At 47.6% G+C, this 70,127-nt stretch overlaps 3 protein-coding genes across 4 annotated transcripts; all 3 read left to right on the top strand.

Annotated features, from left to right (window-relative positions):
- Nucleotides 1-6,009: 6,009 nt before the first annotated feature.
- On the top strand, nt 6,010-22,565 carry GHITM (growth hormone inducible transmembrane protein). Its single transcript, XM_067710341.1, has 9 exons — nt 6,010-6,169; nt 7,524-7,688; nt 8,671-8,770; nt 10,343-10,454; nt 10,882-11,023; nt 14,259-14,367; nt 19,263-19,451; nt 19,910-20,081; nt 21,596-22,565. Exons 2-9 carry the CDS (start codon nt 7,560-7,562, stop codon nt 21,678-21,680), a joined length of 1,038 nt encoding a protein of 345 aa, XP_067566442.1. The 5' UTR covers nt 6,010-6,169; nt 7,524-7,559; the 3' UTR covers nt 21,681-22,565.
- A 3,300-nt stretch (nt 22,566-25,865) lies between these two features.
- On the top strand, nt 25,866-42,806 carry GPR15LG (G protein-coupled receptor 15 ligand). Its single transcript, XM_067710340.1, has 4 exons — nt 25,866-29,911; nt 30,430-30,574; nt 32,429-32,518; nt 39,162-42,806. The coding sequence occupies exons 2-4, from the start codon at nt 30,505-30,507 to the stop codon at nt 39,245-39,247; spliced, it is 246 nt and encodes an 81-aa protein (XP_067566441.1). The 5' UTR covers nt 25,866-29,911; nt 30,430-30,504; the 3' UTR covers nt 39,248-42,806.
- A 5,030-nt stretch (nt 42,807-47,836) lies between these two features.
- On the top strand, nt 47,837-69,238 carry CDHR1 (cadherin related family member 1). Of its 2 annotated transcripts, XM_067710339.1 has the most exons (17): nt 47,837-48,346; nt 48,873-48,968; nt 49,732-49,877; nt 50,690-50,740; nt 51,878-51,967; nt 53,234-53,320; nt 54,648-54,764; nt 55,769-55,912; nt 57,290-57,368; nt 58,688-58,788; nt 61,428-61,631; nt 62,140-62,292; nt 63,910-64,074; nt 64,472-64,539; nt 65,058-65,286; nt 65,942-66,199; nt 66,864-69,238. In XM_067710339.1, the coding sequence occupies exons 1-17, from the start codon at nt 48,292-48,294 to the stop codon at nt 67,419-67,421; spliced, it is 2,601 nt and encodes an 866-aa protein (XP_067566440.1). In that variant the 5' UTR covers nt 47,837-48,291; the 3' UTR covers nt 67,422-69,238. The 2 variants fall into 2 exon arrangements, with proteins under 2 accessions (XP_067566440.1, XP_067566439.1); XM_067710338.1 differs by lacking the exon at nt 47,837-48,346 and having other exon boundaries at nt 48,509-48,968.
- Nucleotides 69,239-70,127: the final 889 nt, after the last annotated feature.

Genomic DNA, 70,127 nt, shown 5'->3' with positions numbered 1-70,127 from the left:
ATTTTTTAGCAATAAAGTATTTTTTAATTAAGGTATGTACATTGTTTTTTTCAGACATAATGCTATTATTGCACACTTAATAGAGTACAGCATAGTGTAAACATAACTTTTATATGCACTGGGAAATCAAAGTATTTATGCGACTCACTTTATTGCGATATTCCCTTTATTGCAGTGGTCCAGAACCAAACCCACGATATCTCCGAGGTCTGCCTGTGTATAAAGAATTTTTCACCCCTCCAGAACCAGTTTTTACCCTCATTGGGAATGTAGGTTCTAGACCCAGATCCACCATTACCTTGTTAGGTTTTCTTAAGCTATTATCATTTCTGGGTCTTAGTTTACTCCTTACAATCTGACCAGGAAGTGTGAGATGATTCTCAAGATTCCTCCAGTGTTCTGCCCCTTCACAGTTACTATTCCATTAATGGACTTGCCCTTTGACATATGTACAGTATTTGGTTGCATCTCTGTGAGTGGTGTACATTGAAAAGCTGCCAATAAAATGAATACAAAAATAAGCTACACTTTTTCTCAATCTGGCATCAATGTTGCTTTTGAGCCCCCAGTCAGCCTAAAGCAGATAGCTTAGTTTATTCCATTCTGGCAAGCTCAGGACAATCTGACAATTTGCCAGTCATATTTAGGACTTATCACCATCCTCCACCAGAAGTTCAAAGCACTTTCTCCTCTGCTGGGCCCCATATGGATTAGAAACATCCACGTTATTCATTTCTTCTGCCCATTTTTTAATTTGGTTGGGTTTTTTTTTTGATGTTGCATTATATGAGCTGTTTATATATGTTGGATATTAATCCCTTATTGATCATCTCATTTGCAAACATTTTCTCCCATTCAGTAGGTGGTCTTTTTTTTTGTCAATGGTTTCCTTTGCTGTGCAAAAGCTTTTTAAAAAATTAAAAAGTTTAATTGTTTATTTTTGCTTTTATTTCCTTTACTTTAGGAGATGGATCCAAAAAAATATTACTGTGATTTATGTCAAAGAGTGTTCTGCCTATGTTTTCCTCTAGGAGTTCTATAGTATCCAGTCTTACATTTAGGTCTTTAATCCATTTTGAGTTTATTTTTGTATATGATGTCAGAGAATGTTCTAATTTCATTCTTTTACATGTAGCTGTCCAGTTTTCCCATATTTCCAAAGAGGAAATGCAGATGGCCAACAGGCACCTGAAAAGATGCTCAACATTGCTATTCATCAGGGAAATGCAAAATCAAAACCATAAAGAGATATCACCTCACACCTGTCAGAATGTTATCATTAAAAAGAACACAAGGGCTTCCCTGGTGGCGCAGTGGTTAAGAATCTGCCTGCCAGCGCAAGGGACATGGGTTCGAGCCCTGGTCTGGGAAGATCCCACATGATGCGGAACAACAAAGCCCGCGAGCCACACTTACTGAGCCCGCATGCCACAACTACTGAAGCCCACGCACCTAGAGCCCGTGCTCTGCAACAAAAGAAGCCACAGCAATGAGAAGCCCACGCACCCCAATGAAGAGTAGCCCCCCTCACCGCAACTAGAGAAAAGCCTGCGCACGGCAACAAAGACCCAACACAGCCAAAAATAAAATAAACAAACAAATTAATTAATTAATTAATTTTTTTTAAAAAAGAACACAAATAACAGATGTTGGCAAGGATGTGGAGAGAAGGGAACCCTCATACACTGTGGTGGGAATGGAAATTGGTGCAGCCACTGTGAAAAACAGTATGGAGGTTCCTCGAAAAACTAAAACTAGAACTATCATATGACCCAGCAATTCCACTCCTGGGTAGGTATCAAAAAAAAAAACAAAAAAAACACTAATTCAAAAAGACACATGCACTCCACTGTTCATATTCATAGCAGCATTACTTACAATTGCCAAGGTATGGAAATGACCTAAGTGTCCATCAACAGACGAATGGATAAAGAAGTTGTGATATATAAATATACACAAAGGAATACTACTCAGTCATGAAAAATAATGAAATTTTGCCATATGCAGCAACATAGATGGACGTGGCGGGCATTAGGCTAAGTGAAATAAGTCAGATGGAGAAACACAAATACTGTATGATATCACTTACATGTGGAATCTAAAACTTATGACTAATGAATATAGCAAAAAAGAAGCTGACTCACAGATATAGAGAGCAAACTAGTGGTTACCAGTGGGGGTGGGGAGGGGCAATATAGGGGTAGGAGAGTGGGAGGTACAAACTGTTGCGGTAAGATAGGCTCAAGGATGTATTGTACAACATGGGGAATATAGCCAGTATTTTGTAATAGCTACAAATGGAAAGTAATCTTTAAAAATTGTATACAATTTTTTTAATTTTTAAGAAATAGATAAATAAAATAAAATATATTAAAACTTTTTAATTTAACAAATAAATAAAGAGCAGCACTACTATAAAAAAAGAAAGAAAGAAGAAACATCCATGTTAAACAAGAGGAAAAAGGTGTGGCCTGTTTTCTATCCCTCCATTCTACTTCCATGTACTGGCTCCCGGGTAGATGCCTTCAGCAGATCTCCGAGGGAGCAGCCCCCTTCTCACCCATGGCTTCATTTTCTTTCAGTTGCTGGGAGGATTTAACTGTTGAGGTTGGCACAGTTTTGTCTCTCACCCAGAGTCAGATGCTGGCTCTGTCATATAGAACACGCCATGGTCTGTTGATGCCCATCTGGGTGTCTTGCCCATGCATATTTCTGGTGACCCCTTCACTATTGAGCAGTGTCTTGAAGGGTACAAACAAGCTGGCCCATGCTCATAGCTACAGTCTTGAGTTTATCCAGGCCTCAGGGATTCTAGGACTCTCTGACATAGCAAACTTTAAGACCAAGAGAAAACAGGGTGAGGAAGATCTTGACTCCTTCATACCTGCTTTGTTTTCTGCCACTTAAACACTATTTGAGAAGTTGGTCTCCTGCGTTCAGAAATGTCACCAAACTTTCAGAGAAGAGCACCTTTGTTGGGAAACACGGTGACCACATGAGACCCCGTTGGGGAAGGCAGAGAATAAAGGTCACAAATTCCCTTTTCAACTCTGTTTCAGCCATACCACATCTCCTGATGGAAAAGTCTAGTAGTGTTACTGAACATAAGTTCTGTAAGGTCGGATCTTAACAAACGGCACCGCGAAACAGAGGAAAGCTTCAAGTGAGCTTTATTAAGGAGCGCTCCCGGGCGAGATTCACTGGTCCTAGAGAAAGGGGCCAGAGAAGTGCACCCGGGCGAGGGTTGGGCAAGATTTTATAGGGGAAGAAGGGAAAGGGGTGTGGTGAATCTGGGAGGGCGCAGGGTATTCCTTATTTGGTGGTCTTTTCAGGTATCCTGGGGGACCGTTTGTCCCGCCCCTCGAAAGGCGGGAAGGCTGGGCTGGGTTCAAAGTCCCCAGGTCAGTTCCTGGAACTGGGTGGTCCGGAGAATTTCGGTCTGATGCAACCTGTGAATCTGATTGTGTTCCCCTGCCTCGGGCCAGTTGGCCTTACAAGTTCGTGTGCCCAGTGGACAGTAAGGCCAAACAAACCAAAATTTGTTTGAAGCAGAGAAAGGTTTATTGCAGGGCCAAGCAAGAATGGGTGGTTTATGCTGAAAAACCCCGAACTCCCAATGGTTTTTAGGGAGAAGTTTTTAATGGGCAAAATTTGCGGGGAGGGCTGCAGAGTGTGTGACTTTCTTCTGATTGGGTGGTGGTGAGGCAACAGGGCGATACCCCAGGAATCAAGAGCTCAGCCTGAAGTTACCATCCTCCACATGGGTGGGAGATTTTGTTCCTGCAGAAGAACTTAAAAGATATTATGTACATTCCATGAGAAGGAACCAGGAACCTGCCCCAAGGCTGCATTATTGTTTCTTCACTGCTCCTCCCTTGTTTCTGCATTCCCCCACTTCCCTGATTGGCAACTGTTTGAATCTGCTCTTTGGAACTCAGGGAAGATCTAGGAGGCTGAAGCCTTTATCCTGCAAATAAGAAATGAGGGACCTGGAAAGGCTTTTGCACGCAGAAGGGCCCTTCAGCATCCTGCTCAGTTTCAGTAAGACAGGGTGAGGGTATTTATTTTAACTAAAAAGAAATAAAATATTTTTAGTCCTCGAGTCTGATTTTTCTCCTCTATAACCCACTCTCCACTTAGCCAGCAAGTGGAGGATAAGAAACCACTCAGCAGCCTTTAATAAAACTTGTAGTGTATATACAGCATTAGGATTTGTGATTCATGACTTTTTATCTTATCTGTCCTATGCTCCAAGGTCTTAGAAGCAGAGAAATTACAATTTAACACTTCATACTGAGTTTTATCTACTTCCCCCACATTTGTACCTCATCCTGTAATCTATCTCTAAACTAATGGTGCAATTATCCACACAGTTTCACTCAATTCAGAACAGAGGGATTATCCTGGGTGCCTCCCTCTTCCTTATCAGTGATAGTCATCAGTCATTAAAACCTGTAAATTCCTCCTTAGTCGTTTATCTGTCATACACCCCTTCTCTGTCCCTCTGTCTTAATTCCAGCCTTCATCACTTTTTGCTTAAACAATTGCAGTAAATTCCCAATTGGTTTCAAAGTCAATGAAACCTCTCCTCCCTCCACACTAAGCATATCTTCCCAAGGATGTGACAAGGTAACTCTCCTGCCTCAAAACATTTAACAGCTGTGGAAACAACACTAGCCCCATAGGTAAGAAAAGGAAACATGAAATCAGAAATGTTTCTTCTTTTTTGAAGATAATAAACTTTAATCAATAATCTTGAAGCAATTCACTAAGACTTAAAAAGGTATTTCGTTTATTCAGGTACTGTGTTGTGAATGCCTTCTCTTTGCTGGTAACAGAAGCTCTAGGGGAAAAATAGCACTAAGGGAACTAAACAGAGAACTTATTTGCTAGCTGATTAAATTGGGTGAAGATCTAAAGTAAGATTAAATTGATCATGCTCGATCTGTTCACTATCTCAAGCGACAGATTTCTCCAGTGTTTTCCTGCCATTTTCAGAGTGAATAAGACCTGTGTGCTGCCAAGCTGTTTTATTACCCACATAAAACGCAAACCTTTTTGTTTCTCAAGATTTACATGGTTAGAGGATTATCGTAAATCACAATTAACAATAGCTTAGGAGATTAGGTTCATGAATTTTACATGTTATTAATCACCTTATCGAAATAGTGCCCGTCTAGGGTTTTACGCAGATTTATTTTTCTTCTTAGTACTTATCACTAACAAACATTTTGTCTATTTTCTTGTCTCCACCAGAAAGTAAACGCCATAAGGGCAAGGAGTTTGTTTTGCCAAAACAATGGTACAATATGTCTTTTATTTGTATGTATCCCTAGTACAGAATTTGGTACAAAGTGAGCCTCAGTAAATATTTGTTTAACGGGTAAATGAGAATGATAGGAGGGGAAAATCTTCCTCACGTAGCCAAGAAATGGTTTTTCAACTTACAAATTACATGCATACGAATAGATCTCAAAACAACTCTGGGTAAGAGGCAGAGCCTGTTGTACCAACCTATTATACTAGCTAGTATTCACTGAACCTTGAAAATGTGTCATGGGGAGGTCACAAAGCAATGAAAGAACTCCTAAAATCCGGCCAGGCGGCTCTCCCACCTCGTGCGACTCAGCTCCTTTTGTAGATTTCACATCCGCCGCAAGAAACCCGTTGGCTCCGGTCTGAAACTGCCAATTTGGCACACTATCTGGAAATAAATTCTTGACAAGAGGAAAGAAACGGGACGAAGGAATAATTTTTAATTCTCATACTACCCTCTTTCAATTTTAAAATAATTTTTTAACTGCTGCAAGTGAAACTGTTGAGAGAAAAACGAAGGTGAGCTCCGCTACCCAGAGCTAAAATGGCTGAAATGCCTTCTCTGCCCACACCCGCGATGGACGTTGACTGCAAGGCTCCCAACAATCCTCCACTGGCCCCGCCCCTACAACTAGGAACCCCTCCTTCCTACTACCCGCCCTTCCGTTAGGCCTCCGCTCATGATTGGCTGTCCGTAGTGTTTGCGACTTCTCCGGATGTTGCGTCACGCAGCGAGCTAAAGAGACTGCGCTCACAATCAGTAAGAGGTGGGCAGAGGGCGCGAGAGGTGGTGGTCGTTGCGTTTCGCCGGCCCGGAAGGGGAGCTGCGCGCTTGAGTTGACCAGGGACTGAGGTAAGGCTCCCCCGGGCCGTGAGGCACCGCGATCCACCGTACTACTGACAACCGGCCCCGTTGGGCCGCTGCGTGTGTGTGGGGAGGACTGCAGGCGGCGGCGCTGCGGGCTGCGTCACGGGCTGGCGGCGTGTCAGGGCCGTCCTGCAGGTGACCGGGTGGAGGGGACGGCGACTTCGGGGCCTGGGGCAGGCGGGCAGGGGCCCGCTGTCTCTGCCTGCTTCTCCCTGGGCAGCGAGGTGCTGAATCATCCCCGCGGCCGGGCCGCCCAGGCGCCGCTGTGGTAGATAAGGGGGTGCCTGCGGCTGGTGTGCTGTGGAGTGCGTTGACTTTGGGAGGCTAGAGTTTTTGCTGCCGGGCTCTCATCCGAGTCTTGTGATCCGAGCTCATCGATGCACACGAAAGCGTACGGGGTCGGTAATAGTATCTATTTTGTAGTTAAGGCACCTGAGTCTCAGGGATCAAACATTCGCACGAGGCCACTTCTAGCCTGTGATAGAAGTAGAATTCCCACTCTGGAGGCCTCTCTGAGCTGGTGCTCCTCAGTAGATGTGTTGAGGTATGAGAGGCACAGCATCTTTAGGCTGAGATGATGTAATGCCACGAAAGTGCTAGAATGATTCGGTATTTTTCCAAAGAATAGGTGTCAGTTTTGCACACCCCTCGCAGATCCCGTGGCAGAGTTGGAAGTACATTCAGATAGGTATTTAAAAGCAAAGATTCTTAGCTTTTGGGGTGCTAGTTAAAATACATATTACTGTGTCTTATTCCAAGGGGTTAAATCATTAGGACCGAAGTTAGACCTAGGAATCTACATTTTTAAGGTACATCCCAGGTGGTTTCAATACCTTGAATATTTTTACATCATATTTTGAAGGGAAGTAATACTTCGCATGCTTGGTTTCCACCGATGTTGTATAACCTTGCAATGTAGTATGACCTTGAAGAGTTAATCACTTCTTGGATGACATTTTTCCTCTGCTCAGAAGTTATTCTTAGCCCTTTTTTAAATTTTCCCACTGAATGCTGGTATAAATCTTCAGACAAAACCACATGTATAAAATCCATCACACACCCCTTAATTCTCTTGATATTAAATCCACTCTGTATTGGACACATAAAAGTCATTCCTCTTGTTATTGTTCCGATTGGGATTTAAACCCATTTTGGTGGTCCATCCCAAACCAGTTCTGTGGGATGGATATCTTGAACTAACAAGGGACGAGCAGAGTATTCATCATTATCATTTTAAAAGGTCACTTTATTTCACCTTTTCTCCTAAGAGATGATTGGTTCTTTCTTAGAGCCGGTGGGTTGGTTAATGGGTGATTTTTTTGTCTCTGTCTCTAACTAGCGTTTCAGATCTGCTTGGTAAACCTGGTGCACCACCATGCTGGCCGCAAGACTTGTGTGTCTCCGGACACTACCTTCCAGGGTTTTCCACCCAGCTCTCACCAAGGCCTCCCCTGTTGTGAAGAATTCCATCACGAAAAATCAGTGGCTCTTACCACCCAGCAGGGTAAAGATAATCTGAATATTTTTATATTGTCTGTCTCTCTGTATGCTCCTGGGACCATTTTTTTGACAGATTGTGAAGCTCCCTATTCTACCATTAGTGATTTACTGAAACAGCGGTGAAAATGTACCAAATCAGCTCTTTCTCCCTATTAGTGTTCTGTTCCATCTTTATCATATATGAAAAAGAACTCCTGTAACTTCTCCTTTACTTACAGCTCTTGGAATTTCTCATTCAGAGAATTTAGAGTAATTTGTGAAGGATTGAGAGCTGTATGGTTCAACAGAGAGATCGTGGAGCCTATTTTCAAAAGCTTAAGAATATTACGATTTGGCCAATAACTTATTAATAAGTTACTAAACATGTCATTTCAGCTCTTGTTTAGAGAATGGTAAAACAAAATCTGTCAAGTTAGAGAGAAACCCATTTCCTTTTGTAGTAGGTTTCTGCTCTAGCATTCAAATTAGGAGTATAAATTTTGAAATGTGAGGTAGATAAGGAAATATACAGAAGCTAGAAGAGGCAACTTTTTTCTCTTAAATTAAGTGTTCCACTGTTGAAAAAGAGCTAAAATAGAGGTAGTAGTCATCCATCCCTTTGGCTTTGTGTTAAAGGAAGGATTGAGCCCATTTCCCAGATGAAAAAATGCAGCTAATATTTACTGAATGCGTATCTTTTAAAAGTTAGTGTTTAAAATATGATAATTCTAGAGATATAAATAAAATTTGTAGTTTATGAAATAAACAGTTCTGAAACCTGAACTAAGAAGTTAGGTTGTAATGAATTAGTGAATCACTTCGAAGATAGAGCACAAGTAGGGTCTACATTTAACTTTTTAGATTGGCTAACATACTTTCATAGTGAAGTATGTATGATTTACATACATTATACAGAGTTTTCTAGGGTGATGAGATTCTCTGTTTTATTTTGTTGTTAACATTCTTTTGGTGTGGGTGGTGTGTGTCTTTGTTTCCATGTGTATCAGGAATATGCCACCAAGACAAGACTTGGAATTCGTCGTGGGAAAACTAGCCAAGAACTCAAGGAGGCAGCTTTGGAGCCATCACTGGAAAAAATATTTAAAAGTAGGTGCCAGCCTTTAGTAAACTCGTGTTTTAAAAAAAGGTCCATGAACAGCCTCCTTAAAGTATATGCAAACTTGTACATATGTGCATTTTGTGAGAAGAAGGGCAGTCATCCTCAGGTATCTGATGACCCTGAAAAGGTTGGTACTTCACACTGAGCTCAGTGGTCCCCAGTCACGTTTCTTCCAGAAAAAAATTTTACTTTCACCATTTTTTTTAAAGGATTATTAGGTAATGTGCCATGATCTGAAAGTTATAATCTGTTATTGAAGTTCATTTGAAGCCACGTAGAATCTTACTTCAAACATAATATTTGTATATGTTTCAGGTCAAGAGTAAATCACCAAAACATAGATGTTAATAAAAAGCTAGTTGTTCAAGAGGGGTCATCTTGATTGGCTGCCCATTTAGGGCCTCTCAGGAAGCAATACCCTAATGACATCAGTTTGGTTCACAGTTTGGATTTCAGCTTTGCAAGTTCAGAATCTAGATTGGTAATCTACCCAAAATCAAAGAACACTACTGCTCCTTCACAGCCTTGCAAAAGGTCAATACCCATCTTCCCTGACTTAAAATGGAGTTATGTCCTGATAAACCCATCATAAGTTGAAGATGTCCTGAAGTTCAAAATATATTTAATATACCTAACTTACCAAATATCATAGCTTAGCCTAGCCTACCTTAAGCGTGTTCAGAATACTTAACATTAACCTACAGTTGGGCAAAATTATCTAACACCAAGCCTATTTTATAATTAAGTGTTGAATCCTTCCTGTGATTTATTGAATCCTGAAAGTGAAAAATAGAATTGTTGGGTGAGTACAGAATGGTTATAAGTGTATCGGCTGTTTACCCTCATGAGCAACTGGCTGACTGGGTGCCGCTGCCCAGCATCACAAGGGAGTATCGTACTGCATGACAGTAGCCCAGGAAAAGATCAAAATTAAAAATTCAAAGTACAGTTTCTACTTGAATGCATATCGTTTTTTAAAAATCTTAAGTTGGAGACCATCTGTATTTTAAAATGGGAGAGAGCCCTAGTTGGCATCCCTCAGGGCATTTCTGTCGGTCAGTTGGCCCTAGAAACCAAATTATATGAATCATAGCAACAGTGTAGTAACATTCTTAGGGAACAAACTTTGACTAAAGGGAGCAAGATGCTCTTTGTGAATACCTCCGTCCAGTTAAGAGTTGATAAATTATTTCCTCTCGGTACTCTAAAAAAACAAGAGCACCCTCTCCCTTGATCCTGCTGCATAAACACTAATTACATTTTTCTTTGGTTCATTTTTTTCTTGACTCCATGTAAAGCATCATCTTTGTTAATAGCACTTTAGACACAATATTAAATATAACATGTGATGTTAACATGTTTTTCTCATCTTTATTTTCTAAGAATGTCACGAGAACACACATCTCTTATGAATAAAATAACATATCACAGAAGTACCCCTACATCTACAGATACACCACCTCCGCAAATTTTGTTAGAGTGAACTTAAAGATTAATTAAGTCTAATCATTTTAGTCAAGACAGCAGTATTAACTTGCATTTCCTCCTGTGTTCTGCAGTTGATCAGATGGGAAGATGGTTTATTGCTGGAGGGGCTGCTGTTGGTCTTGGAGCTTTGTGCTACTATGGCTTGGGAATGTCTAATGAGATTGGAGCTCTTGAAAAAGCCGTGTAAGTAAATTGTTCTCAAACAATTCGTGCCTTAAAGTTTCCAGTTTTCTTCTCATCCTTATCTTTCACCACTTTTGGAGTATTTTGTGTCCAGTGTTCCAACTATGTGGAAATATACATGAAAAAAAATAGAATCTCTCATTTCCTTGGCATATATTTATTCAAACAATAAATAAAAATCTTTTACCAAGGTTATATATGTTTAAGCAAGAAGCAAATGTGTTGTTTTGTATATGTGCCAAGGGCTTATATGTTTTATATTACTTAATTTTTTATGGTAACTCCAACATGCATCATTATTTCCATGATACTGGAATAAGATTTAGAGCAATAAAGTGATATTTCTCAAGATCTCCCACCTAGTAAATGATTCAACCAAAATTCACATTCATAATTCTATAAATTAACTGTGTTGTGTTTCTTACAGAATTTGGCCTCAGTATGTGAAGGATAGAATTCATACCACCTATATGTACTTAGCAGGAAGTATCGGCATAACAGCTTTGTCTGCCCTGGCAGTGAATAGAACTCCTGCCCTCATGAACTTCATGATGAGAGGCTCTTGGGTGGTAAGTTAGCTTGTTTTTGTTTTCCTTTCCCACTAAATAGCAAAAGATTAAATGAAAACTATCGGAGGAGGGGATTAAATGGAAAGAATACCTTACTATATTAAACAGATCTTTGTTCAAGTAATATATGAATTATTAGTGCAGCTGAACAAAGTAGGAAATACCTTCTTAGGCAAGTCAGCTATTATTCCTTGTTGAATATGTATTTTAGTAGCAGCAAAGATGTTGGAACCTAAACTTACAGGAACATTCTACTTATCTAGCAGCAGATATCAAACAGCTCTATTTTGTAGTAATTTACTAAAAAATAAAGCCGATGAAAATCCATCTTATGTGGCACATATATACAGTGGAATATTAGCCATAAAAAGAAATGAAATTGAGTTATTTGTAGTGAGGTGGATGGACCTAGAGTCTGTCAGACAGAGTGAAGTAAGTCAGAAAGAGAAAAACAAATACCGTATGCTAACACATATGGAATCTAAAAGAAAAAAAACGGTTCTGAAGAACTTAGGGGCAGGACAGGAATAAAGACGCAGACGCAGAGAATGGACGGGGAGGGGGAAGGGTAAGCTGGGACGAAGTGAGAGAGTGGCATGGACATATATACACTACCAAACGTAAAATAGATAGCTAGTGGGAAGGAGCCGCATAGCACAGGGAGATCAGATCAGCTCGGTGCTTTGTGACCACCTAGAGGGGTGGGATAGGGAGGGTGGGACGGAGACGCAAGAGGGAAGAGTTATGGGGATATATGTATACATATAGCTGATTCACTTTGTTATACAGCAGCAACTAATACACCATTGTAAAGCAATTATACTCCAATAAAGATGTTAAAAAAAAAATCCATCTTGGAGGTCAGTGGAGAATAGCTGTCACAAAAACCCAAGCACTCTATACTACTAGGAGTAGAATAGTGCTGGCACTATTCTGAACTTTTCTTGACCCTATATAAGGTTTTATATTCAGTGAGAGTTTCTTGAGCATTTGTTGTTTTACTAGCATTTTTTTATTTTAGTAGGAGAGGACAGGGTAGTCGAGTTTTGTGAAAAAAAAAACAGCTTGGGCAAAGGAGAGGAGGTAGTCATTACAAGTGACTTTATAATCCCATTCAAGTGAAGTTTAAGTGTTTGAGGTCTGGAGTGTGAAGAAGACACAATTAGAAAGGGTGTGTTTGATTGCCGAGCTGAGGAGAGCACCTAAGCGGTTAGAGGCCATTGCAGATACTAGGACAGCAAAAGTATGATTTGTATTTGAGCTTTAAGAACTAATGTGGAAGAGACGGGAAGCAAGTGTACCAGCTGTGCCTTTTCAAGGTCTAAAATGATGGTAATGCAAACTAGAGCATCGAGTGTGAGACTGGAAGGGAATGGGAGATGGGAAAGTTTATATAACACACACTTCCCACAGCAAATTCCCACTGATTCTTCCCATGGGCAACCCAGATCCCTATGACTTCCAAATCTGTAATGTTTCCACTATTCTGTACTTTCCAAAAGGAGAACCATTTCAGTTGTGTAGCCATTTAGACACTTCAGTATTAGGGTCTTGCTTCTCAGATGGGTGTCATGAATCTCCTAGCCTAGAGGTTATTGAAGGCACAGAATCAACTTGTTGCATTCTCATCAGGTATGTCAGTTTTAATCAGAGGTAAACAGTTTAAAGCAATGCTTTTGTAATAAAGCAAACATGAAAGATTAAAATATACAAAAGAGTTTAGCCCCTAAAATAAGACTTCAAGGAGGTTTTGTGCTTGGGCCATATTCTCAGGTGCTTGTGGGCATAAGATCAGTCTCACCTGCCTTTAGGGCTGCTTAAGTAAAATAGTTTAGAAAGCCAGACAGGTGCTACAGAGAGGAAGAAGCCTTTGGGAGGTGACAGACATACACACAGATAATGTCAAAGTTTGTACCAAGTGCTTTTGGAACAGAGTAGAGACATCTGACACTGCTTATTACAGCCAGGGTAACTACCAGAAAAACTTTTCAGGCAAAGAGGTAATCCTTGAATATGTCAACCAGATAGGAAGGAGGTATTTTTAGGCACAATAAACAAAATTAAAGAGGTGTGAAACTGGGGCATGTTCGCAGCCTACCAGTTCAGTGTACCTGGAGTGTAGAGTATGGGAAGGTAAAAGGCAAAAAATGAACCTGGATGATGAAGGACTTTAAAAGAAAAATATATAATTGTGTTAAATATCCTGAAAATGCTTTGCATAGAGATAGATGAAGTAGCTTTTAGTAATTGTTTCTCCATTGGAAGGTGGTGAAGTAGAACCCAGCGTGCTTTTCTGTGTTTTGAGTGAAGGCTTTCGCATTCTCAGCAAAAACAGCTGTTATGTTTACCTGTACTTTACCTCAGAGGCTGACCGTTCAGATGCCCATGGGTTAGACATAATGCAGATGAGTGAGGCAGGCCTGGTATGTCACGTGGGATTTTGGCATCTAGAGAAAGCCTTCCAACTAAATGCGTTCTCGCTCAATTGTTTTTTGAATAGTTGGCCAAACAAAACATCTGCTGCCTGATCTTGCCCAAGGGCTGCAAGTTTGCAATTTCTGCTTTAAATTTCCTGAAGATTGATTATCATCTTTCATTACAAACATTTCTTCCTTGTTATGCACAAGGAATATTTAAATGTATAACAATGGATAATCGAAGATAGACAAAGAAAGGAGATGAGGGCCAATTCAGCCAGAAAATTGGGAGGATAGAAATGTAGAATCTTATTTCTCATCTTTTCCATGTGCTGCTTTTTTTCAGGTTTTCATTTAGCAAATATAGAGTTTGAGACAATGTGAGATATATATATATATATATATATATATATTCTAATTGGTGTATCATGACTAACTTTTTTAATGTTACTTGTGCTATACCAAAATAAATATAATTAAAAATAATTATTCTGGGATTTTTAAAGGGGTTTTGTTATACCTTTGTCTAACAAGAATAAAATTTTTTAAAGATGATGTTATCTTCCAGAGCTCTACTCATTCACTTAAAGTTGTCTGGAAAACTTTATGTATGATAGTAGGGGGTGCTCTTGCTAATTTGACCAAACTGAAATAAGCACAAGGCCTTTTAATGTGCTAGAAAAATATAGGATTCTGTTTATTATCCTTCATCTTTTTAAACATGGTTTATTGGAGGGACTAACTGGACTTGGAACCTGTGAGTTTCTACTTTGTTGTTGTATAAGGATCAATTTTTCTTAGTAATACATGTCTTTCAGACAATTGGCGCAACCTTTGCAGCCATGATTGGAGCTGGAATGCTGGTCCAGTCGATATCATATGACCAGAGCCCAGGCCCAAAGCATCTTGCTTGGTTACTACATTCTGGTATGTTCTGTTTTACAATTGTTGTTAAACAATCTTAAATACTGCCTTTTTTGATGGCTCTTCACAGTCATAAATGATATGTACACAATTTAATTAAGCCTCATGTCTGCTAAATACTTACGGTTTTCTGCACTTATTCCTGGTAGTATTATTGCCAGATCTCCACTCTGGAAAGTTAATGATTCTGATACTAAGACCATGGACAGCCCCAGTATTACACTTGCCTCTGGTGACAGTCTAGTATATGCAGAGATTTCCTTTTATGTATTTTGTCTAATACCAGGAGGATTTCAGATCTGATACACATCACTTGAGAATTGTTCTTGTTGTATATCTTTAGAAAAATAAGAAACTGGGGGTCTCTACCAGAGAAGGAGGACGTAAGATGTGTGAAAGAATAGGAGCAGAGGTTTTTGCAGTGGAGCATTGGGAAGAAGAAAGCAGTCAAAAAGATCTTTGGAAATTCACTTCCGTGTGTGATGCGGTTAGCTGGGTCAGTAGATAGTTTTTGGCACAAAGTTACTGTGGGCAGGACAGAGGCTGTCCAACCCTGGTATTGCGGAACAGTATTAATATTCCTTTAGGTATATGTAATATTTTCCTTAATTATGGAAAGACAAATATTTTAAAGTTTACATAAAGTATTTTCCCTTGCAAGTATCCCAGGGTATTGTGCCTCTGGGTTGAGTAAAGAACACCAGATGCAGAAACAAAAATGCTCTAGATGCATGATCTTTACCACAAGCCAAGAGAAATTTTATAAGCATTTCCATGAAAATTCCAGGGAGACAGACTGAAATGTTTTTAACGTGGGTTAATAAATGGAAATTAGTTTTGGGGTACCCAGTATGATGAATTTCCAGTGTGAAATACATCATTTGTATTCTTCATGTGCTGGCTTTGTTTTGGTGAATGTGAGAGAGCATGACTTCCCAGCCTTGGTTTTCAAGCCTCTCTTCCATTAGGTCTTAGGTAATTCAACCATAGATATTTTCCATGGACCTTTACAAGACAGAACTTTTGTGGTTGGGAGGGCGATGGTCCCAATATTTTCTTCTAATACCAGTAACATGCTTTTAAGAAAAAAATTACTTAAAACGTAGTGTGTGCATTTGCTATAAAATTTAATATCTCTTAGTGCCATATAAATATTCAAGGATTATTCAACGTCTTAGCCAGTAAATAGAGTTCTACACCTGTTTCCCATTTTAGACACTGTTTCCTTGAATAAACAGGTTCAGTGTCATTTTATCTCTGATAAATAGTAGATCCACTTGTTGAATTAAAGTAGCTATGTAGTTTTAATTCAAGCTAGAATAAGTAAGCCTTTCTACCTGTGTTGCTTAGAAAACCTCTTCTTATCTGATATTACTGTAACATATAAATTACTTAAGTTCTGGGTGGTTTTTGGGGGGTTTTTTTTGGTTGTTTTTTTTTGTGTGTGGTACGCAGGCCTCTCACTGTTGCCTCTCCCGTTGCGGAGCACAGGCTCCGGACGCGCAGGCTTAGCGGCCATGGCTCACGGGCCTAGCCGCTCCGCGGCATGTGGGATCTTCCCAGACCGGGGCACAAACCCGTGTCCCCTGCATCAGCAGGTGGACTCTCAACCACTGCGCCACCAGGGAAGCCCAGTTCTGGGTGTTTTATGTGTGTTGGAGGGCAGTCCCCAAGGCCACCCATTCATTCAGCAATTTGTTAGATGGAGTCACAGGACTCAGCATATAGTTATACTCAGAGCTAAGGTTTATTACAGTGAAAGGATACACAACAGGATCAGAAAGGGAGAAAGATACAGGCAAAGTCTAGAGTGTGGAGAAATCCACACACAGGCTTTCAGTGCTGTCTCCCCCCTTTGAGGGCACACGGCAAGAATGCGAAATGTGCAGTAACATGTACACTGTTTCTGCCCAGGGAAGCCCATTAGAGACTCAGCACCCAAGGTTTTTATTGGGGGCTGACCATTTAGGGACCCTCCTAGCAACTACCAAAATCCAGACTCCCAGAAGGAAAGCAGGCATTCAGCATAACTCATTTTTTGCATAAATAGTCTAACCCTAAGGTTAGAGAATGGTTCCAGTGCCAAATTCTCAGATGCCAGCCAAGGACTAACCTTGCAAGCAGGTCTCGGTAAAGGTAGGCTTAGGTCTGCTCTGTTAACCCTTTCTTGCGCAGTATGAATGCCATTTTTTTCTTTTTTTAATTTGTTTTCAGAATTTGCTTTATTCTTCATAAACATCTTGGGAAGCTGTGTGTGCAGGCATTAGCCTGTCCATATGTTCATGGATGAGGAAGCTGAGGCTGGGTGAAGTCACACAGCAGGAAGTGCCAAAATCAAGACTGACACCCCCCAATGTTATTTCTCTTTTTTTCTTTTCTTTTTTTCCCATAAACTTACTATTTATTTATTTATTTTTGGCTGCATTGGGCCTTCGTTGCTATGCGCAGGCTTTTCTCTAGTTGCGATAAGTGGGGGCTGCTCTTCGTTGTGGTGTGCGGGCTTCTCATTGCAGTGGCTTCTCTTGTTGCGGAGCATGGGCTCTAGGCACATGGGCTTCAGTAGTTGTGGCACGCAGCCTCAGTAGTTGTGGCTTGTGGCTTCTAGAGCGCAGGCTCAGCAGTTGTGGCACATGGGCTTAGTTGCTCCGCAGCATGTGGGATATTCCTGGACTAGGGCTCGAACCCATGTCTCCTGCACTGGCAGGTGGATTCTTAACCACTGTGCCACCAGGGAAGCCCCTAATGTTATTTCTTAAAGTCCAACTCTCTAATTCTTCATTCACTGGCATGATGGAGTTTCAGACCCCTTTAATCCAACGTGGATGACCTAAGGGCAACCACTCACAGAGTCAAAGAGACATCAAAGCCAGGTTTTGACCCAGGATAAACATCCCAATGCATTCTATTTTCATTTTTCATACAGATGTTTAATACCTTGTGGACACAGCTGTGGTCTCAATCAGGCCTAAGTGATACTGTGCAAGAATTACTGAAACGCTCGCTGAAAGCTAGTCTCTTCTGTGTTTTCCCCCTGCTTTATTGAGATATAACTGATACATGATGTTGTATAAGTTTAAGGCATACAACATGTTGATTTGACACATTTATATATTACAAAATGATTACTACCATAGCATTAACCTTCATTTCGTATTTACCGTATCTTTTTTATGATGAGAACATTGAAGATCTACTCTCTTAGCAGCATTTATGATGTGGTATTATTAGCTGTAATCATGATGTACATTACGTCCTCAAACTTGTTAATCATAACTGGAAGCTTGTACCCCTTGACAGGTATCTCCGCATTTTCGTCTCCCCCCAGCCCGTAGTAACCACCACTATGCTCTGTTTCTCTGTTTGACTTTTTTAGATTCCATGTATAAGTGAGATCATACGATATTTGTCTTTCTCTGTCCGACTTATTTCACTTAGCATAATGCCCTCAAGATCCATCTGTATTGTCAAGAAGTGCAACATTTCATTCTTTTTTGAGTCTGAATAATATTCCATTGTTTATATATACCGCATCTTCTTTATCCATCCATCCATTGACAAACACTTGGGTTGTTTTCATATCCTGATTTCAGTTCCTTTGCTTATAAACCCAGAATTGAGATTGCTGGATCATATGATAGTTGTGTTTATTTTTTGAGGAACCTTCATACTTGTTTTCCCCAGTGGATGTACTAATTTCCTGAAGGGCAGTTTTCATTCACAATAATAATGTTGAGCTATTCTTATTAGTTTTGTAATTGATTTGTCCTTAAGCAGCAAACATCTATTGCCATTTAAGATTTCTATCAGTATCACTGGAAAAAATCTCAATAATCTCCTTGAAAGTTTTTCTTAAAATTTTGCTGTCAGTTGCAAAACTGATAGGAATTCTGATAGAAATGTCATACAGACGAATTTCTATCCAATGTCTTTCCTAGAGCCAAAAATTTTTTAATTTTTCATCATCATGTGATAAAATATGCCCTATTACTTGATCTAGAAATGTTAGTCTCAAGAGACACACTGGTATTAAAATTTCAGTGTGAAGGTAGCTCTGTGCTTATTCCATGAGTTCAACTATGCACATTTAATGTTTAAGAAAAGGGTATAGTTGAGAATTCCCTGGCTGTCTAGTGGTTAGGACTCTATGCTTCCACTGCAGGGGACCCAGGTTCAATCCTTGGTCGGGGAACGAAGATCCCACAAGTCACATGGTACTGCCAAAAAAAAAGAAAAGGGTATAGCTTGTTCTACTCAATACGGAAAGAATGCCTTATCTGAGATCTGTTTTTTTTTAAATAAAAGATTTCTATTTACCTTTGCTAATGAAATTATTGTTACTATACTTTGGGTGGACATGTTTATAAATATCTAACAACTAAAATTGCTTTTTCCAAGCTGTGATTACATTCCCTATTACACAAGGTAACAGCAGCATCTGTCCGTGAAGTTCCTACTTTAAGATTAGCATCATATACTTAGTCTTTCCTTTTACTGTGTTCTCTTTCAGCACAGTAGATTTGACCTTCAGTTATTTTAAGCCTTTCATCTCAGTTCTTCCAAATGTGAATATTGTTATAAAGACTATTGGTAGACTCAGATCCAAATAATGAACTACACTGAATTTGACATAGTTACTAAAACTCTAGATTAGTGTTTTTACTTGTGTGAGTTTTGACTGATTGACTAGGAATCGTGTTAGTTGTGATTTAGAATTTGGATAGGTACAAGTTTTAGTTGTGGGGTTTTGGGGATAGCGTCACCTAAATAAGGAGAAGACTTTTTGTAATCACATTGTTTAACTATAAGCTACAATATGTTCAGATGGCATGTTAGAAGAAGCATTTTCCTTTTGGTTGTTGTTTAGTAAATATTTAACTGCCTGCTTGCTCTTTCTCCAGGTGTGATGGGTGCAGTGGTGGCTCCTCTGACGATATTAGGGGGGCCTCTTCTCCTCAGAGCTGCATGGTACACAGCTGGTGTTGTGGGAGGCCTCTCCACTGTGGCCATGTGTGCACCCAGTGAGAAGTTTTTGAACATGGGAGCACCCCTGGGCGTGGGCCTGGGTGTCGTCTTTGTGTCCTCACTAGGTAAGCCACTGTGCTTTGACGCTTGGTTCTTGGTTCATGATGTCCTAAAATCATCTGACATACTCAGGTATCCTAATGGAGAGAATTTAGTAAGTGTCATTTTTAAAAGTTGGTTAAAACATATATGCTAATTTGACTGGATTTGCTCGTTTGGCATCATGGCAAACCATTATTATTGGTTTTACCAAATACATGTAAAATGGGAAAGTTGGTCTGGAGAACATGAAAATTGCTCTGATGCAGGAACTTTCCTATAATGTGGGCAAGTGACCCATTGCAAGAATGAGTATAATGGGTTTTGAACTGAATGTATGTAAAATTAGAGCACATACTCGGATGTTTCCTTATCTGTGCAACATGCCAAAGAAGAAAACTTTTTTAAGTGATGCTGATTGTAAATCCAGTTACAGAAAAATACTTTTTCCCAGAAAAACTTTTTTTCCCCATTTTGATTTCAGGATCTATGTTTCTTCCACCTACCACTGTGGCTGGCGCCACGCTGTACTCGGTGGCAATTTATGGTGGATTAGTTCTTTTCAGCATGTTTCTTCTGTATGATACACAGAAAGTAATCAAGCGTGCAGAAGTAGTACCAATGTATGGAGTTCAAAAATATGATCCCATCAATTCGTAAGTAGCCTTTAATGTCTTTTCTTTGTTGCATAAGGACATTTGTGTTGCTTTGGCCTGTTTTGTTTTATGACTGTGTTAGTTTCCAAGGACTGCTATAACAAATTATATAAACTGGCTGATTTAAAACAACAGAAATTTATTCTCTCATAGTTCCAGAGTCCAGAAGTCTGAAATCAAGGTATCATCAGGGTTGGTACCTTCTGAGGGCCCTAGGGGAGAATCTCCTCCATGCCTCTCTCCTAGCTTCTTGTCATGGCCAGCCATCCTTGGCATTCCTTGGCTTGTAGATATATCACTGTAATCTTTACTCCTGTCCTCATATGATGTTCTCCCTGTATCTCTGTCTCTTATAATGATGCCATATTGAATTAAGGCTCACCCTTCTCCAGTATTACCTCTTCTTAACTCACATCTTAATTATAATCGCAAAGACCCTATTCCCAAGTAACGTCACATTCACAGGTACCACAGATTAGGACTTGAACATATCTTTTGAGTTCAACCTGCAACAATGACTTTGTTGAATTTTACTATTTTATTTCTGTTATTATTTGGTCTGTTCTCTTTCCTTAGTAAGCTATGTATACACAGAACATTTGATTATATTGCAACTAAGTGTAATAATTAGGTATATATTCAATTGATTCAGAGTATTTTACCTATTTTGTTAATTAGCCTTATAGTGCTTTTGTTGGTCAATTAATTTTGCGTGTGTGTAATTTATATTTAACAGACTTTAAAACTGAAGAAAAGATGTATTAGTCAAGTGTTATTTTTGGAAAGTGTACATAATTGAAATTTTTAATAGAAAAGCCTATTTTATTAAAAATTGGAAACACTTCAATTTTTAATTTTTTATTAAAAATTGAAAATTCCATTTTGGAGATATTCAACTGTAGCTGATGTTGTGTTGTACAATAATGCTTTTTCCTTTCCTTGGCCTCTCCACCAAAGTAGGTTATTTTATTTAAGTAATTTCCTTGAGTTTCATGGTGTCTACCACATTTTTTAAAGTAATTTATTTTTATTTCTTTAAAACTTAATGTAATGATTTTTTTAAACATTGCTATAATGCTCACAGATTTGTGGCAGGTTTTTTGGGGGTAATCAGGGGAGGCATTGAGGGAGTGTGTTATATTTTAAAATGCCAGACTTGTGTCTGACACATTTTTGTGAAGGTGTTTCTTTGGTTTTTATTCTGATTATTTCATTGTCTATCACCCATTTCTTTTTTTTTAAAAGCAAGATACTGTACTCATAGTAGAGTGTCAGAGAATATAATGATTTTTAAAACTGCCCTTTAACACTTAAAAGATTAATCTGCCAAAAGAAAAATCTTGATAGTTTTCTAGTCTAGGACTTCCTTAGTTGGCGTCTTTTTTAAAATTTCCATTTCATATACCTGGGACAAATAATCAGTGTTGTGCTTTCTTCTCTCCTACATTACGAAATAGTTTTTGTCATTGTTACGAGAATTACATCATATTTAACAGGCATAATTTCTTTCCTAGGATGCTGGGAATCTACATGGATACATTAAACATATTTATGCGAGTTGCCAGTATTCTAGCAACTGGAGGCAACAGAAAGAAATGAAGTGACTCAGCTTCTGACTTCCTTAATACATCTGGCTTGTTTAATAGGGGCAGATATTCTTTAAATAGTTTGTGCAAGCAGCTTTCGTTGAAGTTTAGAAGATAAGAACTTGTCAACATGTTTCAGGTGTTCCAGTAATGTGATGCTTCAGGTCTGCTTTTTCTTCTGGAGAATAAATTCAGTAGTTCTCTTCCAAATAGCACACACATTTTCAATTCTTGTGTTTGAGTAATTCTAAAATGTTCTAATGAATATGAAAACCAAGTTTTGTGTTGCAGGAATTTAAGTATTTTATCTATTTTTAAATTTATTTGGTTAAGTGAAATTTAGCAAACTTGTATACGTGCATTTTTCATTTTGGATTGCAGAATATTAGCAAGTAATGTCATAAGTGATGTAGGGGTTTGGTAAAGGGACCAGAGAGAAGTAAAGCGACACCTGCAGTCTTTCTTTGAATACTTAGAACTTAGCACTTGTGTAATTGTGGTGAGCCAGTGAGGGGGTCTGGATGTTTGGAAACAAGTCATGGCTGTACATCTGCTGAACTTATCAGAAGCACTGAGCAGAAAACAAAGACATAGGTGATTCTCCAGGCTCTCCTTACGACGTGGATGTGATCATGTTTGGCTTCTCATTGTTTGACACTGTTAGGAGAGTCCACGATGCTAATCATGTGGAGAATTCCTGTTACATATATTATGTGTGTGTGTAAGTCTTACTTTTGAATCGTCTAGTAGAACAAAATATCCTTAAAACACTCAGGAAAATAATATTCGAAGCAGGAAAATTGTTGCATTTTAAGTATACAAACAATATGTGCATAGTTGCTGAATATTTTTGCAAATTTATTGAAATGTTTAAAGGAATAAATGCTTGCCTTTCTTATCTCTTCAGGCTTTAACTTTTATATCAGAAAAGCCTATTCGTGGTTTACACTTGAGATTATGAAAGCAGTTTTCCCCCTCAGATTTAGTTTCTTGCATTCCCTCTCAGAGGAATCACTAAAAAAAGGAAGGCAGGGCTTCCCTGGTGGTGCAGTGGTTAGGAATCCACCTGCCAATGCAGGGGACACGGGTTCGAGCCCTGGTCTGGGAAGATCCCACATGCCGCGGAGCAACTAAGCCCGTGCACCACAGCTACTGAGCCTGCGCTCTAGAGCCCGCAAGCCACAACTACTGAGCCCGTGTGCCTAGAGCCCATGCTCCGCAACAAGAGAAGCCACCGCAATGAGAAGCCTGTGCACCTCGACGAAGAGTGGCCCCCGCTCGCTGCAACTAGAGAAATCCCGCGCACAGCAACGAAGACCCAACGCAGCCAAAAATAAATAAATTAAATAAATAAATTTATTTAAAAAAAGAAGGCGGCAAAGCGAGGCTTCTTTCGTGAACTATATCGATCAAAATTGTAATGGAGAAAATGCTTCACTAGAGTTTCCCCTAGCAGAATTCTCCTTTCCTCCATAGGCCATTATTTAACTCTCTTGTGCCATTTATAAGTTTTTTGATACAGAAGAGTTATTTTTGGAAGTTCTTATGAATGAAATAAGTGTATGATTATTGAGATAGTTGGTGTTTTGACAAATATTTACTACAGTAATCCATAAATAACTATTCTCCCCACCTCGTTACATAGGATGCCTATTTCTGAAATAATAATGGTTCTAGCCAGATGGTGATTGGTCTGTAATTTTTCCAGCTGAACCATATGCATGTTATTGAATAGGAGATTTGTTCAAGAAAGCAACTTAATCCCTTACTGATGTAGTATATAGAGTATGGTATGATTATAACTATGGTCCTTACAGCTAGACTGCATTTATCTGAACCCCAGCTCTTCCACTTATTCCTTACGTGACCTTTGGCAAATGACGTAACCTCTCTGTGCCCATTTCCTTATCTGTAAGATGAAGATGATACAGAACCTACCTCAGGGTTAAGGTGAAATGTGCAGGCACTTAGTAAACGCTATGTAAGTTTTAGCTGCTGTTGCTGGCTGGTTTTGAAGGGTTTTTTCCTAAGAAAGATCTATGAAACTTCTGTGTGTTCCCTTCTCTACCGTAGCCCCTGTACAGTGTGATCTTAGAGTGAAATCTTACCGGTCCTGTTGTTGTCAGTCACGTTTTAGCACACAAAGTTTATATCCTTATGTTGGGATGATATACACACAACACAAAATGATATAATTTCAACAGTGGTATCAGGCAAAGGCTTATCTAGAAAATAAAGGGGGTTTTTTTGTTTATTTTTTTTAATGACAGCATTTTATTATAGCACTTTTTCTGATTTTGCTAAGACAGTGAAGACTTCAATATAAAATGTGAATATAAGTTAAAATATTATAATAGGACTTAAATGATAACAGAAGAAAAATCACTATTTCTTTGGCTACTGTTAACATACCACTGGGGTTTTTTCCTCACATCACTCAAGGGAAGAGTGGAGACATGCAAATTGATGGGCTTTAGGCAAAAAAAAAAAAAAATCCAATTCTCATTTTCTGAAACATCATCTGATCTCCTAGGAAGGGTGTCGTGTCTTTATTAGCTCATTAGTCATGCTACCTGTTCTAAGATGCAGTATTTGTCAGACTTCATTTATGAAATGTGTGTTCCATTTCATGATTTTTTTCCACCAAACTAAACAGCGTATCTTTAAATCAGTGGCATCTTAGAATTGAAGAAATAATGGCATTTTTCAATGATTTGTTTTCCATTTCTGATAGTTCATTGTCCTGTAGGAACTGGTATCTGATGATTCAGAGAGAATCTTCCACAACCTAGCCCCACCCAGTTACGTACTTCATACAGGTTGAATTGGACTGATTTCCCAGCAATGCAGAATGACTCCCAAGCAGGAATGCCAGTAGAAGTTGAGAGAGAAAGATTTTGTGGTTTGGCGTGATCTGGCTGTTCATAAAAGGGATTAACGACTTGGTTCAGTTCAGTACTCCTTGAAGGAATGAACTCTTAGCACCAACTGTGGGGAGAAACCAGGGTGAATGAGACCCGTTTCACCCTGTTGTCACAGCCTGGCTGGGAGCTTGTCAGCTAGAAGACAGCATCAGATGGGCAGAGGCAGTGGGTGGTGGCCAGGAGAGATCTCATAGTGAGAGAGGGCCGTTGGCCCTGCTGACCTTTGAGCAGGGAATGCTGGAGACAGAAACCCTTACTGTTGGTGGGGAATTTTGTGCCTGAACACAGCAGCATTAAATTTTTTTTTTTTTTTGCTGTATAGTTGATTTATAATGTGTCACTTTGTACAGCAAAGTGACTCAGTTATACACCTATATACAGTTTTTTTATATGCTTTTCCATTATGGTTTATCACAAGGTATTGAATATAATACCGTGTGCTGTACATTAGGGCCTTGTTGTTTATCCATTCTACATGTAATAGTTTGCATCTACCAACCCCAAATTTCCAGTCCATCCCTTTTCCTACCCCCATAACAGCATTAATCTTTACAAGTCACTTTTTTTAAGAGATCAGGTCAAGAGATAGGCACTCTATTTGGTACCATGTTGCTAAAATATGAGAAACAGCAATAAATGACCCAAGGTAATTGTGAAGTGATTATTGAGAAACTACAAAAGCATTATGGAGACTACTCACTACAAGAGTTCAGAGAAAGGGGGCAGTTTCACTATGCTGAGTGCCCACAGGAACACAGGTGTCCTACACACACCAGCACAGAAAGGCTGGGGGCTGGAGGGGGCTCCCAGCTTTGGTGGGAAGGGGCATGTCCGGGGCAGCCTTCCCGCAAAGCATCATGGGAAGCATCTGGACCTACTTTGCAGAGAACCCAGCCTTCTCCGCCTGCAAACCAAATGTGTTTGTGACTCTACTTGTGTGCTCACAAATTATGTCACCCTTATACTGGGTGCCTCAGAAAAGAAGTATGGTCACCTACCTCATTTAAGTAGAAGACGTATTTAAAAAGAAGTTGGGGGATTCCTTAGCGGTCCCATGGTTAGGAATCCACGTTTCCTCTGCAGGGGGCACGGGTTCGAACCCTGGTCAGGGAACTAAGATCCCTCATGCTGTTTGGCACGGCCAAAAAAAGAAAGAAAAACAAAGTTGGAGAAATTATGACAAGATTTTCACTCTTGTTATTTCTGAGTGGCAGAAAAAATGGGCATTTGGAAGGGAAATGGGGTGTTCAGTATCTTTTTCAGTATATTATATCTGCCCATAAGTAGTTTTTTAGAAAAGTAAGTCCATATGGAGAGAAAATACATTGAACACCTCAAAAGAAGCTTTTCAGATTTTAGGAACTTAGTGGGAAAGCAGAAACTCTCTCCACCCTGTGGCCTTTGGCACCATCTCACCTCTGAGTGGAACTGAACCCAGAACCTTCAAGGCCCTTTTAGCCCTGAGGTGCTGTGTCTGCAGTGACATCAGGGTTGAAGTTTAGCCCAGGATGGCAGGGCTCTGTCAGCACCTTGCGCATCCGCCTGGTCCTAGTGCTTCCAGGAGTGGGGCAAGAGTAAGGGAAGGGGACACCTCTCCTCTGGGAAGCCTGCTGCCAAACCTGCAAAGCACGCAACAGACACTGACAAACAGGATCCATCCCAACCCCACCTGCCGTTCTCCAGCTCCAAACGCTGGCAAAAGCCGGAAACCTTGGCATCCTCCCTCCTCCCCATTGCCCAAGTCAGTGGCACTTGCTTTGCTGGTCCTCTCACCCTTCTCCATCAAAATCCACACGTGTGGGTGAGTCTGCTATCAGTCCTTTAGACCTGAATTTCAGTGTTTATTTCTTCTTTGCCCCAAATCGTGGCAAGAAAAGACAGTCATCATTCCACGTTAAAGAAGCGTCATACATCCTTGAGCACAACTGGGGAATTGGTATTTCTTGGAGACAGGTTATTAAAAAAGGGAGGGAAAGCTATGCTCCCCACTGCTGACAACTGACTGCCTAATATAACAAAAACTTCTTTTCATAGGGCACGATGCTTTAGCATTCACTTTCATCAAAGGGATCTCTTCCTCTCCAACTTCAGTTACTGTTTTACTGAGGAGGAGAGAAACTGAGGAACAGAGAAGTTGAGCAACTTGTCCAGGGTCACACAGCTAAAGATTGCCAAGTGTTCTGCTGAGAACCTGCATCATGTGGCTATAGAGCCTGTGCTTTTCATGAGTGTAGGGGAGTAAGGGAGACAGAAATAGAAAGCAAGCGTCCTGAGTCCCCTACTCCAGGCTAAGACCATGGGGTGGACGTGAAGGGGTGGAGGCAAAAGGCCAGGGACTCCAGAGAGAGAGCAGAAAGCCAAGGGACTATTCCCTTTAGGGACTCAGAGATGGTGGCTTCACAGGTGTTCCAGCACCAGCATGGGGTGGCCACAGGATAGAACACAGTGCCTTCTAGCCTCCCCAGGTGGCTTTGTGGTGTGGAAGAGAAGGTCACATTGTGGCACATGCCCATGCAGGAGCCTGCAGGCCTGCTGGCAGCCACCATGGTGAGGCAGGGTAGCCCACACCAGTGGGGAGGGAGGCATGAGTAACAGTGGGTGGATTCACAGCATCACTGAGTACCTAGGGGACCAGCAAGGGTGAAAGTGGAGGCAACAGACCCTGAATTTACCAGCCTTGTCCCCAGCAGCGGGACACCCAGAGGCAGGCGAGATCCAGTGGGTTGGAGGCTTATGAGGAAGTTCAAATTCATTGTAAAAAATAGAGGAAGTTGTCAGGTTTTGGTACAATTTGAGGGTAGTGTGTAAGCTAAACTTAAGTGTAGTGGATTCTTTTCAACTACTCATGAGTTCTAACGGTACCACTGTCAGGAAAGAACCTCTGATTTGGCGGCAAACACACCTGGTTCCAGGTGAGAAGTTGCCATAACATACTTAGGTGAAGGAAAACTTCCCTTTCCCTTGTTGTAAGATGGAAATGAAACGCCTGCATCCCTGAGGTGGGAGGAGAATTAAATGAGAAGACAACTGAAGGATCACACCAGATGCTGGCCCCTCTATTATAAACTGATCTGCAATTTCCTGAGCAAATAAAGGATGGAGAGTCATTTCTGATCAATCACAGGGCCCATATAACAGCCTTAAAGAAGAGCATGGTGGCCAAGAGTGAAGGAGGGACATGGGTCAAAATGCTCTAACCATAAAGGGCTCCAGGCATTTTCCTAATTGACCTTAGAAATCACAGATTTGACTTGAAAATTTTTTTCTTCCTTGTAAATTCCCCTGTGTGTTAGGTGTGTCTCTGGAGACTTTTTTCTCAGGAAGATTGCCAAGTGTTCAAAAATCATCTCTGGAAATGATTCAAAGCCTCAAACTTGATTATTTTTGTACCCAAACTGCATGTGCTTAAAACTAACAGGTGTTCCTGTTAAAATGCTTCTCATTTTCACCTCTCTCAGCTCAACATGAGATTTCAAATATTCTAAAGAGCCAGAGGTGTTTCTTCCTTTTTTAAAGTAAGAAGTTGACAGTTATCTTTGAAATGTTAAAAAAGCAGGTGAAAATCTGTGAACAGGGATTGTCTCTGGGGAGTGGGGTTTTAGATGGAACTTATACTTAATACCCTGTGTTATTCAAATTAATGCATCATAGATGGCTTCAGTAATTTTTTAGAAGCATTTAAAAAGCAGGTCGAATTCTGACCTCTGAATCTGCTCTTCCCATTAAACACGTCGTCCTGGGAATACCTGCAAATCCGTGAGTTGTATGTGTGAGTGTGTAAGGAACAGACCCCTGAGATTACAAGTTCTTCCTGTTCTTAGCTGTTCAGTGCCCCCCAAAAAGCTGTACTGAGAACCGAACCTAACCTAGCAGTACAGAACCTAGCTGTACTGAGAACCTAACCTAACAGAGTCTATTTCTGACTCTGTGGCTGAGGGTTCTGGGAAAATTACCCAAGCCCTGGCTTTGTTTGACTGTGTTTCCTAACGAATCTCTCTCTTCACTAGGCTGGGACTCTCTCCTAATTTCTGCACCACTGCTAAGCAGGTAGAGTTCAGCTTGAATATGCGGCCCAATCCCTGCCCCCTCTGCCCAAGTACCTCGTTCTTTTCCCCTCTGATGATGGCTTGCCAAAAGGAAGAAGGAGCCATGCCAATCCAAAGAGTACCTGTTACAGCAGGTAACGAGTGAGTGGCAGCCAAAGGTAGGCTGTTGCCCAGAGAACTCAATGGGGGCACCCTAAATGACCCCAGAAAATAGTGGTAATAGTCCTTGATGTGGGTCATGGTTGTAATCTCAGGAAGCATCTTTGGGAAAGTTTGCTGGGTTTAGGAACCTATAACAAGCAATCTAAGAAAAAACAGCATGAGGGCTGACGGATGGAGACTCAAGACAAGTCCCATCCTCTTCTCGACGCTCCTTCGTACAATGGCCACGCCTCAAGCATTTCCTGGGCCCCAGCTCTGGAGCTGTCCTTGGTAGACCCCTTGGGTCTTCCTGACCACACCGTCTGCCATGGCCCCTGCCCGCTCACCACAGAGAGCAGGATTCAGAATGCAGCCTGGAAAGGGAATCAGGCCAGGGCTGGGCAGGTGACTAACACAGTATGACATTTTGGTCCTTAAGCGCCCCAACCAGTTTCTTTGTGTGGATTGGTTTTAAGGTTCTTGGGAACACATGAAAGCATACAGGCTGACTGTCAAAATATCCCCTGGCAAACAGTTTGCTCACCAAGCTGTCTGAGCATGTGATGTATCCTGAATCTCTAATCTCTAGCAAGAGAATAGAGCCAGTTCCGGGCAGTGGGGACTGTCTGAATTGACTGCCGGGAGCCAGGATGATCCTAGAGTGTTGAACCTGATACTATCATCTTCCCACTTACCCTTCGAGGCTGGGAACCAGCTCTTTGGTTAGAAGGGCACACTTCTGAAAGGACAAGATGGACATAATATTTCAAGGGAAGATGCAAATTCTGTGTGTCTGCATGACTGCCTCCACCACGAGAAGCTCCCTGAGACCAGCCAGGCAGTGTCTTCTGTGTCCCTGGGGCCAGGTGCACAGCCTAGCCCATGGTGTGTGTCCAATGGATACGGTGATTCCTGAGGCTCCTGCACCATTAGCCGACTTTCCCCCATGCTTGCCGTTGTAGGATGTTCTCTTTCTCCACATCTTGGCTCAGTTTGATTCTGTACCTGACATGTTCTTTTGCTTCATCACCGTCTTAAACGCCCATCAAGGTGCAGCCGCTGGTCCACCTCCTTTCCAGCCGTACAAGCATCTGCCATGTCGCAGGCGGCTCCTCACACATGTCCTCGTTCAGGTTTGTGGGAAAGAGAGCACTGTGCCCATTTCACAGACGGGAAGCAGATTCAAAGCTATTCAACGTCAAATTCAAGGACACACTGCGGATATGTGGCAGAGCCAGGACTCAAACCCAGGTCATCTGATTCCTAGCAGTGTGCTCCCTATTTTTCATTCACTGCTCAAGACTCTTCCCTGAGGCTTTGCAAGGGGTTTTATGGGCCTCCCTGCCACATCTAAGGAATGAACAGGAAAATCTGTATTTGATGGAATGAATACTGACACTAAAAGTTAATATTCAACCCTGAGAAGTGGCTCTTCCCTGCCAGGAGCTTTCTGAGGCCATTGTCGGGAGCTCCTTCCTGGGGCTGGGCATTTATAGCTTTCTGTTTTACAGTTCATGAAATGCTCTCAACTTCTCGAAAAGCTGAGGGTTTTTTCCTCCTGGGAGGGGCTGACTCTACCCTTTATGAGAATTCCAAGGCTGCTGGTGCCCTGCCCACCAGGAAACACCTCTCTCTCTGCCACTCTATAAAGGTCCCCGGTGGCCCCAAGGAAGGACTTCTGTGGCACAGCGGCTTCCCCGGGACGTGACGTTCCCACCCGGCCACCATGAGGTTTCTAGCCCTCGCCAGCCTACTCTACATCTTGCTTCTCTGCTTGTCCGTCGTCTCCGCAGAAGGTAGGACTATCCCCCTCCCCCGCCCAAGGTGCTGGTCCCTGAACAGGGATTCCCATGTCTGGGAAGATTGGAATCAGGAAATGTTGGAGGGCAGGCCCTCACAGGCAGTGCTGGGCCCTGAAAGACGGGCTGTCACCCCTGAACCTGTACAGCACCTCTATCCACAGTGGCAGCACCGGGGGTGGCTCGGGAGTTTTAAACCCCTGCCATCTCCATCCACAGCCCCAGCTCCCCAGACACACACACACAAAAACTAAGTAAAAGCAGTGTGCTGACCACTCGGACACACAACCTGCCAGCTAGATTGCTTCATGCACCGAAGTCCTCCCTTGCCGGAAGTTCTGGAGCCGCTCTATTACACGTGCATGAAGCTTGGGGCACGATCTGTGTTGAGTGAATGAATAAATTAACTAGTAGACCATCTGAGTCTGAACACCCCCAAATCTCACGCACAAAGAACACCTGTGGCAGACAGATGGGATGAGAGTATGTGGTGGGGGGCATGTTCGTGTGCATTTGGAACTGGGGGAGACAGCCCTTGCCCTTCCGTGGATATGAGTATTTAGCTCTTCTGTCTTTCTCAATTCAGATCGCTGAATATTTTTAGCTTTTACTCTTGCCTAACCCTCTAAAAACTGCCTACTTTTTTTTGTTTGTTTGTTTTAGCAATTATGGTTATTTTAACATTTATTGGAGTTTGGGGATATAGAAATAAATATGGAGGGAAAAACACCCATAGTTTCATGACTCAAGAATGGCCATGTTCAACATTTTGTTTATTTCTTTTCGGTGTGCATACAAGCATCTTTGTAATTGAAAACCCTCTGTGTGTTCAATCTCGTATCTCTTTTATTGATCACTATATTATTATAGTCACCAAAAATACTTATGATTGAAATCTGGAAGCATTTATACCAGAATGTCAACAACAACCATCTCTGTCTGCACGGTAGGATTATAGAAAGTATTTGTTTTCTAAAGTTTCTGCAATGAACATTGCCACATATACAACATGGAAAACAGTGATTAGAGTTCCTCATAAACACAGTCTATAGCAATGCAATTTATCAGACCTCTTCTGTCGGAAAAGTGAGAGGTTGCCAATGTTACCTTAATGACAATTCAATGAAGATGAATACCTTTCCTCGTTAAGTTTCCTATCCATTTAGGAGTATATCCAGCAGATTCCCCAAAGTGGTGTTATTTCACTAATATTTTTAGGTATAACTTGCCATCAGGTGAATGTGCTGTGATGAATTTACATGTTTAGACATTCAAATGAGTCACAACTTTGCACTATTTTAAGTATATGGTAAAAATCATGTGTGTACATAGTGTCAAAGGGCGTAGACACTTCTGAGTGACGGTGCTGAACTGCTACTCGGACAGGGACACGAGGAAGACGTATTCTGGAGGCAGAGTATCTCCCCACACTGACTTTTTTTTTTTTTTTTTTGCGGTACGCGGGCCTCTCCCTGCTGTGGTCTCTCCCGTTGCGGAGCACAACGCGCAGGCCCAGCAGCCCAGGCTCACGGGCCCTGCCTCTCCCCGGCATGTGGGACCCTCCCGGACCGGGGCACGAACCCGCGTCCCCTGCACCGGCAGGCGGACTCCCAACCACTGCGCCACCAGGGAAGCCCTGACTTTTTTATTTACGGAAAATAGATCACCTCAAGGCCCACTCTTCCCACGGGCCCTCCTGTAGCCTGGCCCATCCTGAGTTTCCTTGAATAAACATTCCTGAGCCCTCAGCCTTGGGAGTTGAAGTTCCCTCCTGTCACTCTTGCACAGACCCAGTCCCTGGCATCCCCAAGCACGCTAAGAGAGGGTCTCTGTTCCTGTGTCTGCCCTCAGGGAGAAAGCATCTGAGTCATCCTGCCAAGCCCGGGAAAGGCAAGCCCTGCTGTCCCCGAGTTCCTGGCCCTGACGTGATGACCCGGAAAGGTAAGCACCACGCACCTGCCCAGGTGTAAGGAGAAGCTCTGGGGAGGCCGTGAGACAGGCCGTGTATGCACCCCCTGGCCCCCGTGCCTGGGGGACATCAGGCACTTTTGCGGAAGGGCCACAAAGAGACCTGATCTCACCCTCACTGAGCTTCCCGTCTAGTGGGGGAAACTGACCCCCCCACAAAAGTCAACAATTAATCACCTTGAACTGAATACATTCCCACAAGGGAAAGAACAGGATGCAATTAGAAAATGGGATGGGGAAGACCCCTACCCTGGGTGGGAGGCATCAAAGCAGGTGACATTTGTGCGACCTGAAGAAAGACAAGGAACTGGCACCCGGAGTGTGGAGGGGACAGGGCAGGCAGGGGAAGCAGCAGGCGAGCAGGCAGGAAATGGGCAAGAGGGGTGGGGTGGGGGGAGTCTGGAGGCACTCACGGAAGCTACGAACCAAGGCAGGGCTGACCTCGTGAGTGAGCTGGCACGTGAGGCAGGGTGACCAGAGGGGATGGGGCACACAGGTCCAGGGAGTCCCAGAGCTGTGGGCAAGCAGCGCCCGTCCAAGGCGCCAGGCTAGAGGTGCAGATCCGGGCTCCCTGCCAGGGCGAGGGCTCGAAGAGCAAGGCTGCCCTCTCCTCCAAGGCCGGAGGGGACTGGGGAGTGAGGGAGACGGGCCAGCAGAGGGCTGCAGGCACCCAGCTCCCAGGACTGGGGCACCAGGCCAGGGGCACCAGGCGAGGGGCAGGCTGACGCATGGGAGTTGCCTGACCCGGGGTGCAAGGTTTGGACAGCTGGACCTCTGCTGGCCTTTGGTAGGAGGGTCCTAGAGCCTGGGCCTGGCAGAGCTCCCATGGCAAAAGCAAGCCAGGCCTGACACAAACCCAGGGTTCCTGCCTGCCCGCCCCCCCCCCTCCCCCCCCCCTCCCCCGGCCCCTGCAGCCTAAGGCCACTTCTCAGAAGTCGGAGAAGGCCCCAGTCCTGCTGGCTCCTCTGGGGCGGTGGCCCAGGGAACCTGTGATCAGAGCCGAGCTCCCACACCCCTCCCAGCTACCAAGAGTCCTGTGCACCAAGCTGGGGGCGGGTGGGGGCCTGGGTGTGAAGCAGAGGGAGGGAGGCAGGCTGCACGGCTCAGCCTCGGGCCACTTCTCTGGAGAAGCTGACAGCCCCTCCTTTGAGACTGGCCTCACATCCCGCTGGGACCGGGTAAAAATAACCACTTCTCACACACTGAGCCCCAGTGTGACGCCCCGCCGGGGCTGGCTGACTGCAGCTCTGCTCTCCCTGGAGGCTCCAGCCTGGAGGAGGAGGTGTGTGAGTCCTTCCCCATAGGGAGGGGCAGGGTATGCTCAGACCCTGCAACCCCTCCCCAGGATGGACTTGCTCAGAGGCCCTTGTCGATGAAGATAATCAATAAACAATCAATAATAAGAATAGAAAATAGTTTGATTTGAGCCAAACTGAGGACTAGCCCAGAAGCCCGCCTCCCAGATTACTCTGAGAAAATGTGGAGAAGCAGGGTTTTCAGCACAGTTTTTTATCTTGTCAGAGCAAAGAACATTAAACAAGTCAGGGTTGCATTTCTTCAAGGTTTCAAAAAAAAAAAGAACAGACCAGCATGTACACAGCGACTCAGTATGACCTTGGCACCTGGGAAGGAATGCTAATCAAAGGAGTACCAGCCCTGGCATCCCAGGAAGAGGGGCATTTAATCTATATTTTAAACATGGACATTCTTTACTTCTGGTCAATGTGCCCTTTTACTATTCAAAGCAGATGTACAATGTATGTTTGATAAGGCCACACACAGGCTATTTTAGTTAGCATAAAATTCAAGTTAACTCGCGTATAAGCCAGAATGACTTCCCTATTTCTCAATATGTGAAAAAAATTTTAGTTTTTGGCCACGCTGCACAGCTTGTGGGATCTCAGTCCGCCGGTCAGGGATTGAACCCAGACCACGACGGTGAAAGCCCAGAATCCTAACCACTAGGCCACCAGGGAACTCCCTGTGAAAATTTCTTTCATCACAATAAACATAAGAGAAGTTAAGGATGCATGGTGCGTGCGCACACATGTACACACGCACAGACAAGCCCACACGGTTCATAGGAAACAGCTGGGTTAACTCCTTGTGCACAGTACAATGGCAGCTCTTTTTTCAGTCACACAAGACTTTAGGATAATCTAAGTGCATGGCTCCCATGCTGAGTCTGGATTTCTTGTAGTGTATATGTCTTTTAAATTCCATTGCAGGAATTTGCAAACAACTTAGAACAAGAAGAGCAAAAAACATTTTTACTAGGTCCCTGTCATGCGGTCTCATTTAAATGCTTGGAACCACCCTGGGGAAGCACGGTCACCACTTTACAGATTGGGAAACTGAGGCTCAGAAAGACTATGAGGCAGAGCCAGGAACTTGGATCTGTCTTCCTCCTTCCACTGCAACAAACGCTGTCCTCCAGAGAGAGAACTTTCCAGCATCACGCTTATGAAGACATGTGTGTGCCCAAGGGAGACTGCATACTTTCTGGAAGGAAAGTTCCATCTGGGTTGGAATCTCAGCTCCACCACTGGCTAGCTGTGCGCCCTTGAGCAGGTACCCCAGCTCTGCTAAGCCTCAGTCTCCTCACCTGTGAAAGGGTATAATAATGGACTCTATATTTTCATAGAGTCTATTACCTCATTGTCCATGGGGTCATGACTATAAAGCCAGGCATTGGCCTGGCACCAGCTACCCCATAAACTTGCCCTCCCGTGGCTGTGGAGGAAGTCTGAGCTTGCCCAGGCTTGGAGGTTCCACTCGCCGTCTTCCAGGGCTGACCCTGGGGCTCACTCAATGCTGTGGAATCAACAGCAGGGACACTGGGTGTGACAGGCTCTGGGAATTCAGCCTCTCTATCCCAGTTCACTGACATAGGAGTGTCTGCGCATGTCTGTCAAAAGAGAAGGTAACCTGGGGCAGCCTGGAGGATGTCCCTGAGCTGACATCACCAGCTGTGACACACGCAGGACAATATCACCTACCCTCCAATCTAAGGCATCTTTCCTGAGCATGGCTTTTACCTATGTGCTCTTCTAGGACCGTGGCGGTGACAGGAAGAGGCGGGCACAGGACTCTGGGTCAATTTGACAAAACCATTGTCAAAAATCAATGTGCTGAGTGGCCAATTTGCTGAACTTACCACATTTACCAATTTACTAAAAGAGGGCTTTCTATAAAGCATTTGAAAAGTTTGTAGCAATCTATATGGCCGCACTTTTAAAAGGAATGTTCAATTTGTTGATTCTGTTAGCACTTGAGGAACCCCAGGTTTAGGCTGGGGTCAGACTGACAGCTGTCTAGACCCCACCAGCTGGGAAGTTCTGTGACCCTGGGGACTCTGTCAAGCTGCCCTCCATCCATGTGTCCTGAGGCTGTGAGTGAGAGGGAGCTCCTGGGGAAGGCTGGGGCGGCCTTGTGGGAGGGTCCCTCGAGTCTGAGAGTGTGCCTGCCTATCCCACAGACTTCCCGAGGCCTGAGAGCTCCGTGCCACCCTCGCTGCTTTGAAGCCCAGCAAAATGACTTGACCCATAGTGGGAGACAGGGGCTGAAAGGGACACAGAGAGACTTCTTCCCCACCGTGGGGTTGCCACTGTCTTCAGAAAGGAGCCCAGACTGCAGAGACAAAGGTTACCCACTGAGGACCACGAGTGTGATGACTTGAGAATTTTGGCAACTTTGGGTGGTAGCAGGGTGGACACAAGGGCTCAGTACAATGGATGCAGGAAAGGAGGAGGTGGAGAGGGTGCCCGGCCCATACTGCCCAGTGGACCAATCAGAGGGACTCAGATCAGCAGTCTTGCTCCTTGTGATTATACCTGTCAGCCACGGCTGCATAACAAAACACCTCCAACTTCAATGGCCCAAAACAATAAGTAGTTATCATTTTCCATGTGTCAACAGGTCAGTTGAATGGTTCTTCTCGTCTTGGCTGGGCTCACTCATTCTTCCAAGGGTTGGACAGGCACTTCTGCTGAGCTTGGCTGGGCTCTCTCACATGTTTGGGGGTTGGTGGTCTGAAGCTAGGATGGTCTCAGTTGGGCAAATGGACTCTCTTCCACATGGTGTCTCATCCTCCAACAGGCAAACTCAGACTTGTCTACCTGGGGCTGCAGGGCTCCTCCTATGTGAGTGGAAGTACCTAAGGCCTCTTCAGGCCTCAGAACTGGTCCACCTTCATCTCCACTGCATTCTCTTGGTCAAAGCAAGTCACCAGGCCAGATTCAAGCAGCAGGGAAATAGACCCCTTATCATGATGAGAGAAGCTGCAAAGTCACATTGCAAAGGGAGGGTGGAGAACTGCACCCATATTTGCAGTCAGTTAACTGCAGTATTTATTGTAGGAGCCACAGAAGAGAATCTTGGGGCCTGAGGGTGGGGACAGGGGGTGGAGGGGAAACAGTGATCAGGAAATCATGGTTCTCCGTCAAAAATGCTGGTAGAAAACTCTCACAATATGATACTAATAGAAAGGAGTAGTTTACAGTGTATATTACTATGGTTATCACTATGGAAAGGCAAAAGCACTTTCAAATAGGAAGAAAAAGAGAAAATTACACCAATATTAGCACTTATTTATGATTAAGAGATGAAGCTATGGATGAATTATGATAATTAAATTTATTTTTCATATAGCTAGTGATTATATAGCAATTACTGTGCAGCACTTACATCTGCTAACTCATTTAATCCTCACAATAATCCTAGATACTTTTGCTATCCTCATTTTTACAGATGAGGTGCCAAAGCACAGAGAGGTTTAGTAACTTGTTGAAGGTCACCCAGCTAGGGTGGGTAAGTAAGTGGCAGAGCTGGGCTTTGAATCCAAATAATCTGGCTCCAGATTCTATGTTCTTAACAATCATACCACCTTGCATATAATAATAATCCAGAAACGAAAACAGGAAAAAGAAGAATTTCATTACCATAATTTAATAACCCTCCTCATTCGTGTTTCCTTTTTTTTATACAAACATACTTACCTAGTTTTATTTTTATTGTACCTCATTTTTTAATTTTTAAAATTAACATTGCATTGTAAGCATTTTTCTTCATGATGCTATATAGTCTTCATAATCACACGGTTTTATCTCTGTTAAACATTTCCATCATCACTAGGTACCATTTACTAATTAACCATTTCTCTACCATAGGATATTCAGATTGTTTCCAGAATTTTTTTGTGCTATTAAAAACAAAACTATGGGGACTTCCCTGGTGGCGCAGTGGTTGAGAATCCGCCTGCCAATGCAGGGGACACGGGTTCGAGCCCTGGTTTGGGAAGATCCCACATGCTGTGGAGCAACTAAGTCCGTGCACCACAACTACTGAGCCTGCACTCTAGAGCCGGCGGGCCACAACTACTGAGCCCATGCCACAACTACTGAAGCCCGCACACCTAGAGCTCGTGCTCCACAACAAGAGAAACCATTGCAATGAGAAGCCCACACACCACAACGAAGAGTAGCCCCGACTCACTGCAACTAGAGAAAGCCTGCACACAGCAAAGACCCAGTGCATCCAAAATAAATAGATAGATAACAAAAACTACGGAGCTTCCCTGGTGGCGCAGTGGTTAAGAATCCACCTACCAATGCAGGGGACACGGGTTCAAGCCCTGCTCCAGGAAGATCCCACATGCTGTGGAGCAACTAAGCCCGTGCGCCACAACTACCGAGCCTGCGAGCCACAATTACTGAAGCCTGTGCACCTAAAGCCCGTGCTCTGCAACAAGAGAAGCCACCGTAACGAGAAGCCTGCGCACCACAACCAAGAGTAGCTCTCACTCACCACAACTAAAGAAAGCCCGGGTGCAGCAGCAAAGACCCAAGGCAGTCAAAAAATTAATTAATTAATTAATTAATTAATTACCTTAATAAAAAACTATGGGGACTTCCCTGGCAGTCCAGTGGTTAAGACTTGGCCTTCCAATGCAGGGGGTGCCGGTTCGATCCCCGGTCGGGGAGCTAAGAAGCCACATGCCTCGTGGCCAAAAACCAAAACATAAAACAGAAGCCATATTGTAACAAATTCAATAAAAGACTTTAAAAATGGTCCACATCAAAAAATCTTAAAAAAAAAAACAAAAAAAAAACTATGAAGACTAGCTTAATGCATGCAGGTTTTTTTTTCCTTATGGATTATGCCTCCCATAAATGGGACTGGTTTGTCAGAAGATGAGACACATATTGCCTGAGACAGGGAGGAGACAGCCTGAGGGTCCAAGGGCCTGCAAGTAGGTGTGGGTGAACCCTCCCACCACCGCCATCAGAAACAGGGCTTCCAGACCCCTCAACTTTAGTGGACTCTGCTCTTGACAGAGACAGTTGAACAGGTAAACTACCTTCTCTCCATCTTCTGCCTGTAAATCAGATTACTGCCTGCTGGGATAGAAATAGCCTGGGCTGGTCATGTTTGCAATGAAAAGCCCCCTCTGGGCCTCCAGGAAGGAGTGTAAGATCTGACTCTTGCTTTAATTTTTTTTAAAAAAATATTTGTATCTAAAAATTAATCTTAACTGTATTTTCCCCTCTCCCCCACCTTGACTCTGTCTGCCTCTCTGCCTCTTGTCTGGTCTTGTCTGCCCACTGCTCCTTCCCAGGACACCATGTGAGAAGCTGCAGACCATGCAAGTTCAAGCCAAAGCCCCACTCTTGGGTGGTGCCTGGGGCACTCCCACAGGTGTAGTGCTCCCCAAAACAGGCTCCATATAGCCGAGACCCTCATGCTCAGTGCCTTAGACACCCAGAAGACTTAGGTTCCCCCAGAATACTCCCCTCAAAGTTGGGGCTGATGACAAAGCCTCTGCCCATGAACCTGAGCCTCTTCTCTTAAACACAACATTTCTTGCCTGCCATGTTGGACTGTGCTCATGCTGCCTTTTAGAAAAGCCAGAACCAGAATCTTCTGAAAACCACCACATGGATTCAAAGGTCAAAGTCCTGGAATGCCTGTCTTGTTGTGTGGCCCTGGACAAGTAACTTAGCCCCTCTGGACTCATGCTGGCTCAGAGATATAAAATCCAGCGAGACAAAACATACAAGGAAGGCATCAATGGGCTTCACTAACCCCTTTCAACCTTCATGGCAGTGAGCTGGGACGTTGGAGGGCTTCGTGTCGGGCAGCAAAGGCCCTGGGAAAGTTCCAGAACTCCAGATCCTGGTCTCAATCATGCCACCAACCTTCAGAGTTATTGTGTGCCAGGTTCAGCCCACCTGGCCTCAGTCTCCACCTGGAGCCTTGAACGCTGACAGTCAAGACTCCACTGTGACCTGTGGCAGCTACAAATCTGGAGACTTCTGAGCCTGCTAGGGTGCAGGGTAACAGGAGCCCAAGAGCAGCCAACCAGCCATGCAGAGGTTCATCTGTCCTGAGATAGTACACCTAAGCCCCACATCCCGTGGCTCCTGAAGGAACCCCTTCCTGACTTCCCAATGTGAATCTGCTGGAAAGAACGCTCAAAGAAACAAATTGTAAATGAATAAACAAAATGCATGGCACATGGTTGCTTGAGAAAATTGGTGGTAGGGCCTGAGCCACAGCTTTCTACTAGAGGAAACCCCACACCCTGAGGTCTCTCCTGCAGGCCACGCCTTCCTCACAGCACACCCTAACCAGCAAAAGAGGGGAGAGAGGAATAGTGACAAGAGCAAGGGTCTTGGTCCGACGCACCAGGACTCAAGCCCCAGTCCTCCCCAGGATTTTCGTGTGACCTGGGCAAGTCAGTTTCCCTTGTCTGTAAGATGGAGAGTCCAGGACCTATTCAGAGGGTTAACATGAGGCTCCGGCAAGTAGACAGCTGTAAAATGCCCACAAGGGGCCTGGCACACAGAGGAGCTTGGTTCCGGGAAGCCCCTGCCTTCCCTGCCCCCCACCCTAGGGGAGTGTTTATGCCCAAGTGAACACAGAACTGCGGAGAGAAGGCTCAGAGGGAACAGATGGCCCAGGTCTAAGCGGCTTATCCCTCAGTAAATGCCTTCTAATCTGATTCTCCCGGCAAGGTGAGAAGGCCCTCCCCACGTCATCCCACAGGCACGTCTGAGAAGTCCAGGCCCACCAGGTGCGAGGCTGATAGGCAGAGCTTCCCTGGCCCTGGGCAATGGGGACAACGGTCCTAGGGCAAGCTCAAAGTCCCTACCTTGTCCTAGGACAGACCTTTGCCTTCCTTCCAGGAACTTCATTTGCGAGCTCATTCACTCACTCACTCAGTCACCCATTCCTGGGGGTAGGTAATGGTCAGACGGTGCTAGCTGTGAGGCTCAGAGCTGAGCAAATATGGTCCTCGAGGGCAGAGAAATCGTCACGCAGTTGTGAGGCAAGAACAGAGGACCAGGCACGGGAATGGACGTGAAAAGAGGAGGAGCTTATGCTTGCACTGAGTTATGGGAGAGTCCCAGCGGGAGAATGGGTGGGTGTGTGTGTGTGTGTGTGTGTGTGTGTGTGTGTGTGTGTGTTCGTGTGTGTGTGTGTGTGTGTGTGTGTGTGTTAGGGTGAAGCAGGGGTAAAGGCTTGAGTGTTTGAGAAGAATCTAGCAACTGGACAGCAAAATCGCGGGACAAAAGGGAAGTGGAGTTTTCAGTCTGGGGCCATGAGAGCACCCAAACGTTATCAGATATTTAGAGCTTATCCTGAGGATGATGGAGAGCCAGAGCTGTCTGTGAGCAGGAGAGAACGCAGGTAGGAAGGACCATCAGGAAGAGATGGAATGAGCTGGAACGAAGGCAGAACAGCAGGGGAGGGACACAGGGGAGGGATTCCAGGGGCTTCTGAACAGCAGTGGAGCAGCCTTGAGACTAGGTAAGTGTATGGGCTGGGGGCCAAGTCCACAGTGGACATTTCCTGCGCTGTGTGGGACTCTCACCAGGAACTCTCTTGCAAGGTGAACCCCTCGCCACCCAGCAATGGGGGAGCTGGCCATTCCAGATCCTCGTCCCTCACCCATCTCCTCTCCGCTCCACCGCACTCCACCCTACCCAAGAGAAGATAAAGAAAACACTCACACGAAACTAAACACGCGTGCTCGAGAGTCAACAGGAGGAACAATTCGAAGGCCAACAATTCCTCAGGAAAGCACGACCGCAGAAGTCCCGGCATCTTTGAGGGCGCACTAGGGAAGTCATTTAAGGTACGCAAATAAAAGGAAGACACAACCTGGCCCTTGGGAGGAGGCTGTCTCTGAGGGGCAGGAATGCAGTCCCTGCAGCTCTGAGCCACTGGCCTGGGGGAGGTGAGTGCCAGAAAGAGACCAGCCTTGGGCCAGATGGACAGTGACCCAGAGGGGCTTCCAGGGACACCAGCCCTCAGAACAGCCCAGGCCAAAAGTGGGAGGCACAGAAAGGAGCTGAGGACCCTGCACCTGCCCGCCCACCCTGCCCCACCTGTCCTTCCTCTGAGGAGCAAGGGAAAGACTGAGACCAATTCCCAAGCAAACAGAGGTGCCCATGCAGAGCCGAACGCTGTCCAAATGCCAAACACTCTCCTTCCCACGTTCACCTGTGGGATGCCCTCTCCAGAACTTGTGACACGGGCTTTTAAACTTGATGGAAGAACTTAACCCTCAAAGGGTATTGAGTTGACAGGGAAAGTCTTATGAATAAGGCTATTCAAGGCTCACAGGGACCCTAAGAGGATACAAAGAAAACCCAGACATCTGGAAGTGACTTTACGTTATAAAACTGGAATTCTTCTGTTGCCTTAATTGACTCCTTGAAGAATCGAAACACACTGGCAGGTTACAGTAGTGTCACTAGAGAAAGTGTGCAGTCTCCATGGTAACTGAAGGGGCCCACACTCCCTGACTTGGTGGGACCCCTAGTGTAGTTGACAGAGCACAGGCTTCCCAGACGTACTTGGGTTCAGGTGATGGCTGACTGTATGACATCAGGGAGGTCAGACGACCTCTCAGAGTCTCAGGTTCCCCATCTGGAAAATGAGGCCAAGACTGCCTGTCACAGAGGGCTGTTAGGGAGAGGAAATGAGAAATGTCTGGCTCTGAAATAGAAGCCGAACTGTCACCCCAGATCTGTTTCCACCAAACTAAACGGATCCAGAACTCTCCCCCTCTCCACCCCCGTTCAAGACTAGGTCTTCAGGTACAGAGTGAAGTAAGTCAGAAAGAGAAAAACAAATATCGTATATTAACGCATATATGCAGAACCTAGAAAAATGGTATACAGATGAACCGGTTTGCATGGCAGAAACAGAGACACAGATGTAGAGAACAAACGTATGGACACCAAGGGGGAAAGTAGCGGGCAGGGATGGTGGAGAACCTGCTGTATAAAAAATAAATAAAATAAAATGCAAAAAAAAATTATATGAATGAGCTCTTTAACATTCGGTAATTCTACACTGCTCTTTTATAACTTATATTTATGTTCCAGTTCCCCATAAAATGTCATCCAAATGTAATACTTTTTGTGTTTGAAAAACATTTTATTGATCACATCTTTGCAATAAAATTATGTATGTATTAAAGTAAAATTAAAAAAAAAAAAAGACTAGGTCGTCCGGGACCAGTTCCATCCCCAGCTATCACAGAACCTCCTGTTGGAAACCACACGCATTTTACAGCCCTGTGTGCCCACCCACTCTGCTGACTCATCTCTGAGCTTATCTCTGGGCCAACTGTCCAGGGTAAACCACTTTCTAGAGTCCCAGCTGGTTAATGTTCACGCAGGACCCCACATGTGACTCCCTCCAACTGAATCCAGAGCCACTTGCCCTGCAGTGGAAGCATCATAAAACTTCTAGGATATGGGTGTGTCTAGGTATCTAGTCTGGTTTCCCAAGTGGTGGTTGGACCTTGCCTGTTTACAAGCAGTCTGGTAACATGTGGCCCGGTCCAGAGGCAGGTGGCAGGCTTGTTATCAACAGCTCCATCACTGGAAGAGGTCTTTGGTTCATCTGCTGTTTAATCTGTCAAACTGCCCTGACCCTCAGGATTTGCAAAGTATGAACCAGAGGGTGGAATTTATCAAATTACAAGATGTCAGACCTTTTCCACGTCAAAATGCCACCATTTCACTTGTTCAACTCAACGTTTAAATACGCTATAGATATGGACGCTTACACGTGTGCAGTAGTTCCCACCACTCCCTATTGCCTTTCCCTCAGCCATCTCACACCTTTCCACATCCTGCCTGGCTCAGCAGGCATTTCAGTGTATACCCTTTGGCTACTTCAGCCTACCCATTGATGGATGCGTGGAGGGGGACGGAGAATGTCAAAGGCCTGAAGAGGGCCAGTTGTTGACTAGGACCAGGAACCAAGACGTATGACACTGTCAGGTGTCTCTTCATTCATTCATTTATTCAGTCATCATTCAGCGAGTCAACAGCTGCTCATCAAGGATCTATTGTGGGACAGGACCTATGTGGATACTGAAGCAACCTATGCATGAAACATGGTCTCTCCCCTAAATGATTCACGGCACTCTGGGGGAGACACCAAAGCAGACAGATTACAGCACTAAATTCTTTTAAGGGCCTGTCAAGGTCCCAAGTAAGGACCAGTTCTGTCTGGGGACAGAAGCATACTACTCTCTGGAGGAGAAGACATTCTTGGGAATGTCCCCTACCCAGGCTCAGCCATCTGGCAGGCTGAGATAGCAAAGGAGACGGCTATAGGGTGAAAATAGGCAACGCCAGGACTGGAGTTTCTGCCCACCTGTGTGAATGCCACAGTGACCAAGAGCCAGCATTAAGACACAGGAATCCCAGCAAGTGGGTACTAGTTCCAGCTAGATGGAGACTGGGGGACTAGGTGGCAGCCCCAGATTCCTGCAGAGTCTCTCAGTTAGGGGAACAAGTCGGGCCTTAGACAGATAAGAGGAAGAATGCCATCCCCATGTCAAAGGACACTGAGGCAGCCACCTTATACCTGGCCTGGACACAGCAAGGGGTCAGAGAGTGGCCACATTTCAGAGTAGATAATGTCCAGGACTCCTCAGCCCCACAGAGCCCACTGCTGTAGGGAGGGACTCCCAAATTCCAGCCAGGTGGGTATACCTGACCCAGACCTGTAGAGGACAGTCCTCAGGACCTCACCTGGGCTGGGATAGGTGGGACCTCACAGTCGTGTCCAGAGAAGGTACATCCCCTGACCCTATGCCTTCATGCTCAGTACCAAACCCCATCCTGGACCATGGCTTCCCTGTCATGAGCAGTCATTTTGTTGGAACTCGGCAACTGAACAGAACAGCTCAGGATGCCAAGTTCCAGGGCAGACGTTAGTCTGCCAGATGGTCTCATCCCAGACAGCTGGGGCAGTAGCAGGGTGCTGGAGACCAACCCTATCCCCCTCCTAGATCAGAGTCATTAGGAACATGAGCCCGAAAGCAGGCCTCTGCTGCTCAGCAACAGAAAGAGCTGAGAGCGCTCCTTGCCCAACCTCCCCTAGTGCAGGTGCACACACGTGACCTGGGCATGCGTGTTTAAATGAGGAGATGTGAGCGATCCGCTGGCTGTGCACACATGTGTGCACAAATGGGTCTGCAAATGGGACTAGAACTCGTGTGTTTTCGGGCAGCTGTGCGAATGTGCGTGCATGTATGTGGGCAAAGGCACCGCGGGTTAGCACGCTCAGATCAGATATGATCAAAGAGGTCACAAGAGCCTGGGGTGACATGCTGGCACATGGGGCTAGAACACACGTGCATGCCCAGTCTGGCAGCTGGCACTCGAATTCCCAATTTCTAACAGCGGGACCAGCTGTTTTACATCTACCTGAGGAAGAGCTCTCGGAACCTGACCTAGAGATGACCTGAGTTGGTATTTCACAGCAGGTGCCATGGTGAGGAGGCCCAGGGGAGAGGGAGCTTGTCACCATGCAGGGGTGACGGGCCCGTGGAGGATAAGGTGACAGGTGTGCCCGAGACTGCCCGGGGTCTTTGAGTGAGGGCCAAGCCCCATGTCTCATGGCAGGTGGGACTTTCCTTCCCAGCTATGAGAAACTGAGCCCTCCAGGCAGTTTCCAGACCCTCAGCACCACAAGGTCAAGATCAGGGTCCATGGTGAGAACCTCCATAAACAGCTGCTGTTTTTTTACGTTCTCAGATGCTTTGTTTGAGGACAGGGGCCGGTCTAGAGTGACTAACTCATTCCCGTTTAAGTCAAACTTTAATGGTTTTAGCATTGAAAGTCCAGTACCCCGGAAATCCCCTCAGTCCCAGGCAAACCAGGCCGCTAGTCACTGTAAGAGATCTGAACCTGTACAACTGAAGGGGGACAGAAGAATATAAACTACAAATACAAAATTAGGGCTCTGGAAGGACGTGTGAGAAAGGGGCTCAGGAGCTGAAGCTTCAGGAGCTTCACGGTCATCTTCCTCTGCCATGGAAAGAGTTTCAACTATTTTTATAGCCAGGCCAAACTGGGTGTGAATCCAGACTCTTTCCCTCACTGGCTGTGTGAGCCTGGGCAAGTGACTTACCCTTTCTGTGCTTTCACTTCTTCCTTTCGAAAGCAGGGACAATCACACCACACACACACACACACACACACACACACACACACACACACACACACACGGCATGTGGGGTACTCCTTCTCTATCCCTCTCCAGTACAAGTCTGTTGACTGAGTGAACTGAGGAGAAAGGAGTCAAAAGCACCACAACCACTGGTGAGGAGATGGGCAGATGGGACACAGGGAGAGCCGGCTTTTCTCAGCACATTGACACTTGCCCCAGGAAACCCTGTCTGTGCCTCCAGCTCACTGGGTGATCTACAGAGAGCCGCAGTCTCCTCATCTCTGTGTAGCACACAGGGAATGCTTGCCCTAGCTTTGTCCCAGCATTTTGTAACACGAATGATGCAGGAATGTCTGTGCAAGTTAAAGTGCATCTTTCCAGCAGACTCACAGATACGGAGAACAAACTAGTGGTTACCAGTGGGGAGAGGGGAGGGGAGAGGGGCAATGTAGGGGTAAGGAATTAAGAGGTACGAACTATTAAGTATAAAATAAGCTACAAGGATATATTGTACAAGACAGGGAAAGTAGCTAATATTTTATAATAACTATAAATGGAGTATAACCTCTAAACATTTTGAATCATTATATTGTACACCTGTAACTTTTGTAATATTGTACATCAACTATACTTCAATAAATAAAATAAAATAAAAATAACTGTTATACCTTTTCAAAAAATAAATAAAGTGCACCTTTTCAGTGATAGGGCCAAGCCCGAGGGGATTCAACATGAAGGGTTTTGGTTAATTGGGCCTGAAAATTGCCAAACACTCTGGGACTGCTCATTCATCTTCTCCTTGGCCTGAATCCCTAACTCTTGCTAACAGTAGATGGAGGGGGACTGGCCTGGGGGATGGGGGATGCTCTACTCCTGTGAACGTGCTTGGGGAGGAAATGTTGGGACCCCAGCCTCTCTGGGGAGCACACAAAGGGGTCTTCTCTGTCTGTGGCCACACCCTCCCAAGGATATCCTTGAGCGTGACCAAGCTCGGGCCTGAAGTGTCCGCCCTGTACACCCTGTGAATATAAGGAGAACAGGCTGCTTCTTCAACCAGATGCTGGTGTCTGAGCAAGAAACTGAAGGTCCAGCCCGGGGAAACTTATCAGCAACCAGGAAGGCTCCTGAGCTTCAGTGTTTCTCCCAGCTGTCAGCACCCGGGGCCCCCATAGCAGCGCCTCGCTTGCCTAAACGTCTTCCAGGGATGGGAAGCTCACCCCTCCTGGGACAGTCCATACCTGTGTTGGCCAGCTCTGTTAGCAAGTCTGTCCCATCATGGGGCCTGAATCTGCTTTCAAACAGTTCGCCCTTCCTTGCAAGGCGTGCGTGGGTCTGCTGCTTCTCCATGGTCACAACTGCGCACTGCAGATGGGGAGGGAGGCTAGCCTGCTTCCTGGCAATCTCTGCCTTCCACCTTACTAGAGACTTGAAGGCCCTCTCTGCCGCCCACCACACACGTGGACCCCCACTAGTGACCAGACTAGTAATCAGACCCTCTGGGAGAGCTAGCCTGGCCTGGGGAGGGCAGGACAGGAATGGGTTGAGATCTCAGAGAGGTGGTCCTGATAAACCCTCACCATCTGCCCCTTTCCCAACCACAAAGCTCACCCCCAAAGCCTTCAGGGACACATCCCTGGAGTCGATTTGGATTTTTCAGGCCATGCCCTTCCCAGAGCCCACCCACCCCCTTTCTGCCCCGCCCTCATTTGTCCTAGAGACTAGTGGGAGGGATCCTTCCGCGCTGAGGTTGCGCCCGTGCCCTGCCGCTGTTTTACAATCAGGCTCAAAGAGAGCGGCAAACTCGCTGACAGTCACAGAGGAAGTTCATAAGAAGGGAAAACTCCAGTGGAGCCCAGCCCTACCAGGATTTGCAGACCTGGAAAAAGTCCCAGTTTTCCAGTGCCCTGCGGCCCTGGATCCCCTTGGCTCCTGCGCTCCAGACCTGGGGGCAGAGGTCGCGGTAGCACAGAGGAATGCCCTCCCGCCCCCCACCCCCGCCCGCTGCTGGTAGCGGGCCCCCTCAGCTCTGCACCCACTAATTGGTCTCGTTCCGCTGCGGGCGGGAGCGCTCCAGCGGCGCCGACCCGAGCCGTGTCATCCGCTTAGCGCCCTCCGCACCTTTCGGCGCTCCCGCCCACGCCCGCCTCCCGCCGCCGCCCCCACCCCACCCCGGCTCTGCACTCGTCGCGGGCCCAGGGCATGCTCCGTGCTCCGGTGCCCGGCCTCGGCTGCGGGGAGCAACAAGACCCGCCCGCGGAGACATGGGGCGCGGCCTGCGGGCCGTTCTGGCCCTGGGGCTGCTGTTCCACCGCCTGGGTGAGTGGCCGCAGGCCCCGCGGGCCCCGGTAGGGACGAGGGGTGGGTGCTGGCGCCAGCCGGGTGGACCCAGGGACAGTTCTGGACCGTTCATTTCCAGAGCGGGGCTCGGGATGGGGGACGGGGACACGGACTGGGGAAAGGGGATTCTCGCCGCTCTCCGCTTCTTCAGAAGCACAGTCGGAGGTTTGGCAGCTGCCCCGAGGGCTGTGGGAGGGTGTTTTCACTCCCCGTGTGACCTTGACCAGGGCACTGCCCCTCTCTGGGCGAGGCTTCCTAGTCTGCCCGTCGATGGGGCTGAGACTGGCCGCTGCCTGAGTTCCAAACGCCCAGATGGTGCGTGTCCCTGACAAGCCGAGCCCAGCCGGAGCCCACGGGAGGAGGTGGCCGAGGGCCCCGGTGGGCGCGCTGGGCTCTGGGACGGGAGCCCTCGCCTGCCCGCGGGTGGGCCAGACGCGCAACCACGCCGGTGCCGAGCTGTCCCTGCGCATGTTCGGGTGTCCTCTGTTCTGTGTTCTCTTCCTAGCCCAGGCCAACTTCGCCCCCTACTTTTTCGACAACGGGGTGGGCAGCACCAACGGAAATATGGCCCTCTTCAGCCTCCCGGAGGACACTCCTGTGGGTGAGTACGCCTGGCGTCTGCCCCACATAGGTCTCCCGGAGGGGCGGCCCACGTTCCCCTGGACATAGAGACCGAACCCGTGATTCCCGGGACATCCTGTTAGCGCTCTGAATTCCCTGGGGCAGTTGCAGGAAAGGAGAGCACGGGCGGCCGTGGACACCTAAGCTGGGCCAGTCCTGGAGACCCAGGCGCCGAGCCCAGAGACAGGGCCGGCCCCAGGGGCAGGCGGCAGTCCTCAGCGCTGGGGCCTTTACCCACTGCGTGACCTTGAGCAAAGTACTAACGTGCCAGAGCCACAGGGCTCTAGGCTTTAAAATGGCCCCAGAACAATGAACTCAGTGGCATCTGCACGGAGAGGAGCGGGAGAAGGAGGGAGGTTCACACTTCCTCTCCATCACCTGGTCTGGGAACCCTGAGCAAAAGGACCACTGCAGTGTACAGGAAGCACCTGCTCAGAGTTCCCTGAATAATCCAAGCATGGGGAACAGTGCTGCCCGTGGGTCACCCCTCCACCTTAAGGCTCCTCCCTTTTCCCTCATTCGCATCCCCAGTCTTGGTTCCTGGGACAGGAGTCATTTCCAGGCAGAGACCCTAGAGTTAGACCCAGCAGCCCTGAAGCCCTCTGTAATCCGTATTCTAGATTACAATCTGTAAAGTGGCAGGTGCTAACAGTCATCTGATAGTCGTGAAGAATAAAGAAAAAGAGTAGGAAGCAGCCAGCTGGGACGGGGCCAGCAGTGAGCGCTCAACTGTCTCTTTCCAGGCTCTCATGTGTACACCCTGAATGGAACAGACCCCGAGGGAGACCCCGTCTCCTACCACATCCGCTTTGACCCCAGCGCTAGAAGTGTCTTTTCGGTTGACCCCAATTTTGGAAACATAACCCTGATTGAAGAGCTGGACAGAGAGGTATGGGGACCTGTGAGGAACATTGCCTGCCAGGCATGTAGACAGAGCTCTGTGGGCGGGAAGGTGCCCTAGAGAGCATCCTTGGAGAGCTCCCATAAATCACAGAAAACAGCCAGCGGATCAGGGCTGGAAAGACTGGTTTAGAAAGCGGCTCTGAGTTTGGTAAAACCCCTCTGTGCCCTCTGAACCTGCGGGTGACAGGGCATGGGCTATGTTTCCCTTGTGAGATCCCACACCAGGCTGGTGGACCAGGTACCTGGACCTCAGCCGCGGGATGCTGCCAGCTCTGATCCAATGGCAGACTCCACCAGTGCAGAGAAAGGGAAGGGTGGGTCCCAGAGACAGCTGGGGGACACAGCAGAGGAGGTGAAACTGTTCCCCCCTCCCTGTCACCCTACGGGACGTGGGAACCTCGACACCCACCGTGTCGAGGGGAGAGCTTGAGACACCACAGACCTGGACCTCTGAGGAACTGTAGAATATGGAGAGTCGAGGGAGAGATAAGGGGCAAAAAGAGGAAAAATTTTAAATGGATTAATAACCTCTTCCTGGGTCCTCCAGCACACTCGTTAGCATCTCTCATTCTGACAGGGGTACATTTTCTGTTGGCATATCCACCCTCTGGGTTTATGAAAACCCCTGATGGGCCAAGCCCCAAAATAAGGTCTCAAGCATGGCCAGAGGCAGCTTTCAGCCACTCCGCCCTGCTCCAGGGCTCCCTTGAAATGCCCGGGCCTCCTCTGCTGCACCCAGCCTCCAGGGGTCCTTATGGTGCCTCAGACTCCTGGACACTTTGTCCTTGTGCTTCACAGAGGGAGGACGAGATTGAAGCCATTGTCAGCATTTCCGACGGCCTGAATCTGGTGAGTACACACTCCAGCCAGCCCCTGGCAGCACGCGGGGCAGGGCTCCCAGCAAACCCGAGCTGAGGTCCAGCAAGATCTGCCCCAACGTGCTCATAGGAGAGAGGGGAAGGAAGGGAGGGAGAGCACACCCACATTCCTCAAGCAGTGTCTCCTCAAACCTGCTTGCCCATCCATCTCCTCCCGCTTGGCTCCTGGCTCTGCACCGTCACCCAAGCTGAACACCTGGGCACCCGACCCCTCCTTCCTCCCCTCCTTCCCCACAGCTGCCACTTTCGCCCAGCCCTCATCACTGCTTCCCGGATAATCCTGGGGGCTCCCCTCCCTCCAAGGCTCCCCGACCTCAATCCACATCTGGAGCCATCACTGTGCAGTGCAAGGCCTGGCCACAGATCCCAGCTCAGAAAGCGCTAGCAGCTGGCCCCCACTGCCCTCGGGGTGGAATCCAAGCTTCAGACTGCCATTCAGAGCACCGTCAGACTCACCCGCCTTCTCTCCCACATTCACTCCCCCAGCCGCGTAGCCCTAAATCTGCTTCTGTGCTCTAAACCCACGTATGTGCTTCGCTCTGCCTTTGCCCGTGTTGCTGCTTCTTCCTGACACACCTTCCTCCTCTTCCCCTCTCACCTGACAAAGTGCTGCAGACCTTACTTCTCACACCTCTGTGAGGCCTCCCTGCTGTCAGCCACCGCAGGCTGGGTCAGATGCCTCTTCTCTGGGCCTCTGGATGTAGCCCCCTAAACTGGTGCCTTTGCCGAGGCTGGGGCACACGGTGCCCCCAGAGTCATGTGGTGCAGGCCCCAGCCCCCAGTGCCCAGCCTGTTGTGGTTGCCGCCCTGAATGACATCACGACTGTTCTTTCATATGTTGCTATTTGCCCACCACTCCACCCTGCAAAGTTCACACCATCAGACTGTGTCTTCTGTCTCCAGCATGGAGCACAGTGCTTGGCACCGAGTAGTTCCTTAACAGTATGTGCTGCATGAATGAATAAAAGAGGGAAGGAAGGAGGGAGGGAGTGGAAGGGAGGGGGAAGGAGGGGGCAGAGACATACACCTAGGGTGTTAGAGGCCATTGTCCCTTTATCACCCGGAAGGTCTCAATGCTCCAACACCTGTCCCCTTTGCCCCTTCTCAGGTGGCGGAAAAAGTCACTATCCTGGTGACGGATGCCAATGACGAGGCACCCAGGTTCATCCAGGAGCCCTACATTGTCCAGGTTCCCGAGGTGAGCAAGGGGCCACCAGGCAGGGTCGATGCACTCCCGCCCCAGGCCTCTGGGCTGCCCTGTGACCTGGCCAAGGGGACCAGGCATTGGAGTGAAGAGCCCTCTCCATCACTCACTACCCTCTGGAGACCCCTCCCCTCTGTGTCCTCCTGCCACCTCTGTTGCCAGCCCCTCACATTTTTATTCCAAAGGAATGTTCATTGACCATTTTCCATTAGAATTATAATGCACTTTCTTTTTTGGGGGGCACCCTCGCCCCCTGCAGTGAAAATGCCAAGTCCTAACCACTGGACCATCAGGGAATTCCCTATAATGTACTCTTATCGTGAAAATGTGAATTGTACAGAAAAGTAGGGAAAAAAGAGTTTCAGAAACCACCCTTAATCCCTCCAGCTTGAGACAACATTGTTAAATTTGGGGGTATTTCCTCCTCATCATTTTCATGATCATAGGTTCTTGCTTTCTCTTTATTTTACATAGTTTTGACTATACTAAACATGTGCTTTCTGTATTCTATTTTTCACTGAATTTATAACATAAGAATTTTCCTCAGTAATTGTAAAGTTGCGGTAACTAAGATTTTAATAGCTTTCCTTGAGTGCATATTCCAGCATTTACTGAACTGTTCCTTTATGTTTGGATATTAAAGATACTTTAAGTTTTTGCCGTCATAAGAAACACCAAACAACAGACTCTGAGCATAAAAGTTCCTTTCTCTAATTGGAATGATTTGACATTGCTGGGTCAAAGCCTGGGTGCCTGTGAGGTGTTGCCAGATTGATTTTCCAGAATGGTACCTGTTTGCCTTTCCCCTAGGATGTGAGAAAGGGTTTGTCTCCTGGTTCCTGGCCGACACTGGCCATTCTGGGAGTTTTAAATGTCTGCTAATTCAGTAGGAGAAAGATATTTGCGCTGGCTCTAAGCTGCACGTGTGTGATCCCTGGTGATACGGAATATGTCTGTGTTTGTTAACTGTTTACAGTCACTTCATATTTAAAGCCTTTGTCTATTTGGAGCCGTTCTCAGGGGGAGGATGTCTGTTTGTTCCTCCTTCCCTCTGCCCTTTCCTGACCCCGCTCTGACTCCAGTGTGTCTGCTCCATCAAGGCCCCTCCTCCTATTGGATGCTCCCTGGGTCAATCACCACCTTTCACCTCTTTTTCACCCCTCACTTCCCTGACTCCACCTTTCCGTGCCCCCAGACCCCAGTTCCCCGAGCATCTGTCACTGCCCCTGGGACTGACTTTCTGTGGCTGTGACCCCTCAGGACACACCTGCTGGGAGCAGTATTGCCAAGGTCCGTGCAGTGGACAGGGACACAGGTTCTGGAGGGAGTGTCACCTACTTCCTGAAGGTAAGGTGGGACACACAGGAAATAACCAGAGGCCTGGGCTAGCAGGGACACCTGGACAGCCCCCATCTCCATCACTAAAGCCCTTAGGTCAGTGCCTCAGCTATTCCCAAAGATTGTCAGAGATGGTGCATCCCACCCAAAAAGGTCTCAGTAAATGCAGGTGTGGGATGAATAGGTGGGGACCTAAGACTGGCCTGAGAGGAAGCCATCTTCCCCTGACTGGCCCATCCTGGCTCCCTCTGAGTTGACCTGCCTCCCTCTCCCCAGATCTCAGGACCCTCAGCTCTCCCCCTACCAACCCCTCCCCCAGAAGATGGCCTGGGCACTTTGCACACACACCAAGTAAAAGAAACTTGTCTGAGCCTAGAAGTGTCAATCGGAAAAAAGGCAGAAGGGGCAACTCTCAGAATGAGCAGAGCTGTGACACCTCCACCCTACCCTTGTCCATCCATCCCACCCTGTCGGAGGCGGAGACCCCTCCCCACACCTCCTGCCTTTCCCTGGACTCCTCCGGAACCCACTGCCCTCCTTCCCATGGCTGCTGTTTCTGTAGCATCTTCTCTGCTCTCCACAGTTAATCACTTGCTCTCACCATTTTCAAGGCAGTATAGCTCAGTGGCTAGAGACACCGGTTCTGGAGAAAGCCCCTGGGCTCCACGGGTTCTGGAAAGACTCCACCACTTCCCACGCATGGGGCTTCCGTCATTGTATGACTTTCCCAGCTCAGTTTCCTCCTGCGTAAAATGGGCAAGTCGAAAGCGCATCCTCATTGGATAGTTGCGAGGATTAAATACGTGTCCAGCTCCAACAACAGCTCCTGACACACAGTCACCCCTCTTCAGATTGAGGATTGTCCCCTCCCCATCTGACCGCCCCAACCCCCTACCCAGATGCTGCTGACTGACCCCCAGTCACTTAATGGAGGGGTTGGAAGATCCCGAAGGCTCTCTCTGTCACTATGGCTCTCAGCCCTCACCTCCTCTAGGTTAGAGAACTCTGCTGACATTTCTGCCTGCTGGAAACTCCAGGCCAGAGCTTAGCCCCGAGCTGGGCCCCGTTGTTTTCCAGCTGAGCTGAGAAAAGAGCTGAGGGCCTGCTGGAAGGGAACGTCTTTGCTGGACTGAGGGAGAGGGAGGGGAAGCCCAGAGCCCTAGGAAGCGGGACCCTGGGGGCCGGGAGGACTGAGTGCCCTGAAGTGTGCATCTCAGCCCTGAGAGCAGAGTTCGTGTGATGAAGGGAGGACGGTGAAGACCCCCTTTCAGGAAGCAGAGCAGGTGAGGGCCCTGGGTCCCTCCCCAAGGCCCAGCCTGCCCCTCGCTCTTTACAGAATCCACACTCCACCAAGTTTTCTGTGGACCGCCACAGTGGTGTACTCCGCCTCCAGGCTGGGGCCACCCTGGACTACGAGAAGGCCCCGGCCCACTTCATTGCTGTGGTTGCCAAGGTAATAGAGAGGGAGGAATGGCAGCACCTGGACCCTCCTCAGCCTCCGTCAGGGGAAGCTGCCCTTGGATTGGAGCAGCTAGGTTCTACAACTGGGGGGCAGTTCGGGGCAGAAGGTACAATGGGGAGGGGATGGGGGGTGCAGCCGCTCGGAATCTCTAATGCGTGGAGCCTGCCCAGACATGGACATATTCTCCAGGGAGGCTGGTGTTTCTGAGACAGAGAGGGCTCGCATCCACACAGCCTGGCCTCTGGGCACCTCTGTTTCTCTGCCCGGGCTTGCTCACCCTCCTCTTCCTCTCTGTGTGACCGGTTACCCTCTCTGAGCCTCAGTTGTCTCATCTGCCCACCCCGAGACTTAACTAAATTCCTCATACTTCTAAAGCGTGTGACATGGGATCTGCAACTCAGCAGGTGCTCGGCCAAAGCGGCTGCTCTTTCCCGAGGGCAGGAAACCCCAGCCGTCCCTCTAAGCCCCCCATTTTCTTTTCCAGGAAGGCCCCTGCTGGTCACATATTGGCTACAGGGCACCCCCCTCAGTCTGCACCAGGAGGCTCGTGCCGGGCCTGCCTGCCAGCCACTCCACGAGCGCTGGCTTGGTGGGCGCACGGCTCCATTATACACGCTCAGGCGCGGGTCCACATCGTGCTCTTAGCAGGTGCTCAGGAGTGTTTGAGGCTTGGCTCCGGGCTGGGAGAGGGGATTTGGCTCTGACCCCCTCCTCCTCTGGTACTGATCAGACATGATTCCCCTGGAGAGAAACCTAACCCTCTTTCCAAAGGAATGCCTATGAGCGCCTACTGCGTAGCAGGCACTGGTTGAAGACCTTCTTGCCTCATCTCATTTAATTTTCCTAACACCCGTATGAGGGCAAAATTATCTCCAGGGGACACGGAAGCAAACGGAAATCAGGGAGGGCAGCCAGTAAGTGACAGGAGCCGGATTCCGTGGGAGTCTGCTCAACTCCAGAGCCCAACCTCTCTTCCCTCTCCGACCCTTCCCCAGGATGGCGGAGGGAGGCTGCGAGGGGCCAGCGTGGTGCTCTCGGCCACCACCACGGTCACAGTCAATGTGGAGGACGTGCAGGACATGGCCCCTGTCTTCGTGGGCACGCCCTACTACGGCTATGTGTACGAGGACACCCTTCCGGTGGGTGGCTGCGCCCCTCAGCCCAGTGTCACCTCCAGACACCTCCTGCCCTGTCCTTCGCGCTGCCCAAGGATCCCCCTGCTGGATGGCTGGGCTCGACCCGGGCTCGCGCCTCAGCTCACGGGGAGGCCGGCTCTGGACCCCTCACTCAGGCCACAAACAGGTCGTTTTGCATGGGGAAGTAGGCCCAGGAAGAAGCGGCGGCTTGTGTGTGGAGCACGTACCGGGTGCCCAGGCTATGCCAGGCGTCTCTTCACTCACTCAGGCTTACGCCAGCCCGGCTGCACATGTCAGCCCTTCAAAAGGGCTGAGAAGAGAGGCTGGGAAGAGAGCTGATGATTTGGTTTAGGTGGCCCTTTCCTCCACCTCGTACAGGAGGTGAGGTGCCTTTCGCTTCCCTCCCTCCAAGCCTGTATAGCCTGGGGCCCCTCAAACCAGTAGTTCTCCCACAGTTTGCTGCTGAATCACCACAACCCTTGTCAGACATCACACGTGGGCCCAGCTGGAAGGCTGGCCTCAGCTTCCTCCCCCTTCAGTGCAGTCTCTGTCCCTCCTTCCCGCCCCCCCCCCCCCCACCGCCACCCCTGTGTTTTGTGTTTTGACCTCTCAGGTTCCAGTCCTGGGCCTGGCATCCAGGGTCTGGCCTCCCCTCCACCCGGGAGCCCCCACCATCCTCTACTCAGCCCAGCCCAGCCCTCTCACCACTGCACCCTTTTCCTTCTGCTGGACACGTGTCCATGGGCCTAACACCTCCTGCCCTTCTCGGCTCAGCCCAGGCACTGCTTTCGCCGACATCTTCGGTTGATGTCTGCTCCTACGCCCAGCACGCCCCTCCACGGGCACGCCCCTCCTTGGGGTGAGCCCATGTGTTTATTTGCCCCCCCAGCCACACCTCCCATGGCCACAGCTCAAGAACTCTCTGTGGAATGGAATTGCATTCTCAATTTTCACTTCCCCGGATTCTGATAATTCCCAACTTTATACAACAATGAAAACACTTACTGAGCACTACTCATGTGCTGGGCCCAAGCTAAGACATCACCTTTTCAGATGCTGGCAGCTGAGTGGTGCAGAAGGGCACAGAGTGAGGGAGAGAGAAAGGCCGGGCTGCTCCCATGGGGGCCGCAGGTCAGAGCAGGGCGAGGCCCAGACGGTCCTGCTGAGGAGCTAAGCGGGAAGGAGGTGCCGGGGCGGGGGGAGAGGACAGTCAGGAAGCTGCCATGAGGATGGATAGGCCTCTGGGGAGATGGACCTGAGTAGGGAGACCAGGAGCGGGTGGCAGGCCAGGATCGAGCAGGGCTTGTCAGGTGGGGCAACTTCCCAAAGCCTTCGAACGGCCTCCCAGGGCCACAGGATAAAATCCTTATTCCCCCCAAGGGCTCAGAGGTCCTGACCGTCGTCGCCATGGATGGTGATCGCGGCAAACCCAACCGTGTTCTCTACAGCTTCGTGAACGGTGAGTCTGGGGCTCACTGCTGGGCTGCAGCTACAACTCGTTGGGTAACCAGAGTGAGATCCAGCCTCTCCGGATCCCAGTTTCCTCATCTATAGGCCAGAAGCACAAGATGCGTGGAGAAGAGTGGCTGGGTCCCTGCAGGAGGCGGCACGTCTCCTTGGGCGTCTGCTTTGGTCCCTGCTTCTCATTATGTCCAGCAACAGGGAGAGACGCATTGGGCAGGGAGGGGCTGGGGGCTGGATACTGAGAGCGGCACAGGTGGTGCCAATTCACGTTCCCACAGGCTCCTGGGCATACCTCGTTAATGGGAAGGGGTGGCAGGATTTCTTATACTCTTTAAATTGCCATGTGTTTTTCTCATTCTTTTAAATGTTTTGGCCTAGAGCATAGAGTTGAATTCAGTGAATTAAATGCAGTGATGATTTTGCGTGTGCCTAGTACTAGCCCTGTACATGGGTGAGAAAACTGAGGCTCAGAGAAGCTAAATTATCCCAAGTTCCCATTGGGTTTGAACCTAAGTCTGCGGGCTCTTTCCACAGCTGGGCAGCAACTGAGCAGGAGAAGCCAGCCCTGGGGAGGGCTCTTGAGCCCTCAGTAGCTGGTCCCCTCCAGGGGACCACCACACCTCGTACCTGGTCCCCTCCAGGGGACCACCACACCTCGTACCTGGTCCCAGACATGCACACATCTCTATGCTCTCACTCAGACACCATCACCTCCTCTGACCCTGTCCCTGGGACATGCCTGGTACACACTCCCCTTCCAGCAGCTCACACACGTGCAGATGTGTCCACTATCACACACAGGCATCTCTCCCCAGGCATGCAGACCTCTGACTGCCTTCCCTCCCCTCCACCGCTGCAATCCTTCAAACACCTACCGAGTGCCCACACCACACCATCTCCTCTCCTGTCTTCTTGCATCTCCCTCTACTCCTCCTCCTCCAGTCTTTCTCTTTCTTCCCTCCATTATTTTCTCTCCTTCTCTCCACCCCCCATCTCCCTTCTTCTATACCTCTTTATTTCTCCTTTCTCTTTCTACCACACACACACACACACACACACACACACACACACACACGAAGCAAAATACTAGAGCACCTGGGAGCCAGAAAGTAGTGAGCTTGAGTCCCAGTTCTGCACTCACTGTGTAACCTTAGATAAGTTACTTAGCGCCTCTGAGACTCAGTTTCCTCATTGGCAAGACACAGATGATAATAGGGGAGACTTGAATGAGATAACGTCTGAGGAACGTATGGCACCCTGCGCCACCGTGTGGCCTTGTTCAGAACTGCAGGGCACATCTCTCTTCTGTGGCAGGCAGTGATGGAGCCTTTGAAATTAATGAGACGTCTGGAGCAATCTCCATCACCCAGAGCCCTGCCCAGCTCCGGAGAGAGGCGTATGAGCTGCATGTACAGGTACCCTCCCAGGAGCTTGGCGTTCCCCACCCTTCAGCCCTGGAAGGTTCCAAAGGTGATGAGACCTGGGCTGCCCCCTTACCCCCCAGGGCTCGCAGGATCTAGGGAGGAAGGATCTAGATGTTGCTTCAAGGAGCACCTACAAGAGGTGGTACCTGGCGAGGGGAGCTGTGATGAGGCAGGAGAAGGAAGGATGGAAGCAGCGATGCCATGAACATGGGTAGGACCCAGCAAGTGGAGACTGGTGTTGGGGAGCACTGTTTAGGGTGGGGCAGGCGGAGGCCTTGCAAAGCTAGGAAAGCCCAATGAGCAGAGGCTGGAGGTGAGAGCACATGATGTAGCAGGGGCGCAATGAGGGGTCAGGTGGGACCGGAGCCAAGAGTCCACAGGCAGCACGTAAAGGGGAAACGGTTGGAGCCCAGCTGGTGCCGGAGGAGCAAAGGCCTTGAATACGAGGCATGGGTTTTCCCTGCAACAGGGCCAGCTTTGCGGCCATGCAACCTGTGAGATGACACAGGAACCATAGTTAGAAGGGTCCCATGCTGGGCTTAATGCTCTGCTCTTGCTGTCTTGAAATTCTTAAACAGTTTTTTAACAAGGGGCCTCCTATTTTCATTTTTCACTGGGCCTGCAAACTATGTACCTAGTCCTGCCCAAGAGCAGGGAAGAGCCATGGAAAGTTTTGAGCAGAATTAGAGTCTTGTTAAAAGCTCACTCTGACTGCTCACTAGACCAGTGGGATTCCCAAAATCAGAGAGCTTGGAAAAAAAAAAGATTTCCAGGACACACTCCCGAGGATGGGTATTTAGTATGTCTGGGGGAAACCCAGGATTCTGCATGTTTTGAGCTCCCAGGTGATTCTGGCACCAGTCTCAGCCTGACGTTTGAGAGCACTAGTCCCAACTTGGGTTTGGAGGGAAGTGGATGAGAGGTAGGGAAGCAAAGCCATCAGCCCAGGTGACAGATGCCGAGGGGCCGTGGGGATGAGCGGAGGCGGAACGGTGAAAATGGACGAACGGCAAACTGTGAAGGAGACAGACTCCACAGAACGGGGCCATGAGTTGGGGGGGGAAGGAGAGGGAGGGATGCATCTAGGGTGGTACCGTGCCATCAGGAACACAGGTGAGAAGGCAAGTTGAGTAGAATGGGCATGAGACATTCTGGTGCCTCGGGGACATTCAAGTTGAAACATCCAAACTTGTGGGTACAGGTTTGGACTTCAGGGCAGACAGCATCAACATACAGGTAGCTGTGAAAGGAGGGGAGGGCATGAGGCCACCCAGAGGAGGGCTGGGGGGAGAGAGGAGCCACCGGCTCAGAAGGCCACTGCGGGAGCACCCCAGGATAAGAGTGAGGAAGAGGGAGGTGCCAGGGAAGGAGAGACCAGGGGTCAAGTTCAACCTGCAAAGGGGAGCCACTTTAGCCAAGGGGACAGCACACTCGGAAGGGGGAGGGGGAGCGGGCAGTGCCACCTGCAGCATGGAAGTCAGTGTGAAGTATCTGAGTTGGGGACGGGCTGAGCATTGAAAGGGAGGAAAGGGGGCAGAGGGCACAAGCTTCTACCAAAGAAGAGTTTGGAAGCAGCTAGTGTGTGATGGAGTAGAGGGCAGGGAGGGTCATTTGAGGATAGGTAAGACCAGACATGCTCATAGGAGAGCAGAAGGAAGCCCTTGCAGGGCCTCATATGGTATTTGCCACCCGTTCCTGAGGTGCTTGTGGACTCTTGGCCCTGGCTTTGCAGCCTGTATTTGTCATCCACTGTGCATCGCCACACCTCCCCTCCCTGCAGCCTCCCCCTGGACAAGTGGACACAAGTGCAGAACATGGTAAAGCTAGGGTTTGAACCCGCCTCTGGCTGCAAGGAGAGGGCAGTGCAGTGAGGTGGAGAGAGCACTGCCTAAGGAATCAGACACATCTACTTTCTTCCTAGCCCAGCTGTGTGACCCTCACTCCTCTTGCCTCATCTGTAAAACAGGACAAGTAATAGCACTATACTAGTTTCCTATGACTGTTGTAACATATCACCACAAATTTAGTGCCTTAAGACAACACACATTTATATCTTGCAGCTTTTGTGAGTCAGGAGTACAGGGTCAGCTTAGCTGGGTCCTCAGATTCAAGGCCTCTCACGTAGCTGCCAACAAATTTTCAGCCAGGACTGGGTTCTCATCTGAAGACCCAGCTGGAGGAGGGTTAGCGTCCAAGCTCACATGGTTATTGGCAGGATTTAGTACCTCGTGGGCTGTCAGACTAAGAACCTCTGTTCCTTGCTGGCTGTTGGCTAGACATCACCATTAGTTCCTAGGAACACAGGCCTCTTCAACACAGCTGTTTGCTTCATCTAAGCCAGCAAAAGATAGATATAGATAGATATCTTCTATCTGTCTAGAAGATAGAAGTTATGACCTAATCTAATCACTTATTAGTGATTAGATTAATCACAAATTAGTGACCTAATCACTAAGTGATATCTCATCACCTCTGCCATATTCTATCAGTTTGAAGCAGGTCACTAGGCCAGGCCACACTGAAAAAGAGGAGATTACATAAGGGCATGAATACCAGGAGGAGGCAGGGATCATTGGGGCCATCTTGGAATCAGCCTGCCACACAGCCATAGCCACCTGTCCCCACCCCAGGTGACTGAGGTCAGCTCTGCAGGGACCCCAGCTGCCCAGGCCATGGCCCCTGTCACCATCCGGATCGTGGACCTCAACAACCATCCGCCGACATTCTATGGAGAGAGTGGACCCCAGAACAGATTTGAGCTGTCCATGTATGAGCACCCGCCCCAGGGGGAGATCCTGCGGGGCCTCAAGATCACTGTCAACGACTCAGACCAGGTATGTGGTCCTGCCCTCCACTCTGTCTTCCTGCAAACCACATGGGACCAAGTCCCAAAGCTGAGCCTGCATGAGCCTTTCCTGCTGATGTCACAGGCGCCTGGAGAGTCACAAAATGAATGACGCAAGAGTGGGTAACCAGGAGAGAGAGGAGGGAGGGTAGCTAATCAAAGACTAGCTGCTTGGCCTAAATATATTCACAATCAATTAAAAGGAAAAAGCCAGTCAAATGAAAGCACCTGTGCGTCTGACCCTCCAGACAGTGCAGATGTGGCCTGTTGCCTCCTGTGCCCGGCTCAGGGCTAGGCTTTCTGTGCTTGTTTCCTTGGTGAGTCTTCATAGTCTGCTCAACCTTTCTGATTCTTCATCACCTCCCCTGTAGAAAGAAGTAATAATACTCACCTCCCGGGGTCAAGGGCACGTGAAGGCTCCTTGCACAGCGCGACTATCTAATGAGTTTCTGTTCTCATCCATCTTCCCTGTTTCCTCTCTCCAAACTGTTGTCCAGGGAGCCAATGCCAAATTCAACCTGCGGCTGGTGGGACCCGGGGGCATCTTCCGAGTGGTCCCCCAGACGGTCCTGAATGAAGCCCAAGTGACGATCATTGTAGAGAACTCAGCCACCATTGACTTTGAAAAGTTCAAAGTGTTAACCTTCAAGGTAGGTGATGCTTTGCACTACCCTGAATGGGGGGGTCACAGCAGTACCTAGATTCATTCCTAAGGGGTCCCTTGTCACACTCTGCCCCTCCTGGCCCTACTCCTTTCCTCTCAGTTTCTCTGCCCCTCCTGCTGATTTGAGGAGTAAGTGGAAAAGGGAGAAGAAGAAACATGACACAAGAACCTTCTCTTACTGCACACAGCCTCACTGAGCTCCCGCTTCTAAACTACGACTGTCCCCAGGAATGCATGGAGGGGTGTCCAAAGGAAAACTACCAATATGATGTGCCATGTGAATAGATTGAGAGAAGAAAACCATTTGATCCTCAGGATAGATGTTTTCTCATACACATTTGACATATGTCATCTATTCTGTTAAAAACTTCAGCAGGAGATGAAAAATATACTCCTTTGTACATGTAATTATTTAAAATGATAAACATAAATAAATGCATATTATACATAAATATATAATTTATATCAATAAAAAGGAAAAATACTTTGTTGATATTTTTAAAATTGTTTTAATTATTTATGATTATAAATGCATAGACACCGATAGCTAGCATCATGCTTAAAAGTGAAATTCCACACAACATTGTAAAGCAACTGTACTTCAATCAATCAGTCAGTCGATAAAAGTGAAATTCTAAAAGCATTCTATGAAGTCAGGAACAAAACGTGTATAACTGCTCTCACCACTATTCTTTAACACTATTCCTAGAATAACATTATTCCTGGATAAAAAAAGGAAACAAAAGGTACAAACATTAGAAAGGAAGAGTTGAAAATTATTATCATCATCATTATTTTAGATGATGTGATTGTTTGCTTAGAAAAATCTAAAAGAAATGATCAAAAAACTGTTAGACACAGCAAAGTTGCTAACATGATTGATTATAAAGTTGATACACAAAACCTAATAGTTTTCCTACGTACAAAAAATAGCAATGAGAATAATGGCATAAGAGAGCACTTTTACAGTAACAACTAATAGATAAAATTTCTAGGAATTACCATAACAAGAAATATGCAGCATCTAAATGACAAAAAAATGCACAAATTTAACAAAAGGACATAAAGAAGGCAAGAAATATAAAGACACACCCTGTTTAAAAATGCAAATTCTCGTCAATTAATAAAGGATCACACCACCTCAATTAAGTCTTACCCAGAATTTCCTTAGGGGAGGAGGGAGGGGGCTTGACACAATTATACTGGTTTTTATCTGGAGAAATAAACCTGAATAGTCAGGAAATTCAGGTAAAAAGAATATGAGGCAGGAACTTGCTCTAACAGATATTGAAGTATATTATGAAGCAAAATAGTTTTTTTAATGGAATTTTAAAACAAAGGAATATGCAAATCAGTGGAGCAAAAGAAATTGGTCCCAATGGTCCCAATGCAAATGGCAACCATAAGGAAACGGGCATTGCAGTCAGTGGGGAGGGAAATGATGTGTGCCTTAGAGGTGCCCCCTGCAGGTGGGGGCAGGCATAGCTGGATGGCTGCTGAGAAAACGGGAGACAAGGCAGGGATGATACTGAGACGGGACGTGGCAGGCTCTCTGCAGAGCGACTGCCACCCAGACAAGTCCTCCTTTTCCTTCCTTCCCCAGCTCCTGGCCATCGAAGTGAACACCCCAGAGAAGTTCAGCTCCACAGCGGACATCGTGATCCAGCTCCTGGACACCAATGACAATGTCCCCAAGTTCACGTCCCACTACTACATTGCCAGGATCCCCGAGAATGCCCCAGGGGGCTCCAACGTGTTGGCTGTCACAGTGGGTTGGGGCTGACCCAGGGACTGGGGGTGAAGGGGGCCTTGTGAAGTCAGACAAACTGGGGCTCCAGTTTGAATTGCAAAGCCCACACTCACTGGCTGTGTTCTTAGACAAGCTACCTGCCCTCTCTGAGCCTGTTTCTTCTATACAGTGGGAATAACAGCACCTCACAGGACTGTAATGAGGACATATAATGAGAAATACAAGGCCTTCCAGATCTGGTTCCTCCAATGCTTGAGATCTCCTGGGGCGAAACTAGGGCTCCAGAGCAGGGCTCCAGATCAGTTTCTCCCCAGCTGGGCAAACCCCCCAAATCCTTGTTTTGCCATTGAAAGCAAGAGCTGCCAACATGCCCTGACAAAGGGGCAGGGGCCACTGGGAGCTTTCTCTCTTCCAGGCCGTCGATCCGGACACAGGTCCCTGGGGTGAAGTCAAATACTCCGTCTATGGATCCGGGGCAGACCTGTGAGTAGATCCAGAATCCTGGACAGGACCTCAGGCAAGGGGTTTGGGAGGCTGAGGGTGGAGGAGGATCTGTGCTAAAGGCAGGAGGAGCCTGGGAAGAGCAGGACCTGGGTCGGGGAGGCGAGCCTGGGCGCAAGGAATGGAGGGGAGCTGTAGACAGCCTGAGGTCGAGGTGTGGGGACCCACCAGGTGAGGTGAGTCTGAGAGGAGAAGGGACATCATTGTGGCCTGGAGCTGGGGCTCGTGGCCTTGGGGGCCAGGCAAGCAGTGCTGGGCTAGGAAGGGGCAGGTGGTGGGAGGAGAGGGAAGGGCTGTGACTCCGGTTAAGTTCTACATTGATAAGACTGCTAAGTAGGTGGGTGGTCCTGCGGGATGCCTTGGGGAAGCTGCCTGGTGCATTACCGCCCCTTCCTGTAGGCGGCTCCTTACCGCAGGCACGTGTGCACCTCTGTGAGTGTACACGCATGTACGTGAGTGTGCTTGTGCACACCCTCGCCTGCTCTGTCTGTGCCCGACAGCTTCCTGATCCACCCATCCTCTGGGATCATCTACACCCAGCCCTGGGCCAGCCTGGACGCCGAAGACACTGCCAGGTACAACTTCTACGTGAAGGCAGAGGACATGGAGGGCAGGTACAGCCTAGCCGAGGTGTTCGTCACGCTGCTGGATGTCAATGACCACTACCCCCAGTTTGGAAAGAGCGTCCAGGAGAAGACAATGGTGCTGGGGACCCCAGTGAAAATTGAGGTGGGCTTCGAAGGTAGCTGAGCTCCCCTAAAAGTCTTGTCCCTGCAACTGCAAGCGGCACTGTAGCATAAGAATTTCTTTTAAAATATACTGGATTCCTGAAATAAGCAAGGGTTTTTAAGGTACTTTATACACCCTCATCCCCACCTCAACCCAGAAGTAACCTCTGAGAAAGAAGATATTTTTGCCACTTTACACATAAAAATAAATTAAGGCTCAGGCAGGTTGCATGTTTGGTTTGCCTGAGTTCACACAGCTGGTCTGCCTGCCCTTACAGCACCGCTTTCCCCGCTGCACTGCCTTCCCGATACGGAAAAAGCATGAACCCTGGAACCCAACAGACTTGACTCTGGATCCCAGCTGCCCTCCTTCTACCTCTCCATCCTTAGACAAGTCACTCCGCCTCCAGGCTTTTGTTTTTTGACAATACCGGACTGCCTAGACTTGTCCTGAGAATGAATTGCTACAACACACATAGAGAGCCAAGCGCAGACCCACCCTGGCTCATTCAATTCCTCTCCCAGCTCCATTCACTCAAATAGGATTAGGACCATTTCCCTTCAGCCCAGCCAGCTCTATATGACGTGTTGGTTGAGCCAGGGTACACAAGTATCGCCCCCGAAGCCCAGCTCTGTCTGTCCCTCTCTGTGCACAGGCCACAGACCAGGACGCAGAGGAGCCCAACAACCTGGTAGACTATTCCATCATCCACGCAGAGCCAGCCAACGTGTTCGACATCGATATGCACACGGGGGAGATCCGGCTCAAGAACTCCATCCGCTCCCTGGATGCCCTGCACAACATCACGCCCAGCGGGGACCACACGTGGTCGCTAGAGGTGCAGGCCAAGGACCGCGGCTCCCCATCCTTCAGCACCACGGCCTTACTCAAGATTGACGTCGTAGACACTGAGGTGGGTATGGAGCCCTGATCTGCGGGGGGGTGGGGGGGAGGGCCAGAGGGCCAGCTCAGACCTCGCTGCCACGTGGCCAGAGGGAGAAAGACCACCTTCCTCCAAAGACACCCACCCAATGCTCTCGAAGACCACCTGTGCCATCGAACACACAGGCTTTGAAACCAGCTCGAAATCCTAGTCTCAACACTTTGTGATGGTGTGACTTTGGACTTTACTAAGCCTCCACTCCCTTTCTGTAAAATGGGACTAATGATGCCTCCTTCACATGGGTGTTGAAAGGCAGAAGTAAAATCATTATGTATAGTTCTCAGCTCAGGGTCTGGAAGGAAGTCATCACTTAAGAGGTTCTTAATGCACTTGGGCAAACGTGACACACACTCACCCCAGTCAAAGGAAAGCAGTAGCAGCTAATGCAGGAGTTCTTCATCCAGAAGAGGTGCTTGCATCATGCTCTCTCTGTGTGCACTTTTCTGCACAGGTGCATGCATTGTGTTTCCTCTGTGTGCATTTTTTCTGCAATGAAGCCCGTAGTGCTCAGCAGATTCTCCAAGGGATGCCTGACCCCAGAAAGCTTAAAAACCATCAGGCTTAAGGGAGCTTACGGCCCCTGCTCTGTCCTCCGGGGACGAGGCAGGAGCAGCCGAATGCATCTTTCTTCCAGATGCTGTCCCAAAACCCCATGGCTGCCTTCCTGATGCAGACCAAAGACAACCCCATGAAGGCCGTGGGTGTGCTGGCCGGCATCATGGCCATTATTGTGGCCATAACCGTCCTCATCTCCACCGCCACCTTCTGGCGCAACAAGAAGTCCAACAAGGTCCTGCCGGTGCGGCGTGTGCTCCGCAAGCGGCCCAGCCCTGCACCCCGCACCGCCGGCGTCAAGTGGCTCAAGTTCAGAAGGACCAAGGCCGCTGACAGGTTTGTGCTCAGAGAGGATCCTCCCAATGAGAACTGCAACAACAACAGCCTGGGAAGTGCACCACCCCCCAAAGTCCCCGCTCCCCCTCCACCACCCAGCACGGCGCCCAGCATGGGACCAGCCCATTGGATGGTGCCTACAGTCTCTGGCTCCCTCGCCCCTCAGCAACTCCATCCATCACCAAAACCCAAGGCCTTGGCGGAACACGAGGCTGCGGGAAGACCCGTCCAGTCAGCTCTGGTCTCTGAGCTCAGGCAAAAGTTTGAGAAGAAGAATGTGCATAACGAGGCTTACTTCTAGAACGTGTCCTGTGGTCCCTCTCTCCCAACCCGATTGCCCAGCTGCTTGGGCCGTACTCCCCAGCTCTGCCCCTCAGGGTCACCCCTGTTTTGTGCAATGGTGTAACCCCCACATCCAGGCCTCAGGACAGTGCCTTGGGCGAGGAATTTATTTCTCTGGTTATGGATGCAATTGGCAAATACTTTCCCGTCACCCAGATCCTCGGCACAGCTTCAGTGCTCCCTGTTCTGCAGAGGCTGGGAGTTGACGAGGAGCCGGATCTATGTCTTCTACTCACCAGCCCCAGATCTCACAGTGTCTCTTGGGTCCTGCTGGGGCCCCAGCTTTCTCAATCCAGGAGCAGGGCCCTGGCCACATGTGACAAGGTCAACTAGAACCTGGATCCTGAAGTCTTCAGCTAAGAACAGGAGCAGAAAAAGGGGGTTCAGTGCTGACTAAGGTTGAGGGTCAGCGAACCTTGCAGGCTGTAGGAGACCAGATGCAGCAGGGGAGGGCAAAGATGCACTGAGAACTCACGCTGACTGTGGGCCTGTGCCTAAAAGCCATTGGAAGGTGGAGGATGGTGTCTGGGCAGAGACTGTGGGCCCCTGCTCTGCCCACATGGGCCTGCCCTGGTCCCAGAAATAGCTGGAGCCACGCTGGCAGCCCTAGAGATATCTGGAAAAGCATCAAGTCCCCTTAGCAGCTGTCCCACCAGAAGTCCTTGAAGAGGCAGTGCAGGGCTGAGATCTGGGGAGATGTCCATTTTTATCCAGCTCTTCTACTCACATGCTGTAACCTTGGGAAAGCTGTTTAAACTCCCTGCTCATCCTCTTTCTCATCTGGAAAATGAAGAAAGTGAGTCTGCCTCATTCATGGGTCTGGGGCGAGGCTCAAAACAAGTAGTAGCGACAGGGGCTTTCACCAAGTGCAAAGCAGCACAAATGCAAAGTATTTTTCCGCAGCCCAGTTCTCTGGGGGTGCAGCTCTTCCACAAAGTATTGGGAGCCCCTCAGCTATTCTTCCAAGCACCCCCCCCAGGAGGCACTGTGCTGGGTGAGGGCACTGCCACTGATCCACCACAGCCCGAGCTGGGTGATGATGGCATAGCTTCCCTTCCATGTCTCCTCCCTCCCCACCCCACCCCCAGCTACATCCCCCGTGCAGCCCAGGACAGCCATCGTCAGAGAGGGCCAGAGCTGGGCAGCACATCCAGCCAAGGCTCCGTTTTGCCAAGATGACGAAAGTGAGTTCCCTAGAGGAGTGATTGCAAGAGGCCACGTAGCAGTTTGGCGGCAGGGACCTGGTTTGAGGGCTCCCGGCCCCTCAGCATGTTTGTGTAGCTGGGGCACACCTCATCAGCTCGTGACCACGGCCTCCAGCAGAGACGACATGCAGGCCTCTATTAATGCAAAGAAGTTCCATCTGACTTTAAGGAAATCTGCCAAGAGGAAATCTAAACGTGTGCCCAGAGAGAAACGGAACAATTCTTTGTGTTTCACTCCACTCACTAATAACCTCTCTAGAATATGTCCGTGATTTTATTTAAACAGATTACATGCACATGTGGTTTTCTTGATTTTTGAGTTGGTGTTTGAAGGTGTGTTACTCAGATGTGCCGGTGTGCAGGCTCCTTGCCAGGGTTTCTGCAGTCCACAGCCCAAGCTGTATTAAGGGTTGGGCTCTAACAAGCCAGGAGCCCAGACTGAACAAACAGGTACAGGTTTCAGGACAGGGCTGTGCTGGATCGTGTTTGCCCTCCATAGGTAATGCAGCATCCTTACAACTTGCATGCAATCAACCTCTTTTGTAAATGGTAAATAAAATCTGTTAACCAAAAGCCAAGCTGACCTCTGGCTGCCTGCTTAACATGAGTGTTAGCTGACTTGTGGAGACCAACTGTCCCGACAGCCAAGCTCAGCCTGCTGCCTGGCTCCTTTGGTGGATCCATCCCCCGACCCCCAGATCCGACTGGGGGGGGGGGCTGCAAAAGTTTGTCCAACTTGCCACGCATACATCTGTACCAGCAACACGCCTGTGGGGCTTGTCTACCTGAGTGTGGCTCATCAGAGCCTGGATGAGCAGGACACGCCTCAGCAGGGCTGCTTGGGGAGGAATGGCAACTGCAGCTAAAATTAATTCTCTCCCAGCCCAGCCCAGCGAGGGCAGGAATTGGGAGGCCTGGTATAGGCAATGAAAGCCCAGGAAGCAGTGCTGTCTCTGGGACATGAAGGCCCCTGGGCTGGAAGCTCAGGCCAGTATCAAGGCCCAGGGGTGGGGAATGGGGGCTCCAGGACAAGCCCAGGAGCTTGAACCAAAGGAGAGGCAATTGTGGAAACTGGGCATGTGAGCAACTCTTGTACTGGGAAGCATGGGGAAAGTGCCTAGCTGCCAGCACAAGCCATATTGAGAAAGAGGAGGAAGATGTGGCTAACACCAAGGGACTAGCAAATGTGGTGGCACTGGAGGGGACCCTCTGGACAGTGGGAGTGAGGCCAGGCCAAGTGCCACTGCACTAGGGAATAGTGTGGGCCAAGGGACTGCCTGCGCAGTCACACTAGGACAGGCACAATGTTAGACCTCAAGGTAAAGAGCTGGGAGGCAGGGGTAACAGATTGGGTGGGCTCTACCACTCCTGGGCCCCAAGGATAGATGGACAACTAACAGATGTGACTCCAAGAAGTCTGTAGAACAGTGTGTGCTTTTTTCCTGTGGTTGAGCTCAGAC

Source organism: Pseudorca crassidens, chromosome 16 (genome assembly GCF_039906515.1).
Source record: "Pseudorca crassidens isolate mPseCra1 chromosome 16, mPseCra1.hap1, whole genome shotgun sequence".
NCBI classification, from domain to species: domain Eukaryota; kingdom Metazoa; phylum Chordata; class Mammalia; order Artiodactyla; family Delphinidae; genus Pseudorca; species Pseudorca crassidens.
This window is presented reverse-complemented; position numbering and strand designations above follow the sequence as displayed.

Bases quoted from the DNA above. Each gene is read 5' to 3' on its own strand.
- GHITM (XM_067710341.1), top strand. From the start codon at position 7,560: ATGCTGGCCGCAAGACTTGTGTGTCTCCGGACACTACCTTCCAGGGTT. The intron at 10,455-10,881 runs GTAAGTAAATTG...TGTTTCTTACAG, and splicing joins GGAGCTCTTGAAAAAGCCGT to AATTTGGCCTCAGTATGTGA. The intron at 19,452-19,909 runs GTAAGCCACTGT...TTTTGATTTCAG, and splicing joins CGTCTTTGTGTCCTCACTAG to GATCTATGTTTCTTCCACCT.
- GPR15LG (XM_067710340.1), top strand. From the start codon at position 30,505: ATGAGGTTTCTAGCCCTCGCCAGCCTACTCTACATCTTGCTTCTCTGC. The intron at 30,575-32,428 runs GTAGGACTATCC...GTCTGCCCTCAG, and splicing joins GTCCGTCGTCTCCGCAGAAG to GGAGAAAGCATCTGAGTCAT. The intron at 32,519-39,161 runs GTAAGCACCACG...GCTCCTTCCCAG, and splicing joins TGACGTGATGACCCGGAAAG to GACACCATGTGAGAAGCTGC.
- CDHR1 (XM_067710338.1), top strand. From the start codon at position 48,680: ATGGTGCGTGTCCCTGACAAGCCGAGCCCAGCCGGAGCCCACGGGAGG. The intron at 58,789-61,427 runs GTACCCTCCCAG...TCCCCACCCCAG, and splicing joins CGTATGAGCTGCATGTACAG to GTGACTGAGGTCAGCTCTGC. The intron at 64,540-65,057 runs GTGAGTAGATCC...TGTGCCCGACAG, and splicing joins TATGGATCCGGGGCAGACCT to CTTCCTGATCCACCCATCCT.